The 71,709-nt window shown below is 39.3% G+C and overlaps 5 protein-coding genes across 10 annotated transcripts in view; all 5 read left to right on the top strand.

Annotated features, from left to right (window-relative positions):
- LOC792627 (uncharacterized) overlaps positions 1–862 on the top strand; it is an 8,416-nt gene extending 7,554 nt beyond the window's left edge. For both annotated transcript variants that reach the window (XM_009298970.5, XM_073943739.1), the window contains exon 3: positions 1–862. This exon is cut by the window's left edge. The gene's annotated coding sequence lies outside the window, so the exon portion shown is untranslated.
- A 6,566-nt stretch (positions 863–7,428) lies between these two features.
- LOC101885586 (uncharacterized) lies at positions 7,429–26,650 on the top strand. Its single transcript, XM_068217865.2, has 3 exons — positions 7,429–7,611; positions 13,619–13,772; positions 21,528–26,650. The coding sequence occupies exons 2-3, from the start codon at positions 13,718–13,720 to the stop codon at positions 23,237–23,239; spliced, it is 1,767 nt and encodes a 588-aa protein (XP_068073966.2). The 5' UTR covers positions 7,429–7,611; positions 13,619–13,717; the 3' UTR covers positions 23,240–26,650.
- A 1,743-nt stretch (positions 26,651–28,393) lies between these two features.
- On the top strand, positions 28,394–39,322 carry LOC141381077 (uncharacterized). Of its 2 annotated transcripts, XR_012400680.1 has the most exons (4): positions 28,394–28,576; positions 36,144–36,297; positions 37,120–38,167; positions 38,935–39,322. XR_012400680.1 is itself a non-coding variant. In XM_073943781.1 (3 exons), the coding sequence occupies exons 2-3, from the start codon at positions 36,243–36,245 to the stop codon at positions 37,821–37,823; spliced, it is 759 nt and encodes a 252-aa protein (XP_073799882.1). In that variant the 5' UTR covers positions 28,394–28,576; positions 36,144–36,242; the 3' UTR covers positions 37,824–39,322. The 2 variants fall into 2 exon arrangements, 1 of the variants encoding a protein (XP_073799882.1); XM_073943781.1 differs by having other exon boundaries at positions 37,120–39,322.
- Positions 39,323–45,191: 5,869 nt separating this feature from the next.
- a2m3b (alpha-2-macroglobulin 3, member b) lies at positions 45,192–57,665 on the top strand. Of its 3 annotated transcripts, NM_001100153.2 has the most exon segments (34): positions 45,192–45,415; positions 47,659–47,842; positions 47,989–48,145; positions 49,139–49,191; positions 49,273–49,293; positions 49,371–49,536; positions 49,608–49,692; positions 50,061–50,175; positions 51,038–51,158; positions 51,226–51,335; positions 51,406–51,576; positions 51,651–51,878; positions 51,943–52,155; positions 52,241–52,390; positions 52,566–52,691; positions 52,757–52,847; positions 52,934–53,078; positions 53,160–53,385; positions 53,460–53,580; positions 53,862–53,983; positions 54,076–54,127; positions 54,201–54,284; positions 54,570–54,746; positions 54,823–54,898; positions 54,967–55,123; positions 55,193–55,267; positions 55,417–55,579; positions 55,724–55,908; positions 56,209–56,430; positions 56,510–56,631; positions 56,947–57,028; positions 57,108–57,188; positions 57,393–57,498; positions 57,573–57,665. In NM_001100153.2, coding segments are annotated over 34 exon segments (4,368 nt in total). In that variant the 5' UTR covers positions 45,192–45,275; the 3' UTR covers positions 57,614–57,665.
- Positions 57,666–60,542: 2,877 nt separating this feature from the next.
- On the top strand, positions 60,543–71,366 carry LOC100537032 (uncharacterized). 2 transcript variants are annotated; one of them, XM_017354882.4, is made up of 3 exons: positions 60,543–60,742; positions 64,750–64,903; positions 69,668–71,366. In XM_017354882.4, the coding sequence occupies exons 2-3, from the start codon at positions 64,849–64,851 to the stop codon at positions 71,125–71,127; spliced, it is 1,515 nt and encodes a 504-aa protein (XP_017210371.3). In that variant the 5' UTR covers positions 60,543–60,742; positions 64,750–64,848; the 3' UTR covers positions 71,128–71,366. The 2 variants fall into 2 exon arrangements, with proteins under 2 accessions (XP_017210371.3, XP_073799836.1); XM_073943735.1 differs by lacking the exons at positions 60,543–60,742; positions 64,750–64,903 and adding exons at positions 65,749–66,662; positions 67,697–68,576.
- Positions 71,367–71,709: the final 343 nt, after the last annotated feature.

Raw genomic sequence — 71,709 nt, 5'->3', positions numbered from 1 at the left:
CCTGTATGCATGTTCCCTTTAGGCCTTTGTAAAGCGTAAATATTGTAAGGATATGAAAAATTCTGTTGATGTACTTTTAAACCCCCCATGTTTGGTACCGATGGGTTTCTGCTGACATTTTACAACACATGATGCATAGAGCAAGACCATAACTCGCATTGCTTTATTCTTTAAAGCCCTGTATTAAATGCCTGTCCGCATGCTTTAGGCGGACACTCAAATTTGCATACGAGCAGCCTCGAGACAAAGGAAGGTTTGCGCGCTCAATTTCCCCTGAAATCATTGGTCAGAATGCTGAACGGGTTGTCACGTGACCCGCAGGTATAACCAGACTTCTCCCCAAACATCCTCAGAGATCGTCCGAACAAAGAACTCACAAAAAGGTGGCCTTCGGGCCACGCGGCTCTTCTAAGTCGCATGGACTTTTTCCCGCCACGCTTTTCTTTATTTTCCGGCAAAGTAAACTCAGTTTAAAGTTTGCGATCGCGTTCCTCAGAACTGTATTACAAACCCAACACATCAAGATGGACATCAAAGGAGTTTCATCAGGACGGAAGCATAAAGAGAGAGATCCCAGACATTCAGTCCAGGTACTTTTAGTTATGCGATTAAGCTGTGCCCCTTTTATCAAAAAGGTGTTTTTTTAATTTTGGTGATCCTTAATGGTGCGTGTGGAACTGAAAGTTTTGTCACTCTTTTATCTGAAATCTCTATTTCCTAGCTTTACTATTCCTCTTTGTTGTTACACGTTCTATAGACCCGATATCTCCACGTGGTTTACCTTTGTTCTGTGTTTAATGTACGTTTGTGTGTTTGTTTGTTCATTACGTCTGACTAGTCAATAAATCCCATTATAGTCAAATGAATCGTATTGTTTGCCTCACGAGAAAATGTCACTGAAATACAGATTCCCCTGCCTAGCTATTATAAGTTGTTTAAAACTTTTGAATGATTAATCTACTTCGCAAGAAGTAGCAATTAAATTCCCTTTTTCTAAATAAATAGATTATTACCGTGTCCGCTCAGAAGAGCGGCGGCTCTGCTTGTGTTTGTTTGGTCAAATTAACAATAAATTGATCCGGAATATTAATGATTAATAATAATTCGTTATTGTTGATAATTAAAATTCATAATCTGGGAGTCCGCTCGGTCGCGCGAGCATGATCATATACAATCATATGTTTGTTTGACCAAACTGACTGAAGCATAAGCCGGAATATTAATAAGTAAGAATAAACCGTTATTGTTGATTATTAATATTCATAAAATGAGCTCATTTCTGTTACACATGCCTGTGTGTGTGTGTGTGTGTGTGTGTGTGTGACACTAAGGAAAAGAGCGCTCCCTTCACAGCTCTGTTGATGCCGCGAGCGGCTTTTTTCTTTTATTTTTTATTGTTTTTATTTCTTTTGGAGATAATACACTATATGAATACAACAGAAAGACATTAAACTTTACAAATTTCTTGTCCATTTTGTAGACTCAAAACAATAGTGTCATATTTTGATAAAATAGCCTAAACTTTATTGAAATCATTTAAAGACTTAATATAAATACTTAACTAAAAGACTTAACTAAATATCTGATATAATAAAATCACATTAAATAAATAAACCAATAAAAAACTAACAAAACCTAGCTAGAACAATTAGGTACTATATCAAACTGTTTTAAAGCCTTATTAAACTTAATTTTTCAAAAGCCTCTCTAAAAAAGATTTTAGATATTTTCTAAAAACAGTAAACACCGAAGAATGTTTTAAATATTATTCATAAAGTATTTGGATATGATGATATTAATCAATCATGCAAGCAGAGCATGTTTGGGGTGAGTGAAAGCAGAAATAGGCGCCTTATTCCAGTCACTAAATGCGGTAAAATCCTACACGAGGTTAAAGTTTGGTTGTGGTGCTAACGTGTTTACACTCGGTGCAATAGTTAACTTAGTTCGATACAAACAAACTGAATAAACAAAGAGCACTGGTCGCTCACTTACCAAATCTGTAGAGACAGGACAATCACCAGCAACTAGAGCCGCGTCTTTATTAAGAGGAGACGACAAGCGAATCCGGATCTCAGCGTTTGCAGATGAGAACAGCTCTCAGGTAAACAATAATCCTCCTTAGACACGTAAGTTATTGTTGTCGAGCGTCGCGTACACTGTTAATCCACACGTGACTCCAGCTGCGCTCTCACAGAGAGAAAATGAAAACAAAACTTCACTGCAGCAAACTATAAAAGCAACACTTCACGCTTGTTTTGCCAACACAACGTGGCGTCTCTGTCGTCTAAACACTGTGACAGTAATGAATATTAATGATGTTGCACAATAGAGCGCGCTGATTGGTTTGAACCAAGCTTTACTCATGCATTAATGCAGCACACTGTAAGACGTAATAAGACACACTCTGGCACAGACGTCCAGTCTGCACGCTGGAATACACGCTATTATGTCATGACCGTGACGCAGCTTCAAAAATTCGTTTAAAAAAAAAGGATTTACAGAAACATTAGGCATCAGTTACCTATGGCAGTGATTTTCCCTCACTTATCTTATTGTGCTAGAAACTGGTCCCATACCAACTTTACAGCATTAAAACCATTGTATATTATCTATAAACAAGCTGTGGAAATTGTAGCTAAAAAGCCAAGGAGCTGTCATCATTGTAACTGTATTGCTCCACATAACATACTAACATTCGACAGTTTCTTATTGAATGCTGATGTGTGTTTAATGTAGAAAATGTAATGATCTCGCTCCACCACCCCTCAAACAATGTGCGATTGTCTGCGAGGACAATATAAGACAGACTAGGTCATCGGTATTGACCTTATTCTAAAATGTGGAAGTGCGCCTGTTTTCGCGATTGTCTTAGAACTTCCGATTTAGTCGCCTATGGGAGAAATGACTAGAATAATAAACGGCAGAAAATGGCCAAACTACTTGCTCAACACAAATGTTTGCATGACTACACAGACCAAGTAGCATAATATAATAAGAAAATATTAAATTGCAACATCAAGCAGCGTAACGAGCAGTTTTTAACGTCTAAAAATGAATGAAAGTGAATGTGACCGGAAGTCGCGAGACAAAAAGATTCAAATGGCAGCGTCCACTCGCCTGCGGAGAATAAGGTGAATTGGCCGGTAGTCGTTCAGTGTTGTGACTGGTGAAGGAATGCAAGGATGGCGAAACTCACATGCGCCACAAGGGGGCACTGTTAGCATTATTTGTTTTTAATGATTAAATTATTTAAACATTGAACTGATCAGAACAGTTTTTTTCCCTCAAAATGATTTGTCAAATACATTATGTAAACATATATAACAATAATACGCTTCAATAAAGGTTAAAATAACCCAACAAAGCACCAAATATTTTTTAGCTCAACCACTGGGTTAAATCAATACCTCAAAGTTTCATGCTAATTTACAAACTTGCATGAAAAGACTAATAATTTGATTCATAGGTGCGATAATGCTTCAGTATTGTTGATCTGGGGTCTGTTCTTCGTAGCTCGCTTAAATGATCTAAGATGATTTGGCAGATCCTGGATCTTTTAATCTTGATAATTGATCTCTCGCTAATTTGGTTCTTCAAACAAGTTCGCGAATCAGATTAAAATGTTTGGATGAACTGATCTGAGATCGCTGCATGTGTTGTGAAGGACAGATCTATCCATCCTCGAAATCATGATCAGCAATGCAGCGATTGGCTGACGGCACAGCAGCGTAATGACATCATTTGATTAATATTCAATTATCCATGTGAGCAAAATTACATCAAATTAGCAGTAAACGGCTTGTTAAATATGACACGCAATAACCTTCCACATTTGTTGTGAGCTGCAGGCTTTACACTTTCATGTGTCGAGAGTATTCATCATGTATTTCAATGCAAATCAATGTATTTAGTTCCACATTTAGAAAAGATTTTCTTTATTATAGTAGCCGTTTTTTAATCGGTGTAAAGAATAAGAGGATACAAAAGCATTTCATATTGGTAAAGGCGTCTGCAACTTTTGTGAAGCATCAAATTACTGCTATATTAACTATCAAAACATGTTCATGACTGCATAAATGTATTATTGCTTTTAAAAAGTCACATATTCTGCATATTTATTATACACAATTTGTACTAAAGCGATCTAAAAAGTTCATATCAATAAGTTTTTTTCTTTGCACCACCAGGTGGCAGTCTTTGTACTTTAATTTCAGGGGTGCAGATTGCATAAGTTTTATTAATATTTATAACTTTATTTTATTAATGACTATAACTTATATATATATAGTTTATATTTATATATATATATATATATATATATATATATATATATATATATATATATATATATATATAGTTACAAAAATAATAACTTTTTCCAAGTCTATATAACTAGTACCGTAAAAAAATATCAGAATTAGGAACATGCTTTCTGTATTATCTTTGCTTGAACTGAGCCGATCTAATCCTGTTTATATGAATTGAACCTGCTTCCGATCAGGTTTGAGCTAGCAGAACTGTTGCTATGACAACAACTCTCGGATCAGCTTTGAAGAACGAAACGATCCTGGATCGTGTCAAATCGTCAACAACCAAATCCAGCTAACTGAGTAATCCACGTACGAAGAACGGACCCCTGGGGCCTGTTTCAGAAAGGAGGTTAAGTGAAAACTCAGAGTATTTTAACCTGAAATGAGAGAAACTCTGGGTTTTCCATTTCAAAATGGCAGGTTTGTTAAACTCGAGAAGGCAGGGTAAGTCAAGCCTGTTTCTGAAAGAGAGGTCACTTTAACTCAGAGTCAGTTACTGTGGTCAGTTACTCTGTGAATCTAACCTGGTTCGGAGCAGGTTTTATTCTCTAAACTCAGAGTTTCTGTCGGTCTCCTCCCCTTTTTTAAAGATGAAGCGTATTTCTCGCCTTAGCCTTACGTTTCCACCCACCTATTTTAATGCTCATTTTGGAGATGTGCATAAAAACAATTGATGGAAACATCATGATGCACATAACTTTTTAAAATATGCATAAAACCCACATGCACAATTGAGCAGGATAAACTTTTATTTGATAGAAAATATGCGCATAAACTACGATGGAAACACTTTTACTGAACAAATTATATTATGTGCATTAAAAAAGGTCTTGATGATTAAAATGTGTGTGAATGGACAAACCAGCAGGCTGAGCACACTGTAACACGTCTTAAATGTTGTTTTAGCCATTCTAAAATGCCTGAACTGTTTCAGTATTAGTGTATATTATTAATTACCTCCACACATCTGGAGCGTGTCAAGAGTCTCCGCGTCTCATGGCTTCAAACGCCCCCACGTGTTCATTGTCTTCTGAGGCGCAAGTACATTTACTAAATAAATAATTGATGCAGCTTCTTCTACCACAGTAAATTCTGTTTTTACTGTTGATATTTGGCTTCAGTTAATCAGGAAGTGATGGATTTGTTCTTTTTGACTCGTTGGATGGAAACGCTGCTTGATTCACATCTTTGATACAATATTCCAGTTTTGCTCATAAATTTATGTAATATATTTGGATGGAAACACAGATATTGCCTACATTTTAGTCACACACAGAACAATAAATAATTAGTTTAAATTCACTGACTTTCGACATGTACTGTTATAGATTAATGGGATTATTATTGTTTCTAAAAATTATTTTTAGCACTGCTTACCTTCTAAATGTTATATCAAACTCTATCTTTTGATCAAGAAAAAAGGCAGACACACCGTTAAATCTATTAAAACTAATAAACGTGTATAAAAGTTTAGAAAAAAAAGTATAAACATCACACATTACTTATTTTATTATAATTAAATATTTAAATACTTTAAATGTAAAATTACGCATTAACTTGAGCAGCTGTTTTCCCATGCTAACTGTCTCTGGTTCACTGATGGTTGCTTCTTTTTAAAAATATATAGTCATATTTGCTATAACTCTGCATGAGCACATCAAGTTCAGCTGGAGAAAGAAATGGTGATCTCTTTTTTTAAGATGTTGCCATGGTCACTCGTAATATCTGCGCTCCATTGATAATGCCTTTTTATAGTCACGGTGTGTGCGCTCATAAATATATACACTAGATATTGCATAGGGACCCTGAGCATGCGTCAATAGCGCCGCCACATTGGTACAGTGCTCCCAGGACAAATGTCATTCAACCGCACTAGTCAAGACAGTGTTATTACGTGAAGATGCGGGTCTGTAGCGCTGTCTACGAGTGTAGTAACGAGCAAACAAAGAAAACAAAGCACAAAGGCAGAACATTTCATAGGTAATATTAAGTTTTTTTCTGTTTTTGAATGTTCTGAACTTTTGTGCTAATCAGGTAACGTTATTGATGATAACAGTCACTTACTGCATTCACCATACGGCAAAGCAGCTCCAACTCGCACTAAACACTCGGCTTATGCTAGTGTTGTTGAATAAAACCAGCAAACAATGCAAAAGAAATATGACAACGAGATGCTGCGCTGCCAGAAACTTGTATTATTGTCGGCTAACGTTAGTGAAAGAGTCGTTCGGGGGATTCATTCACAAGCGAATCGCTCCCTCCGTCAGTATGAGAAGTGAAAGCAGGAGAGGAGCTGTGTTCAGGACATGATTAGATCAAATTTAACAGGGAGGGTGAATAGTACATTTCTGTACACACAAACACAAGCTTATTGTCAGGAATGGCCGTGCGGTCACTGATCCATCAATGTAGAAAAGTGATGTAAAATTATAATTTTCGTAATTAGAAAAAAAAATTTGCATACTAACATCCAGGAAAACTCCCGATCACAGATATATGTGTATATGTGTATATCTCTGGCTTTGCATGGCCACAGTCCTCCACTGTACCTTGGTCCCGCATGCATTTGAAAGGAGCGCTACCCTGTAGCAAGATGGCGGCGCTATTGACGCATTCCGTCCAATAGACAACAATAGGCCAGGAGACATCTAGTGTATATATCTATGTGTTTGCTTAATTCTGAGTTGGTCTACTCAAAGTTGATTGACCTAACTCAGATCAGCTGTTCTGAAACCGAAAACTCAGAGTTTTTAATCTCTCGGTAAATCAACTCAGAGTTCAAGTTTAAACTTTGAGTTGTTTGAACCTCCTTATTGAAACAGGCCCCTGATGAGATTGATCATGCGGGTGAGTCAGGAGAACAATACATTAATAGATTTTGTGGATTAGTCGCTTTTTTGTAATAAATTCATCATGTTGAAGTAGCTTAATCAAGAATATATTTTAAACAATATGATAAATGTAAGCGGGACAAGATCCAGTTGATATTTAATTAAATTCCCCAGTAGTGCACACACGTTTGTTTGTTTTTAGCGCTGCCCCTTTAAGAGTTCACGCATGCGCAAAAGCAGAAAATGCACGTCCCTTTTAGAGCGCGCAGTGTGAAGCGGGAGTCACACAGAGAGAGATGTAGTGGATACAGCAGTGAAGGAGAGGAAGATTCCCGTTTTCCATCAGTTTGTGAGTGTGTAGTGGCTGCAGTCGTGTGATTTTGCTTCATTTGCTGCTCACACGATCGTTGTTCCTGCATGTGAGAAATCTCCGTGGAGAATTGAGAGCAAACTACTGGAGACTGAGCGTGAGTGAAGCTGACTAATGTTACAAGAGTTATAACATGTTTAATAATGCTGTTTATTTCCTGTGTGAGCTCTACATGCACTCATTATTATTCTGTATACTGTGTTAGAGGCCAGAGAAACAGCACACATTGAGCTGAAGCTGCTTTTACATTCACACAGCTCATTTTAACGGCCTCATATTGTTTACTTTCAATATTCGCTCTCAAATCGCCTGTAAGTGTGACTTATAATACTACATGTGCTGTGGGAAACTGGCCTAGCTCAGAAAAGTGAATAAAAACAAAGAAGTTGAGGACAGAAAGGAGTCAGAAGTCTTGTAGAGTCTCAGGAGGTTTACAGCAGGCTACAATAGAGGCGCTCCGCCATTCGTCAGGCTGCTCAGAGCTTTACACACACTTTTCTCCTCACTTATAGTTAAACACTTCATTCATCCATTAACCGCTGAGGTAAAGTTGGTTTATTTACACACATGGCTTCAGTGAAAACTTCTGACATGCTCCCTATATTGTTTACTGTGGTACTTTAGATATTTGGTCTGAAATCACATGTAAATATCAACATTGACATGAAAAAAAATTAGTTTTTTTTTCTTTTTTAACCGAAACAGTGAGTGTTTTTGTGTAGACTTGTATTGGAGAGTACTGTTTCTGTCAATGTTTTCCAATAATTATATTTGATTTAGGTCTGGTCAATTTTTGGAAATCATAATCACAATTATTGTGGTCATAATCGTAATCACGATTATTCAACACGATTATTAGTTGAAGTCAAAATTATTATCGCTCCTGAGATTTTTTTTTATTTCCCAAATGATGTTTAACAGAGCAAGGAATTTTAACAGTATTTCCTCTAATATTTTTTCTTCTGGAGAAAGGCTTATTTGTTTTATTTTGGCTAAAAGGTTTTTGAAACACATTTTTCTCTTTTTAATATTTTGAAACCTATTAAGGTCAATATTATTAGCCCCCTTAAGCAATATACTTTATGATTGTCTGCAGAATAAACTACTCTTATACAATGACTTGCTTAATTACCCTTATTAAGCCTTTGGATCACACTTAAAGCTGAATGCTTGTATTTAGAAAAATATCTAGTAAAATATTATCTACTGTCATCATAGCAAAGATAAAAGAAATCAGTAATTAGAAATGAGTGATTAAAACTATTATGATCAGAAAAAAGTCTTCTTTCCATTATACAAAAATTGGGCAGGAAAAGGGTTGCTAATATTCAGGAGGGCTAATAATTCTGACTTCAACTGTATACAGTTATTTTCCTCCCTGCAAAGGACAGAGAAATAAATACAATAGAATAAAAATATGAAAAAACTGTGCTTTAAGCATCTTCACTGTAAGAAAAACACTTCAGCTACAAAAGTCTTCAGTCAAGAGCAGTGAGGGATATTCTTCTGTTGTTTGATTAATGATAAAAACAGGCGGCAGCAGGAATATTGCGGCGCTGTCTCTTTAATGTTTTCTCTTTCACATGTCTTTTGATTCTTAACTCGTTTGTTTATTACACAAATGAGGGTTAATATGAATAATTACTAATCACTGCGTTTTGACACTAATTTGACCATTAAAGAGCTCACATTAAGATGACTTTATGGCTCGTTTCCACTGACTGGTACGGTACGGTTCGGGTCGGTACGGGTCACCTTTATCAGGCATGCGTTTCCACTATAAAGGGTACCCTTTTGGTGGGCGTGGTGTAAAGCCTGATTTATACTTCTGCGTCAGGTGACCGGCGTAACTCACGGCGCATGCAACGCGCGTGGCTGTGCATTTATATTTCTGCACGCTGTCTCTGACGGTCTGCATTAACACTTCCGAAACGCTAGTGGGCAGTGAGGTGGAGGCAGGAACCGGCGGACGTGCAACAACTTTAACTATGAGGTAAACACAAAACAAAACTTTCCATCCGGAGCTCCTTCACGGGACTCCACACTTGTAAACAATCGCTCACGCCATTCACGCGGCTCTGTCCCGCCCAGACTCGTCAGCGCTACCAAGTCGACCAATCACAGAGCTTACGATACGCGTTGTTGCTACGTGTAGTTACATTTTTTGAGAGGTGCACGTCAGTGACGGCGATGGCCACAGCGAAGGGCTATGCGTCAGCGCCGTAGCATACGCCGGTGTTTGACGCAGAAGTATAAATCAGCCTTAAGACAGAAAGTTTCAGTCGCATCATTCTCGCTCGAGGAAATGTCTACAGTAAAGCTGCACAGGTCGTTCACAAATCATATGAAAAGCACTTCTCACAAAACAGATACTTTACACACATAAATACTTGTGTATAAATGTTTATTACTCACCTTTCTATAAACAGGAGTTGATTATAACTGCAGATCAATGACGGTGCAAAATAGCCTACTGTACTGTCTGTAATTAAATAAAATAAATAAATAAATTAACATATATGAACACATACAGCCCCTTACAGTCTCCGATATGTTACCAACTACAGGAAAAACTACACACAGCAGACATTTCGTTTGTAAGTTCAAAACAACACAAAGTATAGCCTGTGAAAACCTCTCATCTGTGTCTGCAATCTTCAGCAGCACATGTCATGAAGCCTCTGTTAGAGAGTCACTCCATCATTCCCAGTTCATATTAGTCCAAAAGGTGATGATAATAATTTAAACAAGAGAGTGTCTGTACGTTTGCTGAAGAAATAACGTGCTCCTTTTTTCCTGGCTTTTTGTCCGCTCCACTCTTGCATTTGTCAGCTTCTTACGGGATCGGGTTTCCAAAGCACGTCAATAATCAAGAGCACACTATTATTATCAGCTCAAGAAGTTTGTTATTTCAGATATAGACGCGCGGCGAGCGCAAGGAAGAAAGCGAAACCGATCGCGCGTCAGACTGGCTTGTAAAAAAACTGCGAGGCACAGGGTAGATTCTGCTCTACTCCATGGCTGTGTGGATGTTCATCAGGACGGTGATATATGAATATATAATTCCGCTGTAATCTCTCGCTGTGTATTTCAAACATGGCGGGTCCTTTGTTTACATTCTGGCTTGTTGTTAGTGAATGACGTATCTCTTCTGTAAACCAATAGTGTTCAGCTGCGCGTCTAGCTCCGCCTTTTGGTACCCTTTCTTGTGTTTGGGACCCTTTCGAAAGGGTCCCGAAAAAGTGGTACGGTACGGTTTGGTTCGGTACGCCTTTTGACAGTGGAAACGGCCATAAAAGCGTACCAAACCGAACCGTAACGTACCACTCAGTGGAAACGGGCCATTAGATGTGTGTGCTCGTCTCAGTGTGCGAATGAAACTGAATGCTGACAGCATGCTTCTGACTGTGCTTACACACACACATAAGCACACAGACTTTCGCACTTTTAAGAGGAACAAATGTGTTCAACTGGAAAGGGGCGGTAAATGATGCAATAATCGTTTATCTCGATTAATGCTTTTTCATAATCGTTAGAAGCCAAAATCGAATTTTCGATTAATTGCACAGCCCTAATTTGATTGATCAAAGTCACACAAGTGGAAATTTCCCATCTGTCACATCCATAACCAAGCTTTCCCCTCATAAAAGCAGAAAACAAACTCAGTAATGTTCAGTAGAGAGTCGACTCTTGTTCATCAGATATGCTTTATTTTTGTTTGGTTGTGCAGTTTAATTTAGAGTTTCTACAAAGTATGTTGTGTTCTGTAAACTCGCAGACTGTTTAGGTCACATCCATAACGCCTGTTTATTTCCCTCATTTAAAATCTACAAGATGTTTACAGAGTGATCTTTTCCTGACCCCATAACTCTGTGCTTAGCTGTTTAGGGAAATATAAACAGATGTTTGTTTCAGTATAATGTTAGCATATACTATCTCTGTGTGTTTATGTGTTGAATCTTTACTGCAAATGTCACATCCATAACACCATATACAGTAGGGCTGTGTATTGGCAAGGGCCTCACGATACGATACATATCACGATACATGGGTCACGATACAATATATCACGATATGTTGCGATACAACAAATATTGTGATATATTGCAATAGTTTGTATTAGTATGTGTGTCATGTTGTATTGACAACTTGATAAAGTCAGCAAACAAATTTAAATTCCAATACCAATTTATTTTCTATCCATTTCAATTCATCAGAACTGCACAATGTTATCGAACAGAGAACTCACTGAACTGTATTAAAGGCATATTGTTATTAAACACTGAACTAAAACCAATACGCCACTAAAGTCACATAAATAAAATAAACAATTTCTAAAACTAAAGCAAGTAAAATAATTTTAATTTCTCTAGTATGTGGTAAACTATTAGAAACTGACAGTGCGACTGACGGCATCGTTGTAGCGTCCTGGTTAAAAGATGACTAAGTCTTCCACTGATGTTGACGATTCATTTATTGGTCACACTTCATACAATTTGTTCGCATTATTCAATCATGAATCACCGTAAGAGCTAGAGAGAAAATAAACAAACACAAATAAATTCCGAAAATTAACACTAAGCCAACATCAACAATCAAATATTAAACAAATAAACCAAATTACCTTATTTTTCCCTCAAACCAGGAGCTATAACTCATGAAGGAGGTATCCGTGAAGCAACCGTATACCTGTGCCCCTTTTACCGTGTTTCACCTAGCGTTCCTTACTTTGTTTTCATTCATTTCTACACGCAATTTATACATCCGGTAAGCTCCGCAATTTTGACGTCATAATTAAACTTAATTCATTCAACAAATCAACCCGTATATAAAATACAACACAATTAAAAAAAATTAATAAATTCAAAATCAAACAAAGTAACGCATTATTTCAAGTTTCTTTACAATCGTAAACATTGTGCTGTGAAAACTGGTCGCACACAGGTAAATTGATGACAAGTGCGAAACATTTTACATGCAACAAGCCGGCCAGCTGTGCTGCCATGGTCATGTTTGACGTGTTGTTATAACGACAGGTCCTTCCATTTGATGTCCCATTCCTCCTATGCAGTTTTCAGTCTGCAATGTTAGTTGAGGTAGACGGAAGCTTGTTGATGATGTTATCCAGTGTAGTCTGCCTTGAATCAAGAGGTTTCGGTTGAGGTCGCAGTGCCGCTAATTCATCTGCGTGGTGTCTTGTTAAGTGATAACGCAAGTTCGTAGTGTTTCCCGAATATTATGGCATTTAATATGGCATTTTTTGTCTAATTCAGTCCTCTGGTGTAGTGTTAAAGCCAAAGTGCAGCCACAAAAAGCTGGAGGCGCCTTTATATTTTCCTCCATGCTCACTCTTGCTTACTTCTGATACCATACTACTTAGCATTTTGTTGATAGCGAGTTAGCGACATCTACTGGAGCAGAGAAGGAGGTTTTTGGCACAACTTGAATCGATACTTCAGGTTGAACTATCAATACACTATTGTGAAAGAAATTATCGCGATAGTTAGATATATCAATATTTTTGCACAGCCCTAATATACAGTACATATGAAGCAGTTACATATAAAGCAACACAATACAGATATCAATAAAGTTCACATATAAAGACACCAACATACTCAACACATAAACAACACTAGCTGTATTTCTCTGACCGTGAGCAATGCTGTACTTTGACAGTTGTAGGCTGCTAGAATGATTTGGCTAATCAGAATGTGCAAATAAAACTTTTCTGAAATGATTTTATTAAGAAGAGCGTCTGAAAGTGCCAATATAAAAGCAACTTTACCCCAACACAAGCTCACACAGCTGCTAACTGCTAGCTAAACTCATGGAGTGTGATTATGTGCAGCACATGAAAGCTGTGGTTTCTGTATAAATGTAGACTGATGTTTGGATCCTGGACACATTCATTAGTCTGCAAAAGTGCTTTAAGTGCTCATGCTCATCTCTATAATGTAGATGTGGAATGTGCTCATCTCTTGTGTTGTCTATTGGTTTATTAGACATCAATAGGCCGCTGGCTTTGTTTTGCACACGCTACACTACATTAGTCTTGGCAGATCTGTTTCTCTGTTAGTGAAGCTCCTCCTCCTTCATTTCAGCTATAAATACTGGAATATTCCCATCAGTCTACAAGTGAGGACGAGCATCAGACCTTCAGACAGAAGTCAAATCTGAGTTTATTGAAGGACAGTGGGAAGATGAGTGATCCAGAACCCTGCAGAATTACAGATGAAGACACTGAAGAACAAACAGGTTTGTGTTTATTCCTGATTCAGAAAAAGCTTTGAACACTTCATCTGATGTATCGTCTGCACTATAGGCAAAAGAGTTCAAGAGTTTCAATAAAAGGAGAAGTGTAAATTCACTTTCTATTCTCAGGGGGAAACAGAGATGGACACTCAGCTGTCTTTTATTTTCATCTTTATTACACATTTATGATCATAAGGCCGAAGTAAATTTGATCTGAGCTCATTTATTTGACATCTATAAGTTTGTTTAAATGGGACATGTAAAAGTGCTGGATCTTCATTTATGCTGCAGACCTACAAAAGAAATGTCTACAAATGGAGTCTTTTCACTTCACATTTTGCTCTGATTGTTGATGACTGACGACCCCAAATCAGATCAAGTGGGACAGTATGGGGAACACAGATAAAGAGAGAAAGAAGCCGTTTCTACATTTACTTTGACTTGTGTTTTATTGCAGACAATACAGCAAACATGAGTTAATCTGTTCCTCATCATTTTATTGCTTTATTTTAAATAATCGCGTATATCAATGTTGCTTCCTGCAACACATTTCAACAAAAGTTGTATCAGTGCAGCGTTTACCACTTAGTAATGTTGCCGTTACTTTACACGACACTTAAAAGACGTTTAGGGACTGAAGACGCCAAATGTGGGGGTTTTGCACTTCAAAATGCACCACACATTCTCTAATAGAGACAGGTCGGGACTGCAGGCAGGCCAGTCAAGTACCTGTATCCTCTTCCTCCGCAGCAGGACTCTGTAATGTGTGCAGAATGTGGTTTTGCATTGTCTTGTTGAAATATTCATAGGCGTCTCTGGAAAAGAAGGCAGTAGGCTTGGGCAGTATCCAAATTTTGATACCGTCAAACCTCCCTATTTTACCCTGGTATCCGTTATTACCGTGCATAATTAAAAAAAATTATGATGTGAAGCTCAGACAGCATCATCAAACTGTTGTCTTGTGTCTAAACCATTCAGAAACTGAGTACCGTATAGACCTTTTTCGTGGCTGCTGCATGGAGGGCGCCATAGCGACCAGCGTCTTCCGGTAGAATGCTAAAAACTTCCACTTACAGAGTGTACAAGTTGTAATTTGCGCTCCGAAAATGGGTTTTAATAACGTTTTTAATAGATTATAGAGTGTTTTTGTGACACCCAGCTTAGAAATGTGTCTGCTAAAGCCGTTATAATCTGTCACATGTGGTTCAAGCGCGTCAGAAATACGAGAAAAACGTTCTCCTAGTTCACGTGTCTGCCGTTGAAGAAGATTTTATTCTCTCTGTATGAAGTATTTTCTAAGTGTAAAGCAGTTAATTTTTTCTTTTCAAAATGTATGTAGTGTTTGCAGCAAACATGCCAGCCTGTGTTAAAAATACAGTGATATGTCTGTGTAAGATGAGTATGCCTGCACAGGAGCAACACTAGGAGAAGGCTGAGTGACTGATTGTGTAGAATAACTGAATATGTAAAGCACTGATTATATATGTTAAATACTTCTATGAAGCTATACGTGTCAGAAGTTAGAATGAGTAACATATTATCAAGTCATTATCCTGTCATAACAGTGTATGTAAACACTTAGTTCCTTTGCATAAGTTGCATCTATACTTTGCTGACATAGACCTGTAACATCTCTGTTGATATGAGCTAGTGGGCTGAGAGCCAAGAATAGCAGGACCCCTTAGACTAAAAACCTATTCAAAAATGGTCAAAAGTTAAAAAGAGACACATAGGGGTGTGTCAAAAACATAAATAAAGGAGAAGGAGCAGGAGAGACTTTAGAAGGAGCAGGAGAGACTTTAGAAGGAGCAGGAGAGACTTTAGAAGGAGCAGGAGAGACTTTAGAAGGTGTCCAGGAGAGACTTCAGAATGCTCTGGGGTCTGCTCTGCTCTTTCTCGGCTTTATTATGGAGAATAAAGTCTATTTTCTGATATTAAAAACCTCTGGTCTGATAATTTCTAATTGATAAGACGTCGAATTTACGACACCGTCAGAAATACAGCTCAGCGGCTCTTCAACACGCACACAGAGGGCAAACCATTGATACTCAAACCATTGATACTCAATCACGCATACGCATTTGTAGGCATTAAATAATCCTTATTACTAAATACTTGTCTCGATTAAAATGCATTGTTTTTTTATGGTGGTATAACAGTATTGAAGCTGACACCGTTGCTATTTTAGATCCCGCAGTATACCGTATTACCCCCCAGCATAGAAGGCAGCATATTGTGCTCCAAAATCTCTCTGCTTTTCAGCATTATCGCTGCATCACAGAAGTTTTTTTTGCAATTAACGTATATGACTGCGCTCTCGTGTTAATATAAAGCTCTCGCAACATTTGCTGGAATGAGTAAATGTGCAATACCAGCATTCCCACGCTGGCATTCAGACTGTATTTAGAGAGACTGACACTGACAGATCAGAGGAGAGTCAGACTTGATGTCAGAGAGAAGAGAGCGAGACGTGTCGGTGTGATAGTCGAAATGCCAGGAAGAATGTCCGTGGTTTATTTACTCTTGTTCATAACAGACATCTCTATAGTGAAAACATCTGAAAAGTATTATTCCAATAAAACATTTGTTTTCATTTCTTTTTCAGTCATCTGATCTGCCAGAATGCTAGCATTAGCATAATAGCGTGGAAATTTTACAATCCTCCCCTGCCGTCCAAAGCCACGCCTCCTTAAGTCCTGAACTCGTGAATGCGCTCTGATTAGATATAACACTAGATCATGTCATCCACCAGTCAGAAAACTCTATAGCAGGGGTGGCCAACCCTGTTCCTGGAGAGCCACCTTCCAGCAGATTTCAGTTGCAACCCATATCAAACACACCTGCCTGTAATTATCACGTGATGTTCAGGTCCTAGATAATTGGCTCAGGTGTGTTTGATATGGGTTGCAACTGAAATCTGCTGGAAGGTGGCTCTCCAGGAACAGGGTTGGCCACCCCTGCTCTATAGACACACACTTTATCAAGCGTAGTTGTTGACAGGCCAGCGGGTGCAGGATTATATTTCCCCAAAACTGTGTATCACAGCCTGCCACTGTTCAACAATGAACAAATGTGCGGATATAAATCAATCTTCAGCTCAGTAAAGCTGGTCAGGTGGAAGAGCACATTTACTGATGTTCTGTTATTAAACTAAATAAAGGTCAGAGCTGAACACAGAAATATCCTGTCCTCTGTTTACATTACACTTACGTTACCAAGAACTTGAGCTAAACGAATGCTCAGGCCTATTTAACAGACTATATTATGGATGCTGTGAAAGCTACTCCATGATCTTGAACAATCTTTCACCAGATGTTTTCAGTGGTTGAACAACACTACTGTGCATATAAACCCATTCATAAACAACACAGTCTACATCAGCTTTCAGAAACAATCTTACTTTTCATGCATACAAGACTACACTGGCCTTTCAGAAAAAAGTTCAGGATGAAGCAGAGTTTGCCTGACGTCTCTCTGTCAGCAGTGGACAGTGGTGGAAAGAGTACTGAAAGAGCATACTTAAGTAAAAGTACCATTACTTGCCAAATATTACTCAAAGTAGGAGTAAAAAGTAGCCCTTTTAAAAGTACTCATGAGTAGTGAGTATTGCGCTGTAAAAGCTGATGCATTTACATGTAATTAGTGGATTTGTGTGTAAACGTAACATTCTGTAGTGCATTTAGTCTTTGCCCAGCAGACACACAATGTCTTAAGATTAGTTTCTGATGTCAGGTGACCAAAGTTCAATGTCTAGCCAGCGTCTAAAGACAACATTATTTTGATGTCCAATAATGACATCAAATGACGTTGATATTTGGTTGATTTTAGATTGTTAGAAAGTGACCAAAATCCAATGTCCAGCCAACATCTTAAACCAACATCCTATTGAAGTCAAATACTGACATTTATTCAGCAGTTATGGCAACCAAAATTAACATCTGATAGACGTCATAGTGGAAACGTCGACACAACGTCAAGCTGATATTTGGTTGGTTTTAGGTTAGACGTTGTACATTGACATTGGGCTGACGTTGAGTTCTGATGTAAACCCGATTTTAATTTCCAAATAAATGCAGCATCTCCACGACGTCAGGGTACAATTTCAATCTGACGGCATGTTGACATCTTGTGCCTGCTGGGTGTTTAAGGCCATTTCGGTCATCATACAGTAAATATCCATCTGCTGTATTTCAAGGCTGCGCAGAAATACACATTTAAATGTGTTGACAGACAATGTGAGTTCTCGTAATTGAGTTATTTGTGAGCTGACACACTGGATGAACATTTTTTAGTTTTATTACTTATCCAGAATATAAGAATACGTATGAACACATTCAGATCATTTACTTTAACTACTATCAGAATAGTACTTAGTACCATCTTACTTTAGTACTACTTTAGAACTATCGGAATGTGAAGAGACTTTCAGCCAGCACAACAACGCATGTTTCTGCAGACGATCACCTTCTGCACCTTGAACACAGAGCTTCCTTTTGGCACTGTACAGTTTTAACTGGCGTTTGTTGTTGTAACTATGTATTGTAGTTAGCGCTGTCAAAATTAACGCGTTAACGCATGCGATTAATTTAAAATAATTAACGCGTTAAAAAAAACCGCAATTAACGCGTTTTTTTTTTTTTTTTTTTTTTTTTCCTGTTGTGGCCAGGGCAGACGCCCGCAATTTTCCCGCTGTTTTGACTTACTTTTTGGGCCGGGCTAATCATCTTCTTATGATCTGATCGGCCCATAAAACACTCAGCAGACTGTCATGTCTTACTGCCTCAGTGGTTGACGGTGCTGTGAGCTGTCTGTCACGCTCTGAAAGTAAGATGTTTCTTTTCCGGACAGAGCGCCTGTTTGACATAATCTGCAGCCCATTGGTTCTTTTCTTTATTGACATTGGGCTGACCCAATCACAATCTTCCATGTTGGGCTCTGTGTAACGTAGTTGTGTATTTGTCAAAATAGAGAGTCACGCCTGTTTCTCACGCGCAGGTCCGCCCCTCGGGAGAGCAGGCTTTTGCGTCTGAACTCTGCAGTGGGGCACAGATCAATATATTCCTGTCTATTCTGTCTAGTTACCTATCTGTCCATATACATATACTTTTTTAAACTTTTAATCTGCACCACAGCCGCGGCAACTTCCTCCTATAATGCTGTTTCCTTAACCTGCAAGTCTTTATTTTACAAATGATAGAAAATGTCTGATTCTCACGATCTATGAGGGGTCATTCATGTATTTTAAGATGCACTCGGCCAGAAGACAAGCGCAGGAGATATCATGACATTGTGTTTTTGATCGTCAGCATGATGTAGGCTTATAGTGACAATATTATTTATACAATATGGTTAATATGATGATATTTATACATGACCAAACTAGTGTGCAACTTAAGCAACTTTTTTACATTTATTTTTGTAGTTCTGCCGAAACAAATATTTGTTGCATTTTTTAATTGTTTAAGTTCATTTGATGGACAATGTAAATTCTGTTAGCTACATTTGATGGTTCATTGTTGAGTTAAACATGTTTTTTAAGGGTCTCTGACACATTGCTTTTATTATTTATCTTTATTTTATTAATCAACATTAACTGTGTGCGTCAGCAGGCAGTTTTTGTCATGTTCATTATTTTCTAGGCTCCCTCAAAACACACAGGCACACACATTTCCAGTGTGGATTATAATTTTATTTTAATTAAAATAAAAAAGTAGTTTTTTAATTTGTCAACTCTCGTTATTTCGTAAATATGGCTTTTGTGCTTTTATAGAATGGGAGTTAGTAAACATATTCAAGGGCATGCACAGATTTTCAATACTTTATTATTATTATTATTATTATAGTTTTCCATATCTGCAATTCCTGTATTTTGGCATTTTTTGCAGTCCACTTAGAATCCAACATGGAAATCAATGTTTTCTTTATTGGTATTGTTTGTTTTGAAATTTAAATGGCTTCAACATGCCTGTGTTTTTATTTCTGTAATAAATATGGCTGTCAAGCAGAATCTTGATGGTTTATTGTGGGTATGTTGTTTACATGAAGAAATCTGTGTTACAAGTAAACAAAAATTCCCATAATTAATTATATTTTGAATTTAAATAGTATTTGTCTTGCGTTTACATTAATTTTACACTCGAATAGCCAAAATTACACGTTTCAGTCTTTTAAATGCGATTAATCGCGATTAATTTTTTTTTTAGAAGTGCGATTAATTAGTTAATTTTTTTAATCAATTGACAAGATTTTGCCAAAGTAGTCCTAAAACCACGTGATGATATCGCTGATAGAGAAATGAGGATTCTTGATGCAGCACTGCCTGTAGGATCTGAGATCACGATTGTTCAGCTTACGCCTGTTTCACACCGCAAGCGCCAGCGGCGCGTGAGCAGAGCGTGTGTTTTCGGCGTCCATGTTAACAGATTAGAGCTTTCATACCGCACGCAGCAGCAGCGCGTCAGAGCGAGGCGTGAGCGTCGCCGAAGCAGCAGTGCAGCGATAGTTTCAGCGCTGGGTCTATTTTTGACACGCGGCTCACACTCAAAGTGACAGTGCATTGATAATGACCAAAACACATTGAATGACAGTAAAAAGTAGCAATTTTACCCAATAAATGCGTTAATAATGTCAAATGGTTTATATATAGTCATTCAAATGAACTTAAAACAATTAAAAACGGCAACAAACATTTATTTAGGCCCGAACTACAAAACCAAATGTAAAAAATTTTAGCTTCAGTTTTGCTTAAGTTGCACACTAGTGTTGTAGGAGAGGGGAAATAGAATATTTACGGGATTTGTAGTCCATGGCGAAGTGTATTGTGGGTACTGTAGTTCGACACGCATGCTGGATTATGAAAGGAAGAAAGTTTTAATCGGCTTTGTTTTATGTTCACTCGAGTTATTCCTACCGGGAGCTGTTTGCACTGTGAATTTGACAACACGAAAATAAGTAAAAGAATGGCCTGCATCGGTTACTTTTGTCCGTCTCATCATCTGCACGAGCATGAATTAACGAGCTGTTATTCTGCCGCTGGACATCACTGAAGTGGAGAAAGCAACACTAGTTTGATCATGTATAAATATCATTATAACTATATAGTATAAATATTATTATAACTAGGTCTACAGCAACCTGATAATCAAAAAACAAATGACATGATATCACTGGCGATTGTCTTCTGACTGTAGACACTTCTCATATAAGTTAGCTTGAGAAGCAAACAGTACTATTTGATCTATAAAATTTGTAAAATAAACATTTGCAGGTTAAAGAAACAGCATAGGAGGGGCCTTGGTGCAGATGAAAAGTTTAAAAAGTGTATTTATATACAGAGAGACATGGATAGATAGAATAGACAGAGATAGGTTGATCTCTGCAGCAGCTGCCGAAGAGCTGCACGCTGCAGACGCAGCTGGTGTGAAAGGCAAACGCCTGCGTGCTGCTACTGCTCGACATACGCGCTGCTCACGCTCTGCTCACGCACCGCTGACGCTTGCGGTGTGAAACAGGCGTTAGGCTTGTGCTCTTGTCCTTTACGCACTAAAAGGTTCAAGGAATCTGGAGGAATTTCAGTGATGTTATGCACAGTTGAAGGTGAGATATCCAAATGTCAATGTCATGTACATAACATGCAATATTTTGTGTTCCTATTGTCTGCAATGAAATACAATAAATTATTTGTGTTTTCTGTACTGTTCCAATGTTTTCTGATTTGGGGTTGCACTAAAAAACTGAACCTTTTTACTTCGATTTTAGATCTTAGTGAAGAGAATGAGGAGAGTGAAGATGATGAACTCCTAAAAGCTGAGAAAACACCTCATTTACAGACTGAAGATACTTTAATGCAAAGAGACAAGAATTGTTTGACCTGCAGTCAGTGTGGGAAGAGTCTGGCAAGCAAAAACAGTATTAATCGACACATGATGATCCACACTGGAGAGAAACCATTCACATGCACTCAGTGTGGGACGAATTTTAGACTATCATCATCTCTTACTCAACACATGCTGATCCACACTGGAGAGAAACCCCACAGATGTGATCAATGCGGCAAAACATTCTTGAGGGCGTCAGAGCTGAAAGTCCATCTCAGAACTCATACAAAGGAGAAGCCTTATTCATGCTCTGAGTGTGGAAAGAGTTTTACAGATCGGTCAAGTGTAAGAAAACATCAGAGAATCCACACTGGTGTTAAAGAGTATATGTGCTTTGAGTGTGAGAAGACTTTTAGTACAGCTAGAGATTTGGAAGGGCACCAGAGGATTCACAATGGAGAGAAACCGTACACATGCACTCAGTGTGGGAAGAGTTACAGCATCTTAGCATCCCTTACTAGACACTTGATGATCCACACTGGAGAGAAACCATTCACATGCACTCAGTGTGGGAAGAGTTTCACCGACTCATCATCCCTTAAAAAACACTTGATGATCCACACTGGAGAGAAACCGTTCACATGCACTCAGTGTGGGATGAGTTTTACACGCTCATCATCCTTTAATAAACACATGATGATCCACACTGGAGAGAAACCATTTGCATGTACTCAGTGTGGGAAAAGTTTCACAAACTCATCATCCCTTAATCAACACATGAAGATCCACACTGGAGAGAGAAAACACAGATGTGATCAATGCGGCAGAGCATTTTTAAAGGCTTCAGTGCTGAAAGTCCATCTCAGAACTCATACAAAGGAGAAGCCTTATTCATGCTCTGAGTGTGGAAAGAGATTTACACAGCTGTCACATTTAATGCAACATCAGAAGATCCACACTGGTGTAAAAGAGTATATGTGCTTTGAGTGTGAGAAGACTTTCATTACAGCTAAAGAATTGAAACTGCATGAGATGACTCACACTGGAGAGAAACCGTACACATGCAGTCAGTGTGGGAAGAGTTTCAGCCGATCATCATCCCTTAATCAACACAAGAGGATCCACACTGGAGAGAAACCATACGCATGCACTCACTGTGGGACGAGTTTCCACCGGTCATCATCCTTTAATGAACACATGAAGATTCACAAAGGAGAGAAAACCCACAGATGTGATCAATGCGGGAAAACATGTTTGAATGCGTCAGACCTGAAACGTCATCTGAGAACTCATACAAAGGAGAAGCCTTACTCATGCTCTGAGTGTGGAAAGAGTTTCACACAGCTGTCACATTTAAGATCACATCAGAAGATCCACACTGGTGTTAAAGAGTATATGTGCTTTGAGTGTGGGAAGAGTTTTACACAGATGTCAAATTTAAGACAACATCAGAAGATCCACACTGGTGTAAAAGAGTATGTGTGCTTTGAGTGTGAGAAGACCTTTATTACAGCTGCAAGATTGAATCGGCACCAGAAGATCCACACTAGAGAGAAATCGTACTCATGTGATCAGTGTCTGGAGAGTTTCACACACTCTGTGCAGCTTAATGAACACATGAAAATTCACACCGGAGAAAAGCAGCACACATGACATGAATGCAGAGGAGCATTCTCTTGTGTGTAATGCTGTGTTCACACCAGACGCGGAACGCGCAGATAAATTGCTTTATTCGCCCGTAAATAGACTTGAGTTTACTCGCTTCATTCGCACATCAAATTCGCTATGTCATAATCATGGCCCCACAAGAGCAAGCCCCTGATTGGTTAATGCAGTGCGAATGTCCGCTTAAGTTCAGATTTTTGAACTCGTGCGTTTTGAGCGATTAGCGTGTATCACGCTGCAGGATGTCTATTCGCATCTTTGCATTGACTTAACATGTAAATCACTCGCGCTTGACGCGCATTCCGGGTCTGGTGTGAACACAGCATTAGGCTGTTTTGACATTTACATTTACATTTAGTCATGTAGCAGACGCTTTTATCCTAAGCGACTTACAAATGAGGACAAGGAAGCAATTTACAGAACTATAAGAGCAACAATGAAGAAGTGCTGTAGGCAAGTTTCAGGTCTGTAAAGTCTAAGAAGGAAAGTATTAGTAGTACTAGTATTTTTTTTTTTTTATCACACAGTTAATGTGATATTCAGAGAGGCAATTGCAGATTAGAAAGTGAAGTGGAGACTAAATAGTTGAGTTTTTAGTGGTTTCTTGAAGACAGCGAGTGACTCTGCTGTTCTGATGCAGTTAGGGAGTTCATTCCACCAACTGGGCAGATTGAGCGTGAGCGTTCGCAAAAGTGATTTCTTCCCTCTTTGGGATGGAACCACGAGGCGACGTTCATTCACAGAACGCAAGTTTCTGGAGGGCACATAGATCTGCAGAAGTGAGAGCAGATAAGAAGGAGCAAAGCCAGAAGTCACTTTGTAGGCAAACATCAGAGCTTTGAATTTGATGCGAGCAGCAACTGGCAGCCAGTGCAAACGGATGAGCAGCGGAGTGACATGTGCTCTTATAGGTTCATTGAAGACAACTCGTGCTGCTGCGTTCTGGAGCAGTTGAAAAGGTTTGATAGAGTTAGCTGGAAGCCCGGCTAGTAGAGAGTTGCAATAGTCCAGTTTGGAGAGAACAAGAGCTTGAACAAGGAGTTGAGCTGCATGTTCAGATAGGAAGGGTCGGATCTTTCTGATGTTATAGAGTGCGAATCTGCACGATCGAGCAGTTCTAGAAATGTGGTCAGAGAAGTTTAGTTGGTCATCAATCGTTACTCCAAGGCTTTTCACCATTTTGGATGCAGTAATGGTTGCCCCATCCATCTGGATTGAAAAGTTATGGTGTAGAGTCGGGTTGGCAGAAACTACAAGCATTTCCGTTTTTGCGAGGTTCAGCTGAAGATGATGATCTTTCATCCAGTGTGAAATATCCAACAGGCAGGCTGAGATGCGAGCTGGAACCGAGGGATCATCAGGATGAAAAGAGAGGTATAGCTGGGTATCATCAGCATAGCGGTGGTAGGAGAATCCATATTTCTGGATGACTGGTCTTAGAGATGATGTGTAGATGGAGAAGAGAAGTGGCCCAAGAACAGAGCCTTGAGGTACCCCAGTGTTTAGATGCTGTAGGTTGGACACCTCACCCCTCCAAGACACCCTGAATGACCTGTCAGTGAGGTAAGATCTGAACCATTGTATAACAGTGCCCGCAACGCCCAGTGACTCGAGCGTAGATAGCAGGATCTGGTGGTTGACAGTGTCAAAAGCAGCTGACAAATCCAGCAAAATGAGGACTGATGATTTAGAGTCTGCTTTAGCCAGTCTGAGATCCTCCACGACCGAGAGCAGGGCAGTCTCAGTTGAGTGGCCTTTCTTAAAGCCGGATTGCTTGTTGTCCATGAGATTTTGAATCATGAGTGAAGGTGAAAACACCATAATCACACACAACATTAAAATATGAGCAGGAAAACTGATGTTGTTTGCTATTAGAGAAACTCTGAATTCAGTTTTGAACAGTGCAACTCTAAACTCATTTCCATTCGGGATTCATGTTGATCATCTTTTAGTTCGTGACCTCGTTGTTTTTTTTATTTTATTTTCAATATTAAAACTTTTTTTACGTTTACATTAAATCGCATTCAATTCAATTCAGCTTTATTTGTATAGCGCTTTTACTATGTAGATTGTGTCAAAGCAGCTTCACATAAATGGTCATAGTAACTGGAACAGTGTAGTTCAGTTTTCAGTGTTTAAGTTCAGTTCAGTTTAGCTCAGTTCAGTGTGATTTAATCATTACTGAGAGTTCAAACACTGAAGAGCAAATTCATCGATGCGTAGCTCTACCAATCCTGAACCATGCGAGCCAGTGGTGGAGAGGGAAAAAAACCTTCACCGATAGGAGAGTAAAGAAAAAAAATCCTTGAGAGAACCAGACTCAGTTGGGCACGACCATTTTAATTTCTCCGCTGGCCAAAAGTCTTGTGCAGAGCTTCAGTCACCGCGGTGGAGGCTGGAAGATGGCCTCAGCAAAGACTCGTCTGTCCCTGGAGCGTCACTGGAATCAGACTCATGTTCTCCACTCCTCCATGACCATCAGCGCAGCAGCAGCTCAGGATACAGCCTGGTCCTGAGATATGGAAACCTTGGGATCATCTTGTCGCTGGTCTTGGATCCAATCAGTGACTCTGCATAATCTGAGGACCTCGGGATGAGTATCTCCAGGTGGAAATGGATAAAAAAAGAGAATGGAGCTTATGAAAATAATTCTGAGCAAGATGTTCATTATTATTGTAGATATTCTGACCAATGGTGAAAACAATTCAGAGCAATTCGTGTCATTAGCGCGTATCGCGCTGCAGGATGTTTATTCGCGCGTTTGCATTGACTTAACATGTAAATCATTCGCGCTTGACGCGCGTTCCACGTCTGGTGTGAACGCAGTATAATATAGCAGAAACCCCAGAAACCTCAGACCAAAGAAAGACTTGAACTCAGAGGTCTTCAGGGAGCAGGCGGAGACCCAGACAAAATGAGTGAATCGCCAGCTCAGACATTCCCATCCCTGATACCTTATTTTCTTTCTTTTCCATCAACTCTAGTTAAGTTTAGTGCGCCGCAAATCAGTAGTCATCACGGCTCGCCCTGTTGCCGCTCCAACAGCGCTCTTAAAACGACCGACTCTACCCCACTCCAAGCCTCGCGAGGACAAAAAACAACCAACCAGCCATGTGCTCCACAGAGGGAGCTTCTTCACATCACAAAGGGAACGCAAGTAACACTTCCATCTGAACTGGTGTGAACTAAATGCAACCCTAAAGAGACCATAGAAGGGTTAAATTGATTATGTTTGGTTCGCTTTGTTTACTTTTACAAAATTTGAGGCTTTCCAACAGAACATTCACTCAACCTCTTACTTTACTTTCTTTACTCTCCCCTACACTTGTATGAATGTGTTTGTGTTTGGTGTTAGTTTCTGTTTGATTAGTCAATAAAGTTTAATTTTGTATAAAGAAAGGTGCCTGTGCATATTTATGAATCTTACGTCTTAAACTTTGATCTTGCTACCCCGCTCAAACATAAATGGGTTTTTAATTTAATAGCAATAGCCGTAATTAAAGTCAACTGTCTATTCGAACGATCGCTGGATGATTTGTTTGTTTAAATTTAAAGAGTTGATTCTTTTGAAGCTTTGTTCAGATGAATCTTCTTCTTCCCTTTGAGCTGATTCGCTAAAGTATTAATGGTGTAGAAAGCACCGGCAGTTTACCTTTGAGCTAATTCACTGCAGATCCTCAACACAAGATGTAATTCGCCAGGAATGCCGTCGATACCCTGACATTTCCCTGTATGTAAGTCCATTACTGCATTATGCAATTTGGACTGTGGGGGAAACCGGAGCACCCGGAGGAAACCCACGCGAATGCAGGGAGAACATGCAAACTCCACACAGAAACGCCAACTGAGCCGAGGTTCGAACCAGCGACCTTCTTGCTGTGAGGCAACAGCACTACCTACAGCGCCACTGCTTCGCCCTACTGTAAGTTAATTTGTATAAAAAAAACTAGCAAAATCACCCCACCGCTAACAAACCCACGGCTGACAAGGCCCGTCAGTACTAACATTACCAGCACAGACAGTATTGTCAGCCACATTTAAAGTATCTACTATTATTCAACAGCAGGGCTTTTCTAACATACAGAAACATTACCTGATGATGCAAAATATCTCTGTAACATGATGTAAAAGTGTAATAACACACCTGAGTGTATGAAGGGCTGAAATGGTGGACCTCTCCCTTTGAAATATTAAGCGTTACTCACTCGACGCTCATCGAGTCGTCGCCATCTTGCTGAAAAATCCAGCTTAAACCAGCCTAGGCTGGTTGGCTGGTTTTAGAAGGGTTTTGGCCATTTCCAGGCTGGTTTCCAGCCATTTCCAGTCTGGTCTTAGCTGGTCAGGTTGGAAAATGACCAGCTAAAACCAACTTGACCAGCCTGGTTTAAGCTGGACATAGCTGGTTTTGGCTGGGCTCCCAGCCTGGCTAGGTTGGTCAAGCTGGTTTTAGCTGGTCATCTTCCAGCCTGACCAGTTAAGACCAGGCTGGAAATGGCTGGAAACCTAGGCTGGTTTAAGCTGTTTTATCAGTAGGGACAGTCCACCAATAAGAATGCAAGGATGGCGAAACTCATATGCGCCACCAGAGGGCGCTGTTAGCATTATTTGTTTTTAATGATTAAATTATTTAAACATGAACTGATGAGTCTTTGAAGAAAACAGTTTTTTCCCACAAAATGATTTGTCAAATATATTATGTGTACATAAATAACAATAATACACCCTAATAAAGGTTAAAATAAGCCAACAAAGCACCAACCACTGGCTTAAATCAATATCTTAAAGTTTCATACTAATTTACAAACTTGCATGAAAAACCTATCATTTGATACATAGGGGCGAGAGTGCTTCAGTATTGTTGATCTGGTGAGATTGATCATGCGGGTGAGTTGCAATACATTAATAGTTTTTTGTGGATCAGTCGCTTTTTTGTAATAAATTCATGGGGTTGCAGTAGAGTAATCAAAATATATTGTAAACAATATAGTAAATGTAAGAGGGACAAGATCCATTTGATATTTAAATATATTTCCCAGTAGTACACGTTTGTTTGTTTTGAGCGCTGCCCCTTTAAGAGTTCACGCATGCGCAAAAGCAGAAAGCGCACGTCCCTTTTAGAGCGCGCAGTGTGAAGCGGGAGTCACACAGAGAGAGATGTAGTGGATACAGCAGTGAAGGAGAGGAAGATTCCCGTTTTCCATCAGTTTGTGAGTGTGTAGTGGCTGCAGTCGTGTGATTGTGCTTCATTTGCTGCTCACACGATCGTTGTTCCTGCATGTAAGAAATCTCCGTGGAGAATTGAGAGCAAACTACTGGAGACTGAGCGTGAGTGAAGCTGACTAATGTTACAAGAGTTATAACATGTTTAACATACGCGTTTTGACCTGTGGTGGCGTCAAACTGCTGAAATGAACTTAAATTACACTTTCAGTTTTGATCGTACAGATAAGATCAATACATCAATTGAATCTGTTATGTGTGTACTTTTTGTTGTGTACACTCACAACAACAACAACAAACGTGTGTGTTTTTGCAAAATAAGGAAAACAAACAGTGTAGGCATTCTGTCTTTTCTCTCTCCGTGATCTGCTTTTAGAAACGCGTCGGTAAAACGCACACAGGTGAGACATGCATTTCTAGAAAGCTTAAAGTGTCTACTTTTAAACGCAGCTATGCATGTTGAAAACAAACATAGCTTGATAAAGTAATCAGTATGAAATCAACGCTATGTCTAGTTTCTCAGTCTGATCTCATTAGTTTTAATGCGACCACGCCCACTGGACATTGTTATTACAAGCGTCTGAGACGCGAGCAGACTGTGGGAGTAGGGGGAGGCTGCAGACTTGGATCCAGACAGATCTACGGCCTAAGCAGTTTTACGGCCCAGGCAGTTTTACGCCCCTGTTGTTCCTGTTGTGTCCAGTAGAGGGAGGCAGTACAGTATTATATTAAGCCTACAGAACTTTATCACACCCAACCAAACGCAACACCATGAAGAGGTAGCCTATCTATGTTAAATACGTGTTTATAACTTTAGCAAACATGTAACTTAAACCTTTTTTTATTAGATTAAGGTCGATATGAGTGTATGTCAACACAAACAAATTGGTGTAATATAACAGCAATGTGTTAGTTTGACTCAATTTTAGCTATGTGCAGGCCAGCTACATGTTCTACTTTAACAAAACAGTAAAATAACATTAATCTACATAAGAAAGTGAGTTATGTAGGCTAATTTTCTTTTACCTTTTTGTCTCAGCAAGGAAGTAATTATTATATACTTTATAATTTAAAGATATATATTTTCTCATAGATTAGACAATACACTTGCATGGTCTGGGTTGTCAGCCAAATCTACACTTCAACAACACTACATTATTCCTCCAAATTTGACTTTCTTAAATATTGAAATAAATCTAAACAGATCTGAAAATTTAATTGATTTTATTTTAATTTTAAAATTGCATTACTTTCAATTACAATCAATATAATACAATCCTGTTCTAGTTTAAACAATTAAACTATCATATATCTATAAATGCATATAGAAACTCACAATTATAAATGGTCTACTCATTTTTGTTCATATAGCTGTACAGTACATTTTATATATTACCAATGAAGTTTGTATTGCACATGCAATCATATTGTTTATCCCTTATTTTTTCACAATATTTATTGTAACAATACCTCTGCATTCTTATCCAAGCACATCATTACTCCATATTACACTGTATTGTTTGGTTTTTATTTTGTTATTTTCAAAATGCAAATTTATATATAAACAATACAACAAATGCATATCTCTATATGAAAACGTATAGGTAGACTACAATTAACCATTACAGTATCCAACAACTTGTTTTTAATTTTTTAAATTAAATGAATCTAAATTAATTTGCAATAGAGCTTTTGCAAATCTGGAATTATTTGGTGAGTGTATCAATTCTGCATATTATATATTTTATAACTCACTTTATGATACATTAATCTAGCGTTCATATTTAGCGTAATCTAATTAAAATTATATATATTTATTTACAGGACATTAAATAATCTGGGAGCGTTGACTTCAAATGTATTATGTGGTCATGTATCTTTCATCCCCCCCCCCCCCCCCCTACTGAACGCATTAGGAACAACAGGGGCGTAAAGCTGTGGGGCGTAAAACTGCCTTGGTCGTAAAACTGCCTGGATCCAAGTCTGCAGACGCCCCATATAGGACTGTGGTCAGAAAAACACGTCACTAAAATTAAAGGAAACTCGGCAAATAGTCAACAAAGATTATGATTTCTGATATCTATGTAAAGCTTGATATGTGTACTTTTGCATTAACCAATTCAAGTCGAAAACAAATGATCTCTTTGTATGTAATCCGTATAAAAGTAAGGAATGTTCGGATTCTCCTATATCGCCTCATTACAGCAGCGTGCTCCCGCCTCTCAGTTAGCGCGCTTCATATGTAAATCCAGATGTGAAAACAACGGAGGTAAAGGACCAGAAAGAGAGCAAAAGTAGACAAGAAGTGCTCCGAGTTTGGTCAGTAATGAGAGTAATGATTGTCTGTGTTATGCCGACAATCTGTTAGATGAGGATGTAGCCTTCAACTTCACAAAAATGTATAAAAACGCTACGGAAGTAGACCAGGATCTAATAATCCTGCGTCTGTGAGTCTCCGCTGATGTCAAGAAGGCCAGTTGTTACAGTGAAATACTGCCTTTTTCCTGCGCCCCTCCTCATCACAACAGACCTGTCTGCAAGACTACATTTCTAAAAGTCCTTTGTAAGTTTATTAATCTGTGAATACCGAATTAGAGGATGATAACTTGCGCCAAAAGCTGCTGTGATGCACGCGACTGTTTAAAAGATTTCATTATCGCACATGATGTTGTTTTTCACCTGCTTTCTTTTGCTCAGTTATTTTTGTTAATATGGATTAATCATCATTCTTTAAAATAACATTGCTCTAATATGAGATTACCAAAACTAACTCAGAATCGTATTATTATAATTCAAACTTTGTATATACTATTCCATATATTTATGATGTATTGTTTTTTAACTAATTTAAGATGTTTGACATCATTAAGATAATATGTTGCATTTCGGCATGTTTTTAACTTATTTATAAAATATTCATAGACATAAAGTTAAATAAAAATATCCTGGGTTTGAGAAATATTGTGTTCCTGGACTTCACTGAGCTTAATAGTTTAATGTATGAAATTGTGAATGAGCTTGACTGATGATGTCTTAAATAATAATGTTAAAAAAACAACATTTATCAAAATGAATAGCTCTCATTTTGCAACTAAACTCTTCATTTACTAAAAAAATAATTTAAATTAAATAAAAATCAGTAGATTTGCTATGTGTAAGTTTAAAGGTTTGCAGAGTTTTATAGAGTGTGCTGACTCTCACAAAAGTTAAATCTCCATTTATTTTGTGTGATTAATATATTTTAAATAAACCGCAAACAAAAAGTAAATAAACTTTCCTCTGATTCCTTCTTGAAACTCTTCTCTCCTAGTCGCATACTGTACCTGTCTGATGGCTCATTATGCAGGTCTTTGTCTTCAGGTGTGACTCACTGCATAGTAATGATAGTTCACACCTTCCCGCATAAACCAATCTCACTTAAAAAGTGACTCAGGCCCCGTTTACACTAGTGCGTTTTAGTTTGAAAACGCATAAGTTTTGCTACGGTTACGCCATCCGTCCACACTACGCCGGAGTTCTCGAGCGCCGAAAACGGAGCTTTTTGGAAACGCTGGAGAGGCCGTTTTCATTCTAAAACGCTGTTGCTCCGTCTCAGTGTGGATGGGGAAAGACGGAGACATCTGAAAACGGAGGCGGGGTTGCAAACGTTCGCCTATCTGATTGGGGCTTTTCCTCAATATTAAGTAGCCCACACACAGTTCAGTCTCGCATCCTCTTATTGTAAGTTAAGACTTCGCAAGGTTGATCAAGGCTGCAGTCTCCCCCTTCTCAGTTTGATATGGAAAACATACCGAGGACACGCGTAAATCTTCAAAGGGAACAGTGTACTTTATAACTTCATTCACATCACCTTGGCTACGTTGTTTCACTTTCTCAACAATAAAATGTAAACATGATTTAAGGAACTGCCTATTTTCTTTTTAATATTAGCAACTTAGACAGCAGAAATGCTGAGGTGTCGTGCTGCATATATGAGCGTCATCTTCACTGTGTGGACATTTATAACAAAACGGAGCCGATAACAACTGCCTCCTTTCAATTTCAGTGAAAATACGAAACGCACCCTCTCTTTTGCTGAATATCAGTTTTAATAATTGATAATTATAAGTATAACATACAATAAGTTTATACATTGCAGGAAATAAAGGCAAGCGATCAGTCAATGTACCTGGATTAATCATTAACTTATCTTTGCGCTTAACCAAAACATGTTACCCGTGAACAAGTAACTTAATAGATTCCAATGACCAAAGTCAGGGAATATGTCGTTAGATAAAGACAACAACATGAATGAAATATCACGTTTAGCAAATATAGTGAGATTAGATCCAGCGGGAGATGCTTGATGAGCAGTCCGACAAGCAGAGCTCTCATCTGGGTAGAAATGCTGGAGCGCTTGCCCGAGAGTGTGTGTGTGATCACGTGATGTGCGTTTTCAGCGTTTTGGTGTGGACGGAGAGCAGTTCAGAAACGCTGGGTAAAACGCGAGTGTGGACGCGGATCGTTTTCATTCTACAACGCCGTTTTAAAACTAAAACGCACTAGTGTAAACGGGGCCTTAGAATTTTTAATTCATTGTATTGTTTTCTGTGAGCAAGTGAACAAGATGATTCTCACATCATTTTGAAGCAAAAACACTAGACTACCAGATCCAGTTCTCAAGAGTCTTGTGCACAAATGTTCTCTGTGTGTTTCACAGTCTTGTTTCAGTGACTTCAAAATGTTAGTTTTTCACTGGCCACGCATAAACGTTTCTTTCTCAAAAACACAAACACATATAAACATGCTGCTTAGGTATGATTGTAGCCCAACTTGTGCTGTTTACAGTGTTATCACACTTTAGCCATTCATATGTTTTTAAGATACTGAAAACAACACAAATGTCAGTGCATGTCCAAACTTCTCCAGAGCCCCAAAACACCCTCACTCGCTGATGTAAACAGAAGCACTTACATTTAAAACACAGAATAATATACGGTTTAAAAACGCTGTGATGTAAGCTGTTATACTTTAATAAAAGCAATACATGCTGGACTGCAGAAATAAACCATCTTTTATACTCTAGCCTGAACATGAGCACAAATAATATATTCTCTTATATCAGGGTTGTTGGTATTTGTTATCTTCATAGGGGTAGAAATAACACTTGTAAAATATGAACAATAACATATAAACAACACGTACATTTTAGGAAAGGTTTTTATTTTTAATTAGCATCAACAGAACCCAAAATATAGCCTACACACCATAACGATTTACCATGCGGGAACAATCGTGCGTTTAGAAGATAAATACAGCAAGATTACTAAATATCAACAGGATATTTACACATCCCAACCCTGCAATTTGTCCATTTGTGCAAAAAAACTTTGCAGTATTAATACAATGTCCATCTGCTGCAACATCACTTGTATATTGTTTATTAATTTTCGCTTGAATTGTTTATCCAATGCCTTTAATGTTTAGTTGGAGTTTTCAAATAAAACGCCAACAGTAAATGATGTAAATAAATAATATCTAACATTTACAGCTCTATTAGGCTATATAAGATTTGGTTTCAATAATGTTTTATAACAGCAAATTCAGTGGATTACTTAATAACATGCCAAAACTTAAAATGCAGAGACGTCCTGTAAAGCAAGTTCAAATAACCTTACAGGAGATCAACGTGGAGATTATTATTTAGACACATAAAGAGAATTACTGCTAACGATCTCCTGTATTTTCCCCGTACTTAAATTAGTTTATTTGTCATTTATTGTGCAGTTTTATTGTCATGTTTAGCCTATATTGAATTTCTTAATTCTTGTGCACTACAAAATTTATTCAATTTTATTATTATTAAATACTTGCGCAATCAGTACAGCTTTATTGTTATTTTTTTTTTCCTTTATTTGAATATATGATGTTTGCATTTTTATTCAAAGGTTAAACTCAGCGCTACGCTTTGCGTTTACATAGTAGCCTGCGTTTGCTGTCATATCAACACAAATGGTTGTAATGACGTTAACAAAGGTGAGGGTTTTATAAAATAAAGATTCAATCATGGCAGCTCCAGGCCGCAGCACACATAACCTACTCGTGGCGTCGCGGGTCGATTCCGACTCGCATGCGGCAGCGTCAGCTCGCTCGGCCGCCGCATCTGGCTCGATTGACTCGGGCTGGAATCGGCAGTGAGTCCAGGCATCCGGAGTATGTCCAGCAGAGGTAGTCTCCGGCAGGCGAGAACTGGCCCGAGTGTATTCTGCTATCTGGGTGGTTAGGCGTGTATCAGCAAACTAAGGCCATGTCTACACTAATCCGGATAAATTTGAAAACGGAGTTTTCCTCTAAAAACGCTTCACGTTCACACTGTCGTTTCTATTCGTTTTCCAAAACTTTGTCATCCACACTGAAACGACTACCAATGCTTTCAACCTGTACTGCGCATGCGTGAAACGTAAGACGCTTCGTCATGCGTCATTTCCGGCTGACGTTTATTTTCTTTCCGGCTCTTTGAAACGTTGCGGCAAAATGCCAAGGAAAAGCACAGAGTTTTTTAAATGGACTGGCAATGAAGTAGAGTTGCTGCTTCGAGTAACACATGAATACAAAGTTGCAAAAGAGAGTGGAAATGTAGACTGGGAGACGTGCCAAAACAAATACGCCGATATACTGGACCGCTTTAAAGAACAGTATCCTGCTGATGACGCTGCTTACCCTCACAGTAAGGACGACATCACTAAAATCATAATCACAACGAAAATAAAGTAAACGAATTAGTAACATGACTGAGTTTCACATGAAAAAAAACGCGTCATTGTTTTCGAAAGACTCTGTTTTCACAGTCTACACTACGACACGAAAAAGGCTTTTTTTAAAATTTATCCACTTTGGAGAGCGTTTTCAAAAAGATACGTTTTTGTTTCCTAAAAACGCGTCTCAGTGTGGATGGAAGGGCAAAACGGAGACAAAATATGCGTTTTCAAATGAAAATGCATTAGTGTGGACATGGCCTAATAAAGCCCGAAAAAAGCCCTGACCTTAGCGAATAAACAGTGTTCCACTAGATCATGTTTGTCAGAAACTGTAGTTTACTGCTGAACTCATTTTGTCATGGTAAAATAACACAGAAATCCAATAATAACACTTCAGTCTCCTGCCGAAGCTCAGACGCGCTGCTTTGAGAAACTGTCAATCACAGCTGTCAATCACGATGACACGCCCAGCATTAAATTACTGCTAAAAACAAACTGTTTACACAAATGAAGATCTGCACCTATTTCAGCACAATAACCAGTGCCTTAATCCACCAGAACCATCTTTCAGGACAGTTTATTGCAAGTGTAATCATTTTTTTATTTGGGCTCAAGTCTCCTTCATTAACACGGAGGAGGCGGGCTTTATGACTTGTACTGCAGCCAGCCCCCAGGGGGCGATCTAACGGCCGAGACCTTCACTCAAACGCAGGCTTGCGGCACACTTGTCCTGGACACATTCATTAGTCTGCAAAAGCGCTTTAAGTGCTCATGCTCATCTCTATAATGTAGATGTGGAATGTGCTCATCTCTTGTGTTGTCTATTGGTTTATTAGACATCAATAGGCCGCTGGCTTTGTTTTGCACACGCTACACTACATTAGTCTTGGCAGATCTGTTTCTCTGTTAGTGAAGCTCCTCCTCCTTCATTTCAGCTATAAATACTGGAATATTCCCATCAGTCTACAAGTGAGGACGAGCATCAGACCTTCAGACAGAAGTCAAATCTGAGTTTATTGAAGGACAGTGGGAAGATGAGTGATCCAGAACCCTGCAGAATTACAGATGAAGACACTGAAGAACAAACAGGTTTGTGTTTATTCCTGATTCAGAAAAAGCTTTGAACACTTCATCTGATGTATCGTCTGCACTATAGGCAAAAGAGTTCAAGAGTTTCAATAAAAGGAGAAGTGTAAATTCACTTTCTATTCTCAGGGGGAAACAGAGATGGACACTCAGCTGTCTTTTATTTTCATCTTTATTAAACATTTATGATCATAAGGCCCAAGTAAATTTGATCTGAGCTCATTTATTTGACATCTATAAGTTTGTTTAAATGGGACATGTAAAAGTGCTGGATCTTCATTTATGCTGCAGACCTACAAAAGAAATGTCTACAAATGGAGTCTTTTCACTTCACATTTTGCTCTGATTGTTGATGACTGACGACCCCAAATCAGATCAAGTGGGACAGTATGGGGAACACAGATAAAGAGAGAAAGAAGCCACACACAGTCACATTCTCAGTGAAGTGAACTATCGACGGTGTAAATAAATATTCACTGATATATCTTTTAGCGATTTATTGTTGTAAAAAACAGTCAGAACAGAAAAATGAGCGCAGAGTTATTCAACCAGCCCCGTGCGCTGGCTTCCTCTTCTACATACCACAATGAATTTTCTTTTTAAGGTAACAGAGGGGGCGCTCTATATATATATATAAAACCATAAACAATGTTAACCCCTTCCTTCCCATTAGTATTTCAATGTATGCAAGTGGAGAGATACAATATAACCCAGTTCCTATTGTCTGCAATGAAATAAAAGAAATTATTTGTGTTTTCCAGACTGTCCCAATGTTTTCTGATTTGGGGTTGCACTAAAAACTGAACCTCTTTACCTTGATTTTAGATCTTACTGAAGAGAATGAGGAGAGTGAAGATGATGAACTCCTAAAAGCTGAGAAAACACCTCATTTACAGACTGAAGATGCTTTAATGCAAAGAGACAAGAATCGATTGACCTGCAGTCAGTGTGGGAAGACTCTGGCAAACAAGTATATTCTTAATGAACACATGATGATCCACACTGGAGAGAAACCATTCACATGCACTCAGTGTGGGACGAGTTTCAGACACTCATCAAACCTCAATGAACACATGAAGGTCCACAAAGGAGAAAGAACCCACAGATGTGATCAATGCGGGAAAACATTCTTGAGGGCGCCAGGGCTGAAAGTCCATCTCAGAACTCATACAAAGGAGAAGCCTTATTCATGCTCTGAGTGTGGAAAGAGTTTTACACAGCTGTCACATTTAATGCAACATCAGAGGATCCACACTGGTGTTAAAGAGTATATGTGCTTTGAGTGTGGGAAGACTTTTATTACAGCTGCAGAACTGCAACGACACCAGAGGATCCACACTGGAGAGAAACCGTACAAGTGTTCACACTGTGATAAGAGATTCAGTCAGTTCACACATCTGAAAACACATGAGAGACTTCACACTGGAGAGAAACCGTACTCATGTGATCAGTGTCTGGAGAGATTCACACACTCGGGGCAGCTTAAGAAACACCTGAAAGTCCACACTGGAGAAAAGCAGCACACATGACATCAGGGTTTGAGTCATTTTTATGAATTGATTGTACCATAGACGGCCCCATTCCAGGCGATCACAGGCCTTTTTCTGCATCTATAAAGAGAAGGCCGGTAGGTGTTTTCAACTTCCCCGATTCAGACATGTAATACTCTGCCAACATTATCTGAGGCCAAACGTCCTATTATAAAACCTGATTGGTGTGGATGAACTCATTTATGAATCGCTGACGTCTTCATTAATCAGAGAAATAGCTCTGTACTCAGAGCAGAGATCTTCCTCAGGTTTAGGTAAAACAGTAATTAAGGCAGTATTAAGATCCTTATGAAAATGGCCTTTGGTGATTCGTTTATTGAATTGTAAGAGGCTAAATGATCATATGCATTTGTTTATATGACAAAACATGCTTTTTGACTCAAGAAGGTCCATACTGACTACAAAGCCAGATACTGATAAGATCAGGGCCTGTTGTGTGGACTTTGGGGGTTTTATGGTGTGGTCGCATGTTGATTGGTCAGTTTGAATGTCTCAGCATTGGTGGTCACATGGTCAAGAAAGATATAAGATAGGTGGTAAACTCGAGCTCTGTCTCTTTTCCTGGCCTGCTTCTCTCCTGCTCTGCTCCTCTCCTCCTCTGGAGTCTATCTTCTCTGACTCTACTGCAATCAGGCTTCTGGGCCTGCTCTCTTTGTCTCTCTCCCTCCCCCCGTGTCTCTCCTTCTAACTCTGCTAACTTTAATTTTACATTTAAGCTGGGTACAATTTATACCATATGTTTTATCATTTCATATTTGATCATTTCATACAGTTATTTTGTAATTAATACAGTTGTAACAATCGAGAATTATTGACATTAAATCATCTCATTTTCAAGTATTTGTGAATTACTTTTGATTTAACATCAACACTTAATTGTTCCATATTGCAATACAATACAATCACATAATATCAACGCTCTCCCACATTTATAGCTATTAACACTGCCCTTATTACTGTTTTTGGTATGAGATTGCAGAAGAATGGTTTGACTAGAAATGTAGAGTTTTTTACCATCATGCTGATCACTTTTTAGTCACTCGGCAGAACTACAGTTCGAACCGCTGTGGTTTAAAGACCGTTCTTACAGAATTAACAAAACTCGGGATTCAAACTCGCAAAAATAGACCCAACATAAGACAATCTATTAGCTATCTAACTGAGCTACCAAAGACTGACTGTTGCTCAGTTGCTTTTGTAGTTTTATCGCAAGCAGTCAAATCATGTTCATACTTGTGCCATGATACAGATGAGACGAGATGCAGACATTTGTTTATCTGGCCTGATCTTGTAATTCTGTTTAAAATGAAATGGGGAGAAGACTGTGATTTATAACGGCTATCTAGCAGAACATTGTTGTCATTTAGAGCGATTCTGAGAAAATATCAGCTCGTGTGGCTTTGTAGACGCAAGATAACACGACTCAATGGGACTCTGATTGCATAATATTGTATATTAAATATTGTTTGTGCCATCAATTCGTCTCTTCTTGTTTTGTTTCTCTCTTTAAATTAGCAGGATTTGAACGCGGGTAGCATAAGACCGTCCAGTGATGTCATTTCCAAAATGTTCAATAACAGCTCAACTGAACTATATTACACGGTCAAAAAACTGTCTCGCTTCCATCTTCATGACACAACTTCATCCTTCCCGGAAGTGACATCAGCATATACTCAATAATAAAAAATTTAATTACTTTTATTAAAATATTTTAAAGTTTTGCCTTTCACAATATTATTAATTTAACATGAATAAAACAATGAACTTATGGCTCTTACACATTTAGTCATTTTAGTCATACAAATGAGGACAAGGAAGCAGTTTACACAACTATAAGAGCAACAATGAAAAAGTGCTGTAGGCAAGTTTCAGGTGTGTAAAGTGTAAGAAGCAAAGCATTAGTAGTGTAAGATTTTTTTTTTTTGTATAGTTAGTGGTGGAGTCAGAGAGGCAATTGCAGCTTAGGAAGTGAAGTGGAGATTAAATAGTTGAGTTTTTAGTGGTTTCTTGAAGACAGCGAGTGACTCTTCATTCCACCAACTGGGCAGATTGAATACGAGAGTTCGGGAAAGTGATTTCTTCCCTCTTTGGGATGGAACCACGAGGCGACGTTCATTCACAGAACGCAAGTTTCTGGAGGGCACATACATCTGCAGAAGTGAGAGCAGATAAGAAGGAGCAAGGCCAGAAGTCGCTTTGTAGGCAAACATCAGAGCTTTGAATTTGATGCGAGCAGCAACTGGCAGCCAGTGCAAACGGATGAGCAGCGGAGTGACATGTGCTCTTATAGGTTCATTAAAGACCACTCGTGCTGCTGCGTTCTGAAGCATCTGAAGAGGCTTGACATTACTAAATCTTTCCTTAGACTTCACAAACCTGAAACTTGCCTACAGCACTTCTTCATTGTTGCTCTGATAGTTGTGTAAATTGCTTCCTTGTCCTCATTTGTAAGTCGCTTTGGATAAAAGCGTCTGCTGAATGACTAAATGTAAATGATAGAGTTAGCTGGAAGCCCGGCTAGTAGAGAGTTGCAATAATCCAGTCTGGAGAGAACAAGAGCTTAAACAAGGAGTTGAGCTTATAAATATATATTAGATATATTAGACATAGATAAGTTGGTGGTTCATTCTGCTGTGGCGACCCCGGATTGATGGAGGAACTAAGCCGAAAAGAAAATGAATGATAATATGTTGCATAATAATATCGTCATTGTATTAATTTTTTTTGTAAAATCTGTATGTACGTTACACGTGTGAGCATGGGTCAAGAGTTAACACGACTCCTAAGACACAGGTACACATGAGTCTACAACTATGAACAAACATGGTTTGAGCAACTGATGAAGCATCGTTTAGTCAACTCTTCTATCAGCGGGAGAGTTTGTAGAAGCACATTAACGCGAGTACATGTAACTAAACAACATGTAAACATGTTAACATCGATGGAAACATGTCAACACGGGTCCACAAGCACAGCATACTGTGACTGATCAAGATATTAAAACAGACCATTTCATGTGTAGTTCTGAGTAGCTCAGTTATGTGAGTTGATTGATGCGTGTGCTGAGCGTTTCGACTACACGAGTTCAAATCTCAATATATTTAGATTAGTTTTGGTGATATACTGTTCTGCTACACCGATATTAGAGTCAATAATGCTCACTATGACACTGACACCAAGTAATAAGAGTCTTTATTTGGTATTTGCATGTTTTGTTGCTGTGAAAAAGTGACGAATCTGCAAACGTGAATAGCTTACATCTGGAAAGAGACACCTGTTTACACGGTCACCAGTTAAACAGTAACACCGGCTCGATCTGGCCAATGGCAGCAGGAGACTCTCAGGTGCGAAAGGGTCAAACACAAATGTAACGGAGGCCAGCTAGTGGGTGCTGTGCAGGTAAAACCTCACTCCTCTGACCTCTAAAGGTGCTCTAGCGACAAACGCTAAAGGCCATGGTCTTTAGCCTCCTTGGTAGAGCGCTCGACTCCCATGTGGAAGGTCGCCGGTTCGAAACCAGCTCGGAGCGGGTTGGGTGGCGTAGAGCCGGCAGGGGTTACACAAACACCTGCAGCGCGGATTATATTTACTTGTAAAAGGCTTACAGTAAGATTATATATTAAATACATTCTCAAATACGAAAACGAAGGAGGGTTTTGCTATAATTCTAGGTAGTTTCAGTTAGTTTTGTATGTACACACTACAGATTCAGTTCTAGTTGTTGAAAAAACTCTCGTTTTTTGTTTTTATTTCAGTTAACGACAATTATTTTACATTTTAGTTTTCGTTCGTTTTTGTTAACTTAATAACCTTGCTGTAAACATAATTTAATTATAACTGCAGATCAATGACATTACAAAGCCTACTGTAACACATATGAACACAGTCTCTGATATGACACCACTTACAGTAAAACTACACACAGCAGACATTTAGTGCTTATTTGGATTCAAAAACAACACACAATATAGCGCACAGTCAGAGCAGAGCTCTCATCTGTGTGTGTGTAATCTTCAGCAGCACATGCAGCCATTCTGAGTTCATAATAGTCCAGAAGATGATGATAATAGTTGCTGCTTAGCTTTTTGTGCTTCACTCTCACGTTTGTCCATTTCTGAAAGGATCGAATATCAGAGCACTTCAATAATCACGCACACTTGTATTATCATCAGCTCAAGAAGTGCGTTATTTCAAATATAGACGCGCAGCGAGCAACTGCAGCTCTCTGGAGAACGTCAAACAGCTCGGCCTCGCAAAACAACAGCAGGACACAGGAGATTTCGTTCTTCTTGGCTTTGTGGCTGTACATCAAGACGACAACAAGGTTTGTTTGAGCTCGAGTTGACCATGGCTGGTTATTATGTGTATATATTTATATGGTGTAATGTCTCGGCTGTGTTATTAAAAATGGCGGGTCCTTTGTGTTTATTCTCCTGCTTCTGCAAGTATCTCTGTGAACCAATAGCGTTCAGCTGCGCATCTTGCTCTGCCTTTTGGTATCGTTTAGTCCTGCTAGGCACCGTTTGTAAAGGGTGACCAAAAAGTGGTTCGGTTAATAAAGGCAGGACGACATTATTTGTCTTTCCCATGGTGCATGTAACGGAGGCCAGCTAGTTAGTACTGTGCAGGTAAACCCTACTCCTCTGACCTCTAAAGACGCTCTAGCGACAGACGCTAGAGGTTATGGTCTTTAGCCTCCTTGGTAGAGCACCCGACTCCCATTCGGAAGATTGCCAGTTCGATCCCTGCTCTGCGTGAACAGATGCCCAGAAGTCGGAATCTACATTTGCTGACAGACAGTCTGACCAGCTTATCGTAATTAAGGGAGATGACGGTCCGACTCTATTTAATTGGATGAACATTTTTTAGTTTTATGCTTTACCCAGAATATAAAAATACCTATAAACACATTTAGATCATTTACTGTCATCATTACTATTGGACTGTGAAGAGACTTTCAAACAGCACAACAACAAATGTTTCTGAAGACAATCACCTACTGCACCTTTAGTTTATGAAGAGTGATGCATCAAAAACACTGACTTTGTATAATTGTTTCAGTAGTTTGTGATGTATGTTAAAGTGTGCCCCCTAAAAGTACAAGTGCCCCCTCATGCATCCCTGTGCACATTTTCCCAATGCGCCTGTGTTGTGTTTCTATTATTCAGTTTTTTTGTTTAAAACTTTATTAATCCCCTTGAGGCAATTCATTCCAACATGGTGATGCATCACATATAACAAGAATGACACACTTAACACAATAATCATCAGCTTATTATTGTTTATTGTTGTCTATTTATTAAATATCTATTGTATATATTAGTTAAATGTTTAGTTTATGTTTAGTGTGTGTCATATCTTGTTTTAAATTGCACATTGGAGTATGGGAGAAACGCAATTTCAGTCTGCTGTGTAATGTACTGTTGCATGGTTTGATTGACAATAAAGTTGACTTGACTTGATCAACACAAAAACTCGCATAATAATCATCGATTAACTACATTAATTACGTAGCCTATTTACTTCAGGCACAAAAGTAAATTCATAACGATTTGTGGAACATCTTAAGCTGCGCTCACACTGGACTTTTCTCCCCATAGACTTCCATTCATACACACGCGAATGCGTCAGACCGGAAACGCAGGGTCATTAAGTTTCGCAGGTCGCTGCGGTGCAACGTTTAAGCTTGGTGAACTCTGACCTGCGAAATCGCATCACTTGACTGTGTGAGATGAATCGAGGATCAAAACATGACCTCTCTAGACAGGTATTTAAACATGGAGCAATCGCTAGCTTTATTTAAAAGTCTAATAATCCTGTTTAATCCTGCCCTTTTTGCAGCACTGCAAGACAGAATTTCACACACACAAACTCCAGTGTGACCGCAGCATTATAGTCCATAGACGTCGACCAAGGGGCATGCACTGAGTGTTTATTTAAGGGGTGTGCGCTGTCTCCCAGTATTTCATGTGCCATCCTCAACACCTGCTGTTCATAATAGCATGCAAGACTTTGCTGGAAAACTCCCAACTTATATTCCTCTGTTTCCACAGGGATAGGCTACAGGTGCTGTCTCTATTCTTAATGCAGGCATCTGACATTCATCATTTCACAGCCAAAAAATCAATTAAGGCTGCGTCCAAAACCGCCTACTACTCAGTAGGTACTGCATTTGTATTTAAGCGTACTACTCGACCGTAAGAAAAGTACATTCTATACAGTATGAATGTGAAAAGTATGAATGGAATTCAGACGTACTACATTCGCCATTTTGACATTGTCACGTGACGTATCTGCGTAATTTGCGTCGCTTTACTCCCGTTCATGAATTTGCTCGCAGGACAGCATGCATGCGATGCGCACTCCAGATTCTCGCCGGAAGTAGTAAGTCATCCGGGTACTTCTCGCATACTGATTTTCGAATTGTATGAATTCGGACATGCTACTCGGCTCGCATACTGATTTTAGCGTACTATATAGTATAGAAGTATGCGGTTTCGGACGCAGCCTAAGTGAAAAATGTAAAGGTGGCGCAGTGGGTAGCACTGTGGCCTCACAGCAAGAAGGTTGCTGGTTTGAGTCCCAGCTGGGTCAGTTGGTGTTTTTGTGTGGAGTTTGCATGTTCTCCCCATGTTGGCGTGGGTTTCCTCTGGGAGCTCCAGTTTCCCCCACAAGTCCAAACACATGCGCTATAGGGGAATTGGGTAAGCTTTGTATGAGTGTGTGTGTGTGTGTGTGTGTGTGTGTGTGTGTGAATGAGTGTGTATTGTGTTGCTGCCGGAAAGGTATCTGCTGTGTAAAACATATGCTGGAATAGTTGGCGGTTCATTCCACTGTGGCAACCCCTGATAAATAAGAGATTAAGCTAAAGGAAAAATGAAAAGAAAACCAAACAAAAAAGATCTGAAACGGTCACCTGTGGGCTCCATATAGACATGTGTGCTCTCGTGTTTATTTATTTTAAGAGGAGTAAAATTAACAATATGTGGTTTCAACAACATCTGCAAACCACATCCTGAGATGGTCTGAGCGTTCAGATTTATATCCATCCCAAGGACATTTAGCTTCATACTGAGCAGCAGTGAACAGCCCCTATGATTCAGGAGGTGGACACAGTCTAATAAAGGTATAGTGCAGTCTTTAGGTTAATATTTTCAACATGTCCCAGCACACAAAAACACTGTGTTTCATTTTTAAGATAATTTGATATTAGTATTGTTATTCAAAACTGTTTCGTTAAAGGTTTTTGACGTACCTGCAAATCTAGAAAGAGTCTCTCTCTGCTGATGAGCTGGATCAGGTGTGTCTCATTAGTGAACTCATATAAGTGTGCAGTGTCCGTCTCCACCAGCACAGCGTGTGTTTGGTCTGTGGATTGTAGCAGACACTGAGCAGGGTTTCTGAAGGCGACAGTGTAGATGATTGCTCTTCATGGCTGTGATGGAGATCAGTGTTTGGAGATGGTTCGCTGTAGGCTTTCTCTTCTGCTTTGCTGATGGTGCGGGTATAGAGCCTGTTTGGCTGGAAGACACTGCATCATTAAATCCGCCTGATGAACTGATCTCAGGGCCGTGAGTACAGTGTTATTAACTTTAAACCCTCTGAGTTTACTCCCACTTTTAGGTATAGATAAGAACGATGTTTGAGTCTTTGTTTATTCTTCAGTAATTTGGCACATCTTCAAATTTGACTACTATCATTGTTTGTAAGTGGTGGGGAAGGATTGAGAGATATTGCCAAGAACAACACCACTAGATAACTTCCAGATGCCATTTCCTTTTATTCTGGCTCTAGTAATTGATAAGTTTAATACTTTTAATAATGTTTTAAATTTTCTCCCCATCAAAATGAACCGATTTCTATCAGCCTCATTACTTTACATTATGTGGTCATCCATTTAGTAGCTATGAGTCGTCCCAACAATATAAGAGAATAGTTTCTTTTTTTTTATTTTTTTTTTTTTTAAGACTAATTCTGTTGCCATGTATTGAAGACTATGGAACCAAATCAATGCCAAAAGTTTTGAAACAAAGCTTGTCGAATAGCACACAAAAAAAAGCATCGCTTTAGCACTGCTTGCATTTTAATGAGCTCAATTGCCAGGGATTGCAAATTTAGGTCCTGACATTGAACACCGCTGTGAATATTTCAAACCTGTTTTCATACTTGATGATTCAATTCCCTTTCATTTCCAAATGTCATGTATAATATTAAAAAGACAACTTTCAAATATTCCATACTGGTGGAAAAATGCGTAATGTTAAAAAGGTAACTCTGACTTGTTTGTTAAATTCGCTTCCCAAAATTCAGTGGTTTAAATTCAGCTCTTAAAATTCTACATTACATCCGGGAACTGCAGGAGAAGCAATAGGATGAAGATTGACAATCTCCAGCTGCATTTTCACTAGCAGCTGGACCAATTTAAGATGTATAAGCCAGTAAATAAGTGGGGGGGAAAGCTAATAACAGCCCAAAGGTAGCATTTAATATTATCTGTCAAATTTTAACAGCTGAATTTAATCCGCTAAATTTATGGAAGTGAATTTCATGTTAAATAAATAAATAAATACTTAAAGAATTTAGGTTTAAAACGTGTTTGAAATATTCAAAGCTTAAATAAACAGTGGTTAAATTTCAGGACCTAAAATTACAAACCCTGGCAATCCAAGTCTTTAAAAGGCGAGCAGTTGTTAAATCTTCCCCCTACCACTCATGTTGTTTTAGCTTATTCAGTACTTTTGGCATTGATTTTCTTCCATAGACTTCTGAAACCAAATTTACATGATGCAACCATGCTCCTGCGTTTAAGTGCCACAAATTTCGCATAACCATGATCTTCCATTGAAAAGTCTGAAGCTGCGGTCACACTGGGCTTTTCCTCCTATAGACTTCATACGCATGCGTTAGACCGGAAACGCAGGGTCATGCGTCAAGTTTCGCAGGTTGCTGCGGTGCAAAGTTCAAGCTTGGTGAACTCTGACCTGCGAAATCGCATCACTTGACTGCGTGAGAGCACTCGAGGGTCAAAACACGACATCTCTGGACAGAAATGTAAAACATGGAGCAATCACTAGCTTTTTTTTTTTAAATGCCTAATCTTGTTTAATTTCGCCCCTTTTCGCAGCGCTGCATGACAGAATTTCGCATTATCAAACTTTAATGTGACCATAGCTTGAGTATGACTGCTTGCAATCCCTTAAATTTGTCCAATTGCGCTACTGAAGGTTAGCTTGACTGAGCAGGGGTGTCAAACTCCATTCCTGGAGGGCTGCAGCCCTGCACCGTTTAGTTCCAGCCCTTCAACATGCTTGCCTGTAGGTATCAAACAAGCCTGAAGGACCCCATCAGTATGGTCTGGTGTTTAATTGGGGTTAAAGCTGAACTGCAGAGCTGCAGCCCTTCTGGAGCCGAGTCTGACACCTGGGCTGTAAAGTGTCGTCAGGTAGCCATCTTGTAGAGCAGAATGTAAACCATTCCTCTGAAATAAACTGGAAAATTGTTGATTTAATTGTCGATGAAAATAATCAAATGTCACTTTGGGCTGAGCTAATCAGAAAAAAAAAAACATTTTGTGATTTCTGCTCAAGTATGTGAAGTTGCACTTTCTTTTAACTTGTATTTCACCACCCATTAAATTCAGCTTGCCAAATTATTACCTGATCACGAAGTCCTCCAAGATTAAGCAGCTTGGTGTTTCTTCATGGTTTAGTCTGCATTAACTGGCAGAAGCTTGTATTTGACGGTAGATTACCTGCAGTCTAGTGTCTCCTGCATGGCCACATGTGTGGAACTGACCAAATCTGTTTTCCTGCAGGCTCTTCATGGTGGCGTTTCCTTCACTGATCGAGTCCGGCTCTGATGCCAAACTGTGTGTTAGTCTTCTGAAACACACGGGCAGTCTCACAATAACCATTTCTCTGGTCGATGACCAAAAAACAGAAACACAACTTGTGCGTCAGACGTCCCGGAGGAAGCTTCACCAGTGTTTTACCTTCCAGGTCTGAATCTTTAACCTGCATCAAGGGCTGCTTCCCCCCCCCAATGTTCTTCAGCATGTCTTTGTGTTGAACAGAACATTCCCAAGTTTATTTCAGGGTAAGTGTTGACTTCTGGATGAGAAATCCACTATGATATTTCTTTGCAGGCTCCTATAGTTAATGGAGATTCAGTGCAGACGGTGAGGGTTGTCGTTCAAGGACCGTCCTTCAAAATGACTGAAGAGAGTAAAGTGATGTTCAGGTCTTACCTGCCTCTGACCTTCATCCAGACAGACAAACCGCTCTACAATCCAGGACAGAAAGGTGACCTGTGACCAGGCTTTACTTGAGTGTTCGTGCAGAATGTTTAAGACTTTAGTTCTGGGGCTGGATTCATAAGAATTGTCTTATAGTGACTGTTCACCCAAATTCAAGTCATTCCTTAATTTAAACTTCCTATCCTTTGGCAACCACTGAAATCTGGGATGAAGCCGCAGTGGAATGAACTAAGTTACTCTAGTGCAGGGGTCTCCAATCTTGTTCCTGGAGGTTTGGTGCCCTGCGGGGTTTGGCTCCATCTTGCCTCAACACACCAGCCTGGGTGTTTCAAGTATACCTAGGAAGACCTTGATTGTCTTGTTCTGATGTGTTTGACTAGGTTGGGAACTAAAATCTGCTGGACACTGGCCCTCCAGGAATGAGTTTGGTGACCCCTGCTCTAGCTTGTTTTACGCAAAGCATTCCCTTCCAGCTGTGACCCAGTCCTGGCAAACACTCGCATGTTCACATGCACTTGTACACAGTCCTTGAGGCAGCTCCTTTCACTCTTCGGCCTTCTTTGAAATAGAATCAGAGCACACTGCCCTGAGAAGCGTTTAAATGAGGAAACCTCAATTTCTCTAACTGCTTTCCAAGATTACTATTAAATTTCCTATTATGAATGACCAATAAAATTAAACTACTGTCCATTTTAGTTATTTCTAAATGTTTGTATCACAAAATTTGCAGTAACTCTTGTCTGGTCTCAGCCCCTACCCTGGAAAATTGTCATTCTATAGCAATCGCTGATTGGCTCTTGTACTAGAAGGCGGGGCTTCCTTCACAATATTGACAGCTAACCCACGTGAACAATAGGAGAACATGCAAACTCCAAACAAAAATGGCTGGTGCTCAAACCAGCAACTTTGACCACAAAGCCACTTTTAAATCTAAACTAAATGTTATCGTTTTAGTAAATGATAGTTGAGTGTCTGGTCCTGTGAATCTGACCCATGATCATGTTAATGTGCCCATTGTAACCGATGTAATGTTTTGCAGTGAATATTAGAGTGGTGACCATGAGTGATCAATTTGTGCCTCAAGAGCAAATGGTAAGGCTGTTTTTATTCGATTAGTATTTAAAGCTTTTCAATCGTGTGCTTTATGGCTAATGATGATCCTCTGTCTTGCAGTACAGTCTGGTTGTGCTGGAGGTAAGACCTTGATGGTATTGAAGACTCTGGATGTTTTGTTTGTGCTTGTGATTTTTAAGTTTAACTTTTTAAACTAGGACCTTCATGGCATCCGGATCCGTCAGTGGGCCAATGTTTCCTCAATAAACTGGATTTTGGAGCTTTCTCATGTCTTGAACCCAGAAGCTCAGACTGGGACGTACACTCTGAAGGCTTACATTGGTGACCGAATCATCTCCCAGAGTTTTGATGTAAAACAATACGGTATGGCTGTTAGTGTTATTGTGCAACTGTACAACAGCAGATCTGAGGTCTTACAGCTCTTTCTGGTTTAGTTTTGCCCAAGTTTGATGTGACTGTGAACGCGCCACAGACGTATAGTGTTGCAGATGTGGGGCTGAAAGTTGAGGCTTGTGCAAAGTGAGTGCTATTTATTTTTGAAAACCAGCGCACTTCATTTGAAAATGTACACCTCTAGCATTACAGCAAGTTGAGTGAATGCTGTCAAGCCTTAAACTTGCCCACCAGGATATTGTCTCCCCCCCCCCCCCCCCCCCCCCCCTCTATGATGCCTCTTGTTCATAGTATATTTCTGAACTATTAACATTTAGAACAGGGTTGAAGTCAGTTTGCTAGGGATATTTATTTCAGGCTTGACCTGTTTGGGTGCCCTATACACTTCACCTTTATGATGTGCACTAATCTACTAACATGTGGACTATACAAACACTTGAGCTCAAGTGTATTAATGAATGGTTATGGTCTTATTTTTCTCTAATGTTTCTCAGATACACATATGGACAGCCTGTACCTGGTCAAGTGGTTGTGGAAGTGTGCCGTCAGCCATTTATCTATATTCAGGATCCTAAAGTGACCAGTGTGTGTCTGAGTAAATCTACCAAGGTAAGATTATTGTACACCGTTAGGAAATCTAAGTGGATTCTTACTTGGTTAGAGTCCTAAATTTTGGCCTCGGGTAATATTTAAATACTGGGGTCCCATTTCTTCAAACCTCACTACTAAGTTTTGGCAGATCCCTGGTCTTTTTGATCACTGGAAAATTGGGTTCAAACAGGTTTGCAAATCAGATTAAATTAGATTGATAAACTGATCTGAGATGCATGGGTTCATGATTGTTGTGAAGGACTAATTCAGGGGTGTCCAAACTCTGTCGTGGGAGGCCGGTGTCCTGCTGATTTTTAGCTCCAACTTTCCTCAACACCTGCAAGGATGTTTCTAGAGTCTCTAGTAAGGGCTTAAGCTAGCCCAGCAGTGTCTGATTGGGGTTGGAACTAAACTTTGCAGGACACCAACCCTCCAGGACTGAGTTTGGACATGCCAGTACTAAATCTTTTAAGTCCTTAACCATGATCAGCATTGTAACTGTTTGACTGCACATTAGCATAATGTTATTATATTAATTTAATTATCCATGTGGGTTTTATGCTTTCATGGTTAAGTTTATTTAAAATAAAGCACCCTTTTATTAGTTCACATTGCTATCCTAAAATGATTTTAGGTTGCTGTTGTAAATGGATCAGTGCTTTTTACATTCAAGTATCACCCTTGTTTCTAATGGTTTATGAAAGGTCTGCGGAGCAGGTTTAAACTTCCAGACCTGTTTCCATTACAACTCTGGGATGCATTTAGAGGAACCACTATTGTGGATATTTCAAATTGTCGACCAAATCCAGCTAAATGAGCAGTCTAGATCCTAAGAATGGACCCTTGGTCTCTCAACATTAATATATTTTTCTTCTACTAGACAAACAACACTGGCTGTGCCTCTTTAACACTTACTACATCATCGTTTTTTGGCACCAGTTTGGAGAATAGCCTGCAGAATTCCTTCGTTGTTAATGTCAACGTCACTGAGGAGGGAACAGGTAAACTACTTCCTGATTTCAACATGCTGTTTTTATTTGGTGCCTTCATATTTGTCTTCCCTTCCAGGTTTTGTCATTTCAAAATCCAATACGGTGTCGATTACATTTGAAGTTGGCAAGGTCACATTTGTGGACCTCCCAAAGTTCTATGATTATGGGTCAACTTTGAATGGCAAGGCAAGTCTTTCATCACTTGCTGCATGAGTCTGCTTGTTGAGTTTCTTAATGTTTGTTTTTCCCCAAACAGATCTCAGTTTCTGACTTCAATGGGAACCCAATCAATAGCAAGGCAGTTTACGTCCTGGACAGCAGCACATGGCCCAACAAACTGCTGTTCAATTTGACCACAAACAAGAATGGACTTGCCATGTTCTCCCTTGACACGACTGCTTTTCCTAAAGCTGATCTGAATCTTGTGGTATGACTTGTTGCTTATTTTGTGCAAGCTCACTCTTCTATCTTTAAAACTTGCATTATTACTTTTTCCCCCAGGCAAGTGCAACTCCACAGTCCTATTTTAGTTACAACTCGCCATACTTCACTACAGATACAAGGCTGGTTCAGCTTTTCCAAACTGCTGCTCTTGACAACCCAAGCTTTAGTGATCTGTCTATAGTGACGCTTGAGCAGCCGCTGAAATGTGGCAGTACTTATGCAGTGACGGTCAAGTATTCATTTGTTGGAGAGACTGGCGACTACAGTGCTGACATCATCTATATGGTAAATTGGCCTTATTTTTATGTGTTTGACTTTGTTTGGTACTAATCCAGCTGTCTGTTGTCAGGTCATGTCCAGAGGAGTGATCATTCTGCATGGGTTTAAAACTGTTCAAGCTCTGGCTTTTGATACCATCACCAGTGGCACAGTGTCATTTGATCTCTCCATTCTTGCCAATATGGCTCCGATGGTGCAGATTCTGGCCTTCTGTGTTCTGCCCAGCCAGACTGTAGTGGCTGGTAGTGCATCTTTTGACACCGAGAAGTGCTTCTCAAATCAGGTATTCGTAGATCTTTTTCATTTGTAGTTGTCTTTACTTCACGTGGGGAATGTGACTTGTCGTTCATTGAGCTAGTTTGTTGCAGGTTTCTCTGCAGTTCTCTCCTGCTTCTGCTGTTCCTGGAGAGGGAAATGTTTTGACCGTCTCTGCTCAAGCAGGATCTCTGTGTGGCCTCAGTGCTATAGATCAGAGCGTCCTGATCCTGCAGTCAGGAGGACGTCTTACTGCAGAGGCGGTAATTTGTTTGTAAACTGCAGACCTTCTAATTGGTTTAAATGTGCCTGGAAGAAAAGCTAAACTGCTGCATTTGATTTGGACTTTACGAATGTATTGCAGTTTTTGAATTCTGAGTTTTGCTCACTTGTTTAACAGGGTTTTACAAGTCTTTTGTTTGTTTTCCTCCCCTTAAGGTGTTTGGTTTACTCCCAGTACAATCACTATATGATTATCCACCTGGTGTTGAAGATCAACAGGACTGCCTGCAAGTTCGACCCCGTCGAGCTGTTCCAACAGATCAGGCTTATAACACCTTCAAGGTAGAATCCTATTTTTAAAGTGGTTCCTGCTTTGTTGGTTTTACATTGGTTTAAATTTTGAACAGGGTGTGGGGATCAAGATGGCAACAAATCTGCCGGTTCGAGAACCTCAGTGCCTCACATACAGGAGGCTGAATTTCTATCGCAACTTCCGTGGTAAGGGTTTTAATCACATTAACCACCATTGCCAGCTGTAACCAAAAAAAGAATTCTTTAAATCCTTCCTCTCTTCCCCTCATAAGGTCCTGTAATGTTTGCTATGGATAAGGTTCTTGCTGCACCTGCAGCAGTATCTGAAATCGCTGGCTCCCCTTCTGGTTCACCTGTTGATGTGACCATCAGAACGTTTTTTCCAGAGACATGGATCTGGCAACTCACTCCAGTGGGGTTGGTGAAACCAATTTATTTAATTCTTTAACCCCCCCCCCCCCCTTTCCCTTACTTTTTGTTTGTGGTCCTTGTCTTCAGAGACTCTGGGTCCACATCAGTTTCCCTCACAGTTCCTGATACAATCACTACATGGGACGCTGAGGCCTTCTGTCTGTCCTCCAATGGTTTTGGTCTGGCTCCACCAGCTCTGTTGACTGCCTTCCAGCCCTTCTTTCTAGAGCTTACCCTGCCTTACTCCATAATCCGTGGGGAGGTTTTTGAGCTGAAGGCCACAGTCTTCAATTATCTGTCCCAATGCATCAAGGTCTGGGTTCACTTAATGGATTCACACATGCATATCTCTATTCTATGTCCACTAATGCTGTTGCTCATTGTCAGGTTCAAGTGACTCCAACGCCATCCTCCAACTTCACTCTAAACTCTCTTGATCAGTCTTCATCCACTCTCGTTGCCAATGGGAGAAAGACCTTCAAATGGGCTTTAACTGCTTCTGTTATTGGTTTGTTTGACTTTATAAAATAAATTGAAAAAGGGAGCAAGTATGAGGGCAGGGGTCACCAATCTCTGCCCCGGAGGGCTGGTGTCCCTGCAGGATTTAGCTCCATCTTGCCTCAACACACCTGCCTGGATGTTTCAAGTATACCAAGTATGAGCTTGATTAGCTTGTTCAGGTGTGTTTTGATTGGGGTTGTAGCTAAAATCGGCAGGACACCGGCCCTCCAGGAACAAGTTTGGTGACCACTGTATGAGGGTCATGCTCAATTTATTTCTGTTGTGTAGGAACCGTAAATGTGACAATCAGTGCCCAGGCCAACCCATCCCAGGAACTGTGTGGTAATCGGGTTGTGACCGTACCATCAAGAGGACGCATTGACATAGTCACTCGTAGTCTGCTGGTTCTGGTAAACTTTTTGCAGTTTCCAAAGGGCTCTTGGTGCTCTTTACTGATGCATTTTGTATTTTATAGATATATTTTTTCACTTTTTTAAATTAGGCTGAAGGAGTCAAAAGAACTTTCACCCGGAGTTGGTTACTCTGTCCAAAGGGTTAGTTTGACTTAAATGTACTCCTAAATTTAAGATCCTAGTGCTGTCTGCTGATTGGTTGTTTGGTTCACAGGAAGCATGCTTTCGGAAGATGTGAGGATTACCTTTCCAAAGAATGTCATCCAGGGATCAGCCAGATGCTCTGTATCAGTCATTGGTAAAGGGACTTTCTAGAAGGAGACCACAAACCCCTGTAGGGAAGCACAGCTGTATATTTGAATTGCCAGTTGCTTTGGCAGTAATCAATTCTATTTGGTTGGAAGGGAGGAAATTGCAATTAATTACATGGACCTTAACCATTGTGACAGTTTGTGTATTGGTTGCACTTCTAACTTCTGTAAATTTATTGTTCATTTCATAGACTATTAGTGTAATCTTTCTTCATTAGCTGACTCGAGTGGTTTCTGATTTTGGATTTTTGGCCTTTTGTTTCTCTTCTCAGGGGACATAATGGGTCGTGCGCTAAAGAATCTGGCTAATTTGCTACAGATGCCTTATGGCTGTGGAGAACAGAACATGATCATTCTTGGTCCCAATATTTACATCCTACGGTATCTGAAAGTAACAGCACAGCTCACCCCAGCCATCCAAGACACTGCCATGACTTATCTTCAGAGTGGTATGATCCAAACCGTATTTAAACAGTCTCCAGTGCTATCTAGTTAAGCACTTCACGTTTGTTTGCTTTGAAATAGGATATCAAGGACAGCTGAACTACAGGCACAGTGATGGTTCATTCAGCACTTTTGGTTATGATGAATCCAATACATGGTGCGTGTCCTGCAGTTCAAGTCTTGATGATTTAAGGTGTCGTATAACTGAACTTGCGCTGTCTCCAGGTTGACGGCCTTTGTCATGAGGACTTTTGGTCTAGCGAGGAGCTTCACCTACATAGATCCCAACGTTCTTCAGAGTGCAAAAGACTGGTTGATAAGCAAGCAGGGTTCAAATGGCTGTTTTGTGCAACAGGGGACTCTCTACCACAATGACATGAGAGTACGTAACACTTCCACCGATTTTATAACCAAGCCGCAAGTAATAAGTTCTGATGCTGTTGTGTCTTAGGGTGGAGTTGGTGATAACGTGACCATGACTGGCTACATCGTTGCAGCACTGCTTGAAATTGGAGTCCCTGTCACGGTACGGGTTTAACTTATCATCTGTAGGTGAAATGGATTGACTTGTGTTGGCTAGTATTGTCAGTTTGGTTTTGAGCCTTTGCGTTTAACCTTGGTCAAATTTAGTTTTTCAATAGTTCCGTGCTTGAAGTTTCTTCATTTTTCTTCCAGGATCCTGTCATTACTAAGGCTCTGTCGTTTTTGAGGCCTCTTGTTGGGAATCTGGGGAACACCTATGTCACTGCTCTGCTGGCCTACACCTTCAGTCTGGCTGGAGAGACCAGCACTCGAGCACAGCTTTTAAATTCCTTGAGAAACACTGCCATTTCTGAAGGTGAATATTAACCATCTATTTGCTTTGTTAAATTGAGATGGAGCAATAAGTGTTCGTCAGGCTGCTGTGTTGAGCTTTGCCAACAGCAAAGATATGCATTTTTAGAAACTATTAATATAAACTCCCTTCTCCTGTTCTCTTTAGGTACTACTCTCCACTGGTCTCAGACTACATCTGGGGATACTCTGGCAGTGGAGATCAGTGCGTATGTGCTGTTAGCAGTTCTCACTGTACAGCCTGTGACCACTGCTACTCTGGGCTATGCTAACCGCATTGTCAACTGGCTTGTGGCCCAGCAGAATCCCTATGGTGGTTTCACCTCCACTCAGGTGACTTCAGCGAACAAACATTAAGCATTTGTTGTGCTTTTAAAGTCCATTAGAGTCTGAACTATGCTAATGCACTGTGTTGCTCATCCTGGAGCTGGACCTGATTTGACTCAAATGATTGTTCTTATACAAATGTGTACCTTGAATGCAGCATTTTAAATTGCTTTTTGCCAGAAGAAATGGTTTCCATACTCCCTGTGAAGTTAATGGTTCTCTGACAATTAAATCAGTTCAAGTTGTTTGGAACCTATTGACACTCTCTAATGTAGCTGAGATGAGTTTGGTCTTCTGCTTGTGTAGGACACCGTGGTGGCTCTTCAGGCTATGGCTTTATATGCTAGTCTCGTGTTCAGTTCTGGAGGTTCCAGCACAGTTACCGTTCAGTCCTCCGTGCCAGCAGGAGATGTGTACAACTTTGCTGTGACTCCCAACAACCGCTTGCTGTATCAGGAGAGTCCACTCAACAACTTTCCAGGCACATACAGTGTTGTAGCATCGGGATCCACTTGTGTGTCAGTCCAGGTCTGTGCATTTACCTTCCCTACTTGTGTTTTTGTGCCCATGAACACTCCTTGCGTTAGGTTCTTGTTTACACTCGCAGGTTGCCTGTTTTTACAACATTCCAACTCCTGTTGTGGTTGCCAAAACACTGAGTGTTGTTGCGAAGGTGACCGGAAACTGCCAGGCGTCACCAGTCAATCTGATGTTGACCTTCACAGTCAAGTAAGGATGTCTTTCAGCTTTACATATGACTTTAAGGCTGGCCAATTCTTTGCCAAGTCTTTACTTTCTGCACTTCTAGAGTAGATTTAGCATTTGCAAAACCTACTTTGTATCCTTTATACAGTTGCAATGGTGATTTTTGCATAAGATGGATGACTTGCATGTTTTAAAGTGGACACTGTTTAGCAATGCCGTTCTTCATGTACTGTTTGTACTGGGCTAGCTTCCATCATAACCATTTCTAAAGCACATCTATGCCACTCCAGTGTAAGAGCAAGAGCTTGTTTCTTAACATGACCTGTCTTTCCATGTCAGATACACTGGTCCAAAACCAACTACTAACATGCTTCTGGTGGACATCAAGGTGTTGTCAGGATTCACTGCAGACACCTCACTGGTTTGTATTCGTTTTGAGGGTGACTTTTTGGGATCTTTGAAACTTGCTGAGTATTTATTTTTCCTCGTTCCCCTCGCAGCTTGGATCTCCACCCAATTTCTCTCCATTGGTGCAGAGGGTGGATACTGAAGGTGATCGTGTGCTTGTCTATCTACAAGAGGTGAGATTGTAGTTACTTAAGGCATTATTATTACATAATTTACTATTAATAATCTAAAGTGCACCATTTCACCAACCTGAAGCTTTAAAGTACTTGACTTTCTGGTTAACATGTAACTTGCACCCTTAAACTTTATCCCTCGACTTTTATTTTATTTTTTTTTTACTAAAACTTCATGGAAACGAGTAAATCTTCTGTCTGCAGGTTCCCAAAGGCGTCCCAGTGACCTACAGTATTCAGCTGACACAGACTGTTGCAGTGAAGAATCTCAAGCCAGCAGTCATCAATGTTTATGACTACTATCAGAGAAGTATGTATTTTTTTTATTAAATGGACCATTTGGAGTTTTCAGATGGTGTTTCATACTCTGCTTTTCTCTTTCAGGTGAAAGTTTTGAGACTACATACACTTCTGTCTGTTCTTGATTGGGATTCAGTTCCCACTAAATGTATTAAAAATAAAAGTCCTTGGATTAAATCTGCTCTTCTCTCTTTTGGATTCTTAAAGTATTTGTGGGTGAGATGAGGGATGCAATGCCAACACGTGCACAAGGTTCCAACAATGTTTTTTTTATTTATTTTTTTTATCTTTTGTAACTGCCACTCTTGGGTGTTGATCCAATAGTGCTTTCTGCAACTGCCTTTTTTTTTTCTTCTTTTTTTTTTTTTTCTTCCCTTCTCTCTCTTCCCCCCCCCCCCCCCTCTCAAGTTTGCTAAACTAAATCTTCTGTCTGATCCAAGAGCACCTCAAGTAGCTTTTTTTTTTTTTTTTTTTTTTTTTTTTTTTAAGCTGCATATCGTAAAATTGCTTACTTGTGCAGTTATGGGGATTTCTAGCAATGTCAGTAAATTACACTTCTCCAAATAAAGTAACTTAAATCCTAGATCTGAGTTAAATATTCTTATTCTATTATTTTTACATCACCACCTGCCTCTGACCTCCCTACAATGCCTGGGCATGCTTCTGATGAGGTGGTGCTTGTTCTCCTGGGAGATCTCCTCCTCCCAGACCTGAACTAAAGCATCTGCCAACTTCCGGACAGTCTGGGGCAATGTGGCATTGGTGGATGGAGTAAGATGTGCTTTAATTGACCCTTTGCTAAGCCACACCAAAAAACCGCCACCCACCAATTGTGGCTTGGCAACTGTAACTACGCCCAGTGGAAAAAGGCCAAAGCATGTGGATTGTGCCAATCTGGTATACTGAAACTTAACACTGGAAGGTGGATTTATTTATTTATTTTTTTTCCCCAAAAACCCAAGAGGAGAAATGCCAGCGTGGATCAAGCTCCTATGAGGGGCGCTAAAGGAGCAGAGTTAAGTAGGTTGGTTTTTAATATTCCAGACACATTCAGTGATAAACTGATGGCATTAACTCACACCTCTTACCCTAAACAGATCTAAACTGTTTCCTACAAAACAATGCAAAGCAGGTTATGTTTCCCAGCTGTGTTTTCCCGCTCTGTATTTATGAACACTGCTCTAAGCCCTCGCCATAGATGGAATATGACTGCTATTAGCCTGACTACCGTTTCAAGCTACGAATATTTTAAATTATACAGCAACATAGCAAAACTAATGTGATCACAATCTGAGCACTCATGATCAATATACTGCACTGTCCATGTGAGTTTCCTCGTTAGTAGCGCTATATTTCATAGCACAACAATAATTCCTCTGGCTTTTTGGGTAAAAACAGAGGAATCACGGTTTCATTATAAGTTTTTTTTTTTATTTTTATTTTTTTTCTTAAATGTCACTAAGCTGTTGTATGGGCAGCATATGAGGCTGCTAGGCTGAGCCAACTTCAATTTTAAATGAATTTCCTTATCCGTTGCCTATTATGTGGTAAATATACCCCTGTAATGCATACTGCAGTTTTTTTTTTTTTTTTTTTTTTTTTTTTTTTTTTTTTGTCTTGTCGTCTGGCTTTCTTGGATCTCACCTGTTCGCCAAAAATAACTTTTATTATATCCCTGTCAATGTCTGACACTGGCGCACATTGTAATAGATGTGCTAGGCATGTAAGCTTGACAGGCGTAGCAACAGTAACTAGGCAGGGTGGGGCTTCAGGAAGGGTCAGTTGGATTCAGTGTGGGGAATGGGTGGGCCAGTTCATAGCATTAATGCCTTCATCTTGCAGGAACTGTTAACACTCAAGCCACATGAGGTCTGGCTATGTCTTGCATTAGCAAGAAGCCAGGTACAACCGCACTGGTATATGGTCTCACTAGGGGGCAGAGAATCTCATCTGGGTCCAACAGTCAGGCTACCTCTGGTGAGGCCATAGCGGGCTCTGCAGCCCTCTGAATAAATGCCAGCCCACACCATTACTGACCTTTTAAAATGGCAGCAGGGATTCCTCCAAGAGAAGGGAAATTCAGAAGTGCGCGTCTAATAGAGGAAGTCCTCGCCTATGCAGAAGCTATTATTAATCAACTTCAGCGTACACAGATTTACTTTAGAAAATGCAGGCTTGAATTTACAAACTGTTTGAAAGTCCTGATGTACCACAGTGATCAAATGCAGTTTTCAGTCCTGCTTGTGTAGAAGTAGTCAACTCCTTTATTTTTTTGTGTGTAAAAGTGTTCGTCTAACTATGATTTATTTACAACACATTTTTAAACATAATAGTTTAATTTTTAATAGCTACTTGTCTTTCCCGTGGTGACAGTCAGTGCATCATATTTTATTAAGTGATTTTTTTGCATGATATTGTATTCAGATTAAAGTGTTTAATTTCGACTTCACTATAGGTCATGTTAACTAGGAAAGTTAGAATAATTAAATTGGTTAAACATTAACTTGACTATTGTGACAATCAAAAATATAAATATTTATTAGGGAGGCTAATAACACTGACCTGAATAAAGGCAGTTTTTAATAATAATAATAATAATAATAATAATAAAATAGAAGAAAAATGTTAACGTCAAATTAATTAATAAGACTTATGACTGCAGAATAATTGTTTTTATAGGAAATGCTGTGAAAATCTCCTTGGTTTGTTAAAGATCACTCAGGAAACATTAAGTTAATGGGAAGGCAAATCAATTGACTTCAACTGCATCTGTTAAAGTTTACAGGTGTGCCTTGATGTAGTTAAATGTTAGAAATGTGTAAATCTACAATACAGAGTGATTTGTCAAATACAATAACAATGAAGATTAATTAGCTTGTTTATGAAGACAACAGTGATGAATAAAAAAATTACTTTTAACTGTTTAAGTAGTTTGTGATGTATGTTAACATCCCCCATGCTTAACATACTCAGACTGCTCACTGCCTTATAAGAGTTCGCGCATGCGCTAAGCAGACACAGCCCGCTCGCTCGTCCGTTATAGACAGAGCGCTCAGTGTGAAGCGGGAGTCACACAGAGAGAGATGTAGTGGATACAGCAGTGAAGGAGAGGAAGATTCCCGTTTTCCATCAGTTTGTGAGTGTGTAGTGGCTGCAGTCGTGTGATTGTGCTTCATTTGCTGCTCACACGATCGTTGTTCCTGCATGTGAGAAATCTCCGTGGAGAATTGAGAGCAAACTACTGGAGACTGAGCGTGAGTGAAGCTGACTAATGTTACAAGAGTTATAACATGTTTAATAATGCTGTTTATTTCCTGTGTGAGCTCTACATGCACTCATTATTATTCTGTATACTGTGTTAGAGGCCAGAGAAACAGCACACATTGAGCTGAAGCTGCTTTTACATTCACACAGCTCATTTTAAGAAGCCCTCGAGTACTTCATACGAGGTTTTAACACGTGTGAGTGTGTGTGTGTGTTAAGACAAGGTTAGCACCTGTTAGCTTTAATTGTGGGGAAACTGGATACTTTTGAGCTTTGGTCAGCTAATTTTATTTCTTTTTATTTTTTATTGCATAAGAACAATAGCATACAGAAAATGAGGAATACAATACCTATATTTTTACCTCAAAGGAACAGATCAGTAGAAAAATAAATAAATAAAATCACAGGGGATAAAGAAATTACAAAAACGTAGCACAAGAAAAGGATTCCCAAACTGCACAAATCTTAATGGTTTTCTTATATTTTTGTGTAATTTATGGTTTCGATATAATACTCATGATCAATTTTAAACAAATAAACATTAGGCTTGTCATTGGACCATTTTTGTTTGTGTATGTGGTACTTCCCATATATTATGATTAAAATAAGAGACAAATTTTGCTCCAGTTTTGTTATTATTATTGTACATCAAAAAAATTTTTTACAAGAGAACAGAATATTAAATTTTGTAAGTCAAAATATAAGATATTCGACATCCAGAGATGGCAAAAGCACACACATCCTTTACTCAAGTAGAAGTGCAGATACTCATATTTATAATGACTCTGCTAAAAGTTGAAGTACTGACTACACTTTTGTGCTCAAGTGAAAATAAATAAGTACGGTCTGAAATATGTACTTAAGTAAAAAAAAGTATTCATTACTTCTACATGTTTTAGTTTCACGGTGGTAACCACCCAGCACATGATTCATGTGTACATTTATACAAATTAACTTGCATTTCTATATATATTTTTGTATATTCAGCTGCAAACTAGCCAACCAACATCTCTCTACAGCAGGGGTGTCAAACTCAATTCCTGGAGGGCTGAAGCCCTGCACAGTTTAGTTTCAACCCTGCTCCAACACACTTACCTGTGGGTTTCAAACAAGCCTGAAGGACTCAATTAGTTTGATCAGGTGTGTTTAATTAGGGTTGGAACTAAACTGTGCAGAGCTGCGGCCCTCCAGGAACTGAGTTTGACACCTGTGCTCTACAGTATTGTACAACAACACTGCTGAAAAAGTTGCCCTGTGGGTCATCATCTGGACACAAAACTTGCCATAGTAGTTTATATATATATTTTAAAACATAATTCTGTAAGTCTATATATTTATAACTAATATAAATATGTCCTAAATTTAACACTTGATGAAATAAACTAAATTAATGTATTTGACTGCAAATGTTTGTTTGCATTATGCCAAAGTTGCTTTATTTTCTGCAAACAGCACACTCTTGCAGCTCTTATGATTTCACTAATTGTGTTTTTTGTTTTGTATATTTATTTTCAGGGTATTGTGTATATTTTACTGAATGGATAAAGTTCAACTCATGTTAATAATGTTTAATAATATAAATTGTGCCACAAAACATGTTAAAACGAAAGTAATGAACCAAAATTTAATGTAAGGAGAAGAAAGTACAGATATTTGTGTAAAAATGTAAGGAGTAAAAGTAAAAAGTTGTGGAGTAAAGTACTGATACTAGAAAAATCTACCTTAGTGCAGTAGCCAAGTATTTGTACTTCGTTACTTTGCACCTTTGTCAACATCAAATCAAAACATTTGGGTATATGTGCGTTCAAAAACAGGTGTTTTATTGATTCCTCCTCTAATTCACAATAAGTTTTCTCTAATAAATGTTAACAACTTGTTTCACTGGATGAATGTATTAGTTTATGCTTTGGTCAGTTGATTTCAGTGACTCGCCTGTCCAGTGATGACGCGTCTGTTTCTCATCATTATTCATAGACTGAGTTTTCTTATCCTGTTAAAACTCAGCTAGGATTGCTAAACTGTAATCTGCACAGTCACGCCAACAATCTCAGAGTAATTTTTGATCCACTTTTGCAGTTTGACAAGCATTGTGAATGCAGTTGCGAAGAGCAGCTTTTCCCAGCTCAGATTGGTGGCAAAAGTTAAACCATTTCTTTCTAAAAAAAGATCTAGAAACTGTAACCCATGCTTTAATCTCTTCTCGGTTAGACTACTGCAACTCCTTGTACATTGGTCTACCTCAGTCAACACTCTCTCAGTTACAGTTGGTCCAGAATGCAGCCGCCATTAAGGTCCCATGATCAGTTTCTTTTGTCGATCCCTCGCTGCAAATCAAAAGGTGATCGAGCTTTCTGTGTTGTGGCCCCAAGGTCTCCCTCTGAACATCAGGATTTCTCCATCATTGCTTTTAAATCTAACTTGAAGACTTATGACACTTAAAATGAGTATTTGTTCATTCTTTGTTTATGTTTTATGTCTTAATGTTCATTTGCTGTTGTTGCTGTGTGAGTTCCTTTGTGTGGCACTGTTGTGAGATGAGGACTCTTGACTGCAAACCAAATCTACCTTCAGGTAGAAATAAAGTAACCTACCTACCTATATCTATTCCCTTTACTTACGTTTTTAATACATTTTTATTTAATTGCAAAGCACTTTGGATCAACTACATGCTGACTGCGTGTGCTTTTCGATGACAGACCTGCTAAGCTTTGAGACAGAGCACGACTCACAGTGTTGAGGTGGTTGTGGAGGGTTGTAGGTGTTTGTTTTCATGATCCACTGGGGTTTGTTGCATGGCTTTCCCTGCGATGCAGTCAGGGCAGATATAGCCAAGCTGTTTGTGTGCAGTGCACACTTTTGTCTTCACCATTCAGACACAACGCCTATCCGTGCTGCTGTGTTCACCCATGATCAATCCTCCAGATTAGACTCCTCCAGGGCTAATGGTTTGAGTAGATAAGGAAAGAGACCAACTGTAGCTATTGCTATCTGCATTCAGGAGGAGAGAAGTCCTCCTCATTTATAGTGTTTATAAACCTGATCTGATATGTAGCAGGGCATTCAATTAATTACTCTTGATTATCTCTTGCATTTTTACTTTGTAAACTATAAAATCAAGTGTTTCCCCGTGTTTAGTGTTGGATTATTTGTTAGTTTTGAGCTGATCTCGAACTGACAGTTGTTCCCCACCCCTGCTCTGCCGGCCACACTCACTCCTCCATCTTCTGAGGTAGACTTGAACTGTAAGCGTGGGTTTCATCCCACTTTAACAGCTCCCATATTGTTTACTTTAAATATTTCAGGGGTGTCCAAACACGGTCCTGGAGATCCTGCATACTTTAGTTCCAACCCCAATTAAACACACCTGAACCAGCTAATCAAGCTCTTTGTAGGTATACTAGAAACTTCCAGGCAGGTGTGTTGCAGGAAGTTGGAGCAAAACTATGCAGGACACCGACACTCCAGGACCGAGTTTGGACACCCCTGGAATATTCGATCTGAAATTACATGTAGGACTTCAAAACAACACTAGCTGTATTTCTCTGACCGTGAGCAATGCTGTACTTTGTCAGGGTTTGGCTGCTAGCATGATTTGGCTAATCAGAATGTGCAAATAAAACTTTTCTGAAATGATATTATTAAGAAGAGCGTCTGAAAGTGCCAATATAAAAGCAATTTTACCCCAACACAAGCTCACACAGGCGCTAACTGCTAGCTAAACTCATGGAGTGTGATTATGTGCAGCACATGAAAGCTGTGGTTTCTGTATAAATGTAGACTGATGTTTGGATCCTGGACACATTCATTAGTTTGCTAAAGCGCTTTAAGTGCTCATGCTCATCTCTATAATGTAGATGTGGAATGTGGTCATCTCTTGTGTTGTCTATTGGTTTATTAGACATCAATAGGCCGCTGGCTTTGTTTTGCACACGCTACACTACATTAGTCTTGGCAGATCTGTTTCTCTGTTAGTGAAGCTCCTCCTCCTTCATTTCAGCTATAAATACTGGAATATTCCCATCAGTCTACAAGTGAGGACGAGCATCAGACCTTCAGACAGAAGTCAAATCTGAGTTTATTGAAGGACAGTGGGAAGATGAGTGATCCAGAACCCTGCAGAATTACAGATGAAGACACTGAAGAACAAACAGGTTTGTGTTTATTCCTGATTCAGAAAAAGCTTTGAACACTTGGTGTGGCACCTATGTGACAACCCCAGGATTTTAGTATGGATGTGGCAGATCCTGATTGGGTGCCTGGTTGCTCACTAATTGGCTCAAACCATATAAAAGCGAGTGTGTGCTGGCTTCTGGAGGACGGTGTGGCTACGGGCCGTCCTTGTGTCAAGACCATCTCTTTATTTCTGCAACCTTATGGTTTTGTTTAGCATTATTTATTTGTGTAGTTATTTTCTTTATTTTCCCCTAGACATTTGTTTGTTTGTTGATGTTGTTGTTTTATTTAGTTTTATGTATAATAAATAAGTTGCATATACATTCTTTTGTCGTCCAAACTCTTTTATGTTGCGACTCGAACGAGGGGGTCGTAACACCTAACCCCACCCCCAACCTCAACCGTCATTGAAGAATGAGCAAGTCGTACTATATTGTAGAAGTTAGATCGTACGAATTCATACGAATTAGCCACTAAATCAAAAAGTTACGAATTGCCGTGAGATTGTGTTGGCTAACCCTACCAGTATACAATACTAAGCCTTACACACTGGCCCAACCGCTTACCTCACTCAGACCCCAATTTTTATACACACAAGTAAACAACTAACGTTAAATGGAAGGGCTCGATGGAGTCAAACATTCTGCTCGTATCTGACTTTCACACCCCAGACATTGTTCCTCTTCTTATGCAGACATCCTGCATACATGAACTTGAATATCATTAGCACATAGGGGAGCTGTCTTGAGATAAAAACACCCCATATATGGTTTGCTTTGTGAACATTCTGTTCTTAGTTGTTACTCACATCTCCGCTTCACAGGAAACCTATTCAAGAAGTTTATTTCAGACACTGATGCCTCTGCACTTCCGCCCTGCTGCAGCTACTTCTGCAATTTGTTAGTATGCAGTAAAGACACATCACGCTAGAAAAGAAGCGATGTTAGTTCATTACACAACTACATATACCAAAAGAAAAGTAAAAGAGAGACAAAAACAATAAAAAAAGCAGTTTTTCAGGGGGAAACAGAGATGGACACTCAGCTGTCTTTTATTTTCATCTTTATTAAACATTTATGATCATAAGGTCGAAGTAAATTTGATCTGAGCTCATTTATTTGACATCTATAAGTTTGTTTAAATGGGACATGTAAAAGTGCTGGATCTTCATTTATGCTGCAGACCTACAAAAGAAATGTCTACAAATGGAGTCTTTTCACTTCACATTTTGCTCTGATTGTTGATGACTGACGACCCCAAATCAGATCAAGTGGGACAGTATGGGGAACACAGATAAAGAGAGAAAGAAGCCGTTTCTGCATTTACTTTGACTTGTGTTTCATTGCAGACAATACAGCAAACATGATTTAATCTGTTCCTCATCATTTTATTGCTTTATTTGAAGACACCAAGTGATGAAGTGTTTCAGGTGTTATTATGTCCAATTCTTCCTGCACATAAGTCTTAAGGTGGGCAACAGTACAGGGTTTTCGTTTTCACATTTTGCACTTCAAAATGCACCACATTCTCTATTAGAGACAGGTCGGGACTGCAGGCAGGCCAGTCAAGTACCTGTATCCTCATCTTCTGCAGCCAGGAACATGGTTTTGCATTGTCGTGTTGAAATATTTATAGGCATCCCTGGAAAAGAAGGCAGCATATTGTGCTCCAAAATCTCTCTGTGGTTTTTATCTGAGCACAGTACATGTTTCCACTGTGTGATGGTCCATCCCAGATGTATGGAACAAAATCAATGCCTAAAGTCTTGAATTAAAAAGCTGACGCTCCTTTAATACATTTGCATGTTAAATTATTTTAAATCAGACGCCCCATCCATAACCAACCTTAAATCATACCTGAACTCTGTTTAACATTTCCAAGTAAACTGTTTTGTTCTCATAAAATCTCTCTGGTTTTGAATATCTTTGTTCGTAATTGTTCTTAGCCCTGTCAATGTTTATCTATTTTGTATTATTATAATATTTCCTCTCCTGTTTTTCTTACGTTTATATTCTTTCAATATAATACTTCGCGTCTATGAAAGAAAGAGTCAATAAAGATAGACAATGTATAACATCATATTCATCAAAAGACGGTTTATGTGCAAGTAACCGCACCGGTCCGAGCAGGTAACGAGCCAGCATGGGAGACAAGCTCCGATAAGATTGCAGAACAACGTCTGTCCCTGGATCGGAGGGGTGAGGTTTACGCGATCACCAGCTGGCTTCCGTTACATAAGGGCAAATATAGATGACTAAAACCTCATTTACTCATTTTACTCATACTTTTTATTATTTATAATGTCCAAGGCATTGATATTAAAATTGAATGCTACTATTTTGCCTCTATTAGCCTTTTTCTCGCCTGTTTACTGGGTTAAAAATCTTACATTATTCCATCTCCACCTGCTGGTGAAAGCTAGAGCAGCTGGCGAACTTCACTCTGCAATCTATTGCTTCTCCTGCAGTTCCCGGATGTAATGTTGAATTTTATCAGTCGAATTTGATCCACTGAATTTATAGAAGCGAATATTAGAACTGAAATAAAATGAACTGAAAATGACCTTTTGAATATTATACATCGTATTTTTAAAGGGTATTGAATATTTTGTAAGTGAAATCTGAAAATTTAATATGAATTATTGAATTTTTAAGTATGAAAACGTGTTTGAAATATTTTTCGTTTAAATATTCACAGCTTAAATAAACAGATATGTTAAATTTCAGGACCTAAAAATACAAACCCTGGAATTCAAGTGATTAAAATGCAAGAACTTGTTAATACGGTGTTTTATTTTTTTTAGTTTGTGATATTCAACAAGCTTTTTAATTCAAGACTTTAGGCATGGATTTTCGGAAGTGCCACTCGGGGACGCGCAGCGCCATGCGCTTAGAATTTGTAAGTCAGCAGCAGTTGTCCGCGGTGTCCAGCGGCCATCCACGACTCATGACTGTTAATATTTCTGCCATGCCACAGAGCGCCATCTGAATAGCTTAATTTTAAATAACATGCGAATGTGCATGTCTGCTGTGTGATACTATCAACTGTCATGTGCGCTGCGTGCCGCGGCTCTAAACGGTGCATCCGCTGTGTGACGCGCTTAAGAAGCATAAAGGGGTGCATTAAAGACACACGTGAGTAAGCGTTGTGTCACACTATCTCTAAATGCTTAATTCTAAACAGCTTTGAGGGATACGGATGTCAGCGATGTCAGGCAAAGCGCGCAGAACAGCGCATGCGGTGAGCGACTCACTTCATCAACACGCATGATTGTGTTCATCTGATTTGCTTAAACTAAGCATTCTACAGTATGGCTATATTTTACAAGCAAGGATTCTGACACACCAACATGCAGCAGATGCTTTACAAAAGTTGCGTGTGAGAGAGAAATGTGAGGACTCAATGGAATTTTTATCTGAGTACGTCTACAAGGACACCACTACTCTGATTTTAATATGATTAAGACAATACTCTGATCAAGAGTCTACCACGTTAACAGTGATTTTTTTAACATCTTAAAAGACCACAGACACAAACTATGGAGGAAACATTAGGCTGGTGACACAATGATGATGTCCATGTAAAAGTAGTCACAAGCCCCAAACCCAGAAAAAAAGGTGTTCCCTGATTTTGATGACAGCCTTTCCACAGGTTAGTAGTAAGCTAATGTAATGTTTATAGCATAATGCAAATCTTGCATTTATGCTAATAAACAAATGATCAAAAGAAATATATTAATGCAATTCAAATAAACAAAATATGACTTGATGTTTAGTTTAAACTTATTATAAATATATATTTATATGGTTCAATTATAATGATAGTGATATATATTAAATTTTATATATATATATATGTATATATATATATATTTTTTGTCAATTAATTTTGTGGCTAAAAGGTATCGGTTCAGGCACCGTTTTGGCACCGGTGCCGTTTTAAAAGTATCAATTTAGCACCGGTATTGAAAAAAAAAAAACGATACCCAACCCTACTCCAAACCCAGAGAAGTGGACTGCGCTTCTGGACACTGTTAACATAGGGCTACCTTTTGGCAGAGTACAGTTTTCACTGGTGTTTGTGGATGTATTTACGTATTGTGGTACTTGACAAAAGTTTGACAAAAGTGGTGATATTGCTAATAGATGAATGAGGATTCTTGATGCAGCACCGCCTGAGGGATCGGTGATCACGGTTGTTCAGTTTAGGCTTGCGCTCTTGTCCTTTACACTCTAAAATTACTCAAGATTCCTTGAATCTTTTAATGATGTTGTGCACTGCTGAAGGTGAAATATCCAAATGTCTTCCTTTATTTCTTTGAGGAACATTTTTTAAACATTTCAATTATTTTCTTACGTATTTATTGGCTAACTGCCCATCTTTGCTCCTAAAGAACTAGACCTGTCTTGGATTCTGCTTTTGTACCAAATCATAATTACAATCACCTGTGTACATCACATCATTATCTCACTAATTTACCTGATTATTAGCCCTAAACTGCTCCTGTCCCAACTATTTTTGGACTGTGTTGCAGGTCTGAATGATAGGAAAGGATGTGTATTTACAAATGAAACTGACCAGACAAAACATGAAATATTTATGTTGTGTCTGCAATGAAACACAAGTCAAAGTAAATGTGGAAATCACTACTTTGTTTTTTATTCCCGTCTTCCATACTGTTCCAATGTTTTCTGATGTGGGGTTGCACTAAAAACTGGACCTTTTTTTAACTTTGATTTTAGACCTTATTGGAGAGAGTGAAGAGAGTGAAGATGATGAACTCCTAAAAGCTGAGAAAACACCTCATTTACAAACTGAAGATACTTTAATGGAAAGAGACAAGCATCGATTGACCTGCAGTCAGTGTGGGAAGAGTCTGGCAAGCAAAAAGAGCCTTAATGAACACATGATGATCCACACTGGAGAGAAACCATTCACATGCACTCAGTGTGGGAAGAGTTTCAGACACTCATCATCCCTTTATAAACACTTGAAGATCCACACTGGAAAGAAAAACCACAGATGTGATCAATGCAGCAAAACATTTTTGAGGGCGTCAGGGCTGAAACTCCATCTCAGAACTCATACAAAGGAGAAGCCTCATTCATGCTCTGAGTGTGGAAAGAGTTTTACAGAGAAGTCATATTTAAGGCTCCATCAGAAGATCCACACTGGTGCAAAGGAGTATATGTGCTTCGAGTGTGGGAAGACTTTTATTACAGCTGAGCATCTGAAACAGCACCAGAGGATCCACACTAAAGAGAAACCTTACAAGTGTTCACACTGCGATAAGAGATTCAGTCAGTTAGCATATCTGAAATCACACGAGAGGATTCACACTGAAGAGAAACCATTCACATGCACTCAGTGTGGGAAGAGTTTTAGACACTCGTCATCCCTTAAGGAACACATGAGGATTCACACTGGAGAGAAACCGTACAAGTGTTCATACTGTGATGAAAGATTCAGCCAGTTAGCATGTCTGAAATCACACAAGAGGATTCACACTGGAGAGAAACCATTCACGTGTACTCAGTGTGGGAAGAGTTATAGACTCTCAACATCATTGAGAAAACACATGATGATCCACACGGCAGGGAAACCATTCACATGCACACAGTGTGGGACGAGTTTCAGACTCTCATCACACCTTAACAAACACATGAGGATCCACACTGGAGAGAAACCGTCCACATGCACTCAGTGTGGGACGAGTTTCAGACTTTCAGACTCCCTTAAAGAACACATGCTGATCCACACTGGAGAGAAAACCCACAGATGTGATCAATGCGGCAAAGCATTTTTGAGGGCGTCAGCGCTGAAACTCCATCTCAGAACTCATTCAAAGGAGAAGCCTTATTCATGCTTTGAGTGTGGAAAGAGTTTTACACAGCCGGCAAGTTTAAGATCACATCAGAAGATCCACACTGGTGTAAAAGAGTATGTGTGCTTTGAGTGCGAGAAGACTTTTATTACAGCCAGACGTTTGAAAGAGCATCAGAGGATTCACACTGGAGAGAAACCGTACACATGCACTCAGTGTGGGAAGAGTTTCAGACTCTCGTCGTGCCTTAATGAACACAGGAGGATCCACACTGGAGAGAAACCGTACACATGCACTCATTGTGGGACGAGTTTCAGACACTCATCATCACTTTATAAACACATGAAAATACACACCGGAGAAAAGCAGCACACATAACATCAATGCAGAAGAACATTATCTGGTGTGTAAGGCTGTTTTGTGTCTGAACGTCTAAAACTGGCGTGAGAGATTGTGGAAAGTCTACACATTTGTCTTGAGTATTTGCTGCTTTTATCAATAACGTTTCTTTAGTCTGAAGATCAAGATTCTCATCATGTTTACTTTGTAGAGCAGAACACAAACTAGCCTATATTTATTAATTTCAGTCAATAAATGAAAGGTTTTCAACAGTAAAACATAGTTTTTCAATGTTGGCATTTACTAAGATTAATAACTGGTTGAGATAAGATTCTCACATCTAGATATCAGAAAACTCCTGTTTGATTCGAATACTGAAGTCTGATTGGACACGGTTGTGCAATCTGCACAAACCAATAGCAGTTGAGTTTGCGTAAAAAGGCGGAGCTTGGCTGTACAAATGCCAGTGCGCTGATTCATTCATTAGTTTTTTTGAGTGAAGAGACAGTCTGTTTACTGATGTGACAAGGGAATGAGCGTTGTGTTCTCTGCCATGCTTATCTTAAAGATCGAAGGTTACGTGAGCGTTCCCTATCGCAGGGGTTCCCGAACTTTTCAGCC

The sequence above is a fragment of the Danio rerio genome, chromosome 3 (assembly GCF_049306965.1).
Source record: "Danio rerio strain Tuebingen ecotype United States chromosome 3, GRCz12tu, whole genome shotgun sequence".
NCBI lineage: Eukaryota > Metazoa > Chordata > Actinopteri > Cypriniformes > Danionidae > Danio > Danio rerio.
The sequence above is the reverse complement of the archived record's forward strand: the minus strand, read 5'-3'. Positions and strand labels throughout refer to the sequence as shown.

Coding starts and splice junctions, on each gene's coding strand:
- LOC100537032 (XM_017354882.4), top strand. CDS start 64,849: ATGAGTGATCCAGAACCCTGCAGAATTACAGATGAAGACACTGAAGAA. Junction 64,904..69,667: donor AGACACTGAAGAACAAACAG/GTTTGTGTTTAT, acceptor CTTTGATTTTAG/ACCTTATTGGAGAGAGTGAA.
- a2m3b (XM_073934532.1), top strand. CDS start 51,526: ATGTTCTCCCTTGACACGACTGCTTTTCCTAAAGCTGATCTGAATCTT. Junction 52,391..52,565: donor GACGTCTTACTGCAGAGGCG/GTAATTTGTTTG, acceptor CCTCCCCTTAAG/GTGTTTGGTTTACTCCCAGT. Junction 57,029..57,107: donor TCACTGCAGACACCTCACTG/GTTTGTATTCGT, acceptor TTCCCCTCGCAG/CTTGGATCTCCACCCAATTT.
- LOC141381077 (XM_073943781.1), top strand. CDS start 36,243: ATGAGTGATCCAGAACCCTGCAGAATTACAGATGAAGACACTGAAGAA. Junction 36,298..37,119: donor AGACACTGAAGAACAAACAG/GTTTGTGTTTAT, acceptor CCTTGATTTTAG/ATCTTACTGAAGAGAATGAG.
- LOC101885586 (XM_068217865.2), top strand. CDS start 13,718: ATGAGTGATCCAGAACCCTGCAGAATTACAGATGAAGACACTGAAGAA. Junction 13,773..21,527: donor AGACACTGAAGAACAAACAG/GTTTGTGTTTAT, acceptor CTTCGATTTTAG/ATCTTAGTGAAGAGAATGAG.